The sequence below is a fragment of the Marmota flaviventris genome, chromosome 3 (genome assembly GCF_047511675.1).
Source record: "Marmota flaviventris isolate mMarFla1 chromosome 3, mMarFla1.hap1, whole genome shotgun sequence".
Classification (NCBI taxonomy): Eukaryota; Metazoa; Chordata; class Mammalia; order Rodentia; family Sciuridae; genus Marmota; species Marmota flaviventris.
In genome coordinates, this window is record NC_092500.1 from 62,837,729 (window position 1) to 62,906,543 (window position 68,815).

Sequence of the window (68,815 nt, forward strand, 5' to 3'; positions counted from 1 at the left end):
GGGTACCACATGGAACTGAGGCCCCTTCTGGAGGAAGACATTGGGAAAGTCCCTCGAAGGGCTTGGGGCTCGTGGGGAGGGGGTCTGGCTGAGGAAGGGAGGCCTCTCTGTTTGAGGAGCTGAGAACCGGGCTGCCAGGGACTCTGAAATAGTTAGAACAGTCAGACTTGGGTCCCTGAGTGGGAAATAAGAGGCTAAGAAGCCAGACTGCCAGGTCCCCGGATTCCCCCTGACCCTGAGAACTCTCTCCCCGGCTCCAGAATGAGTCAGAATTCCGAGATAAACTCTCCCCGATTCACATCGCCCTCAACTTCTCCTTGGACCCTCAAGCCCCCGTGGACAGCCATGGCCTCCGGCCCGTCCTACATTACCAGAGCAAGAGCCGGATAGAAGATAAGGTGAGGACCAAGAAGGGAGGGGGCCTAGGACAGAGGCCTGGGCACAAGAGGCTAAGGCCCTGGGGAGTGGGGAGCCTGTAGCCCAGGAACAGTAGAAACTCCCCATCTTAAGGGTGTCCTGCTCTCCAGGCTCAGATCTTGCTGGACTGTGGAGAAGACAACATCTGTGTGCCTGACCTACAGCTGGAAGTATTTGGGTATGTGGGGACTGACAATGAGCTAGGGTGTTCCAGATGTCTTACCACCTGGAAAAGTAGAATAGGGACATATTAGCTGTGTGATCTTGAGAAGGTACTGAACTTCTCTGAGCTTCAACTGCTTCATTTGTGTAGTGAGAATAACAGCATTTATTCCTCTGACTTTTTGGTTTGGGGTTTTGGGTGTGTGTGTGTGTGTGTGTATGCGTGTGTGTGAATGCACGTGCATTACTAGGGATCAAACCCAGGCCCTCGCACAATAGGCAAGGAATCTGTCACTGAATTATACCCCCAGCCCCTTTCTGAGTTTTTGGAAGGATGAAAACGTGATCATTACATAAAGCATGAAACCTAGTGCCCACTGTAGAATCGGAACTCAGTTAATGGTGTCTATTACTACTTTATTTTTGTTGTTATTGTTATTATTACCCATTGTCCTGGTTTGAGAATTAATTCTAGTGTTTCTTCTCCTTGTTCCCTCTCCAGGGAGCAGAATCATGTGTACCTAGGTGACAAGAATGCCCTGAACCTGACTTTCCACGCCCAGAATGTGGGTGAGGGAGGTGCCTATGAGGCTGAGCTTCGGGTCACAGCCCCTCCAGAGGCTGAGTACTCAGGACTTGTCAGACACCCAGGGGTGAGAGGGGATTCTCAAGCGGGGATTGGGGGGAACACTAGGGGAGCACCCAAACCTGACCTGTGCCCACCCCCACCTCCAGAACTTCTCCAGCCTGAGCTGTGACTACTCTACTGTGAACCAGAGCCGCCTGCTGGTGTGCGACCTAGGCAACCCCATGAAGGCAGGAGCCAGTGTAAGTTGGAGACAGAATAGGAAGGGGCAGGAGGGAGAGAGGACCACTGGACAGTGACCAGCATGTTCAGAACATAATCAAGGCACGGGGAAGGAGGGTTGGGATTGGAGCAACACAAACGCACTATGGAACCGCCCCTTTGTCCTCACTGTCCCACAGCTCTGGGGTGGCCTTCGGTTCACCGTCCCTCACCTACAAGACACAAAGAAAACCATCCAGTTTGACTTCCAGATCCTCAGGTAGGGGGTGGGTTGGGCAGGGAGGAGGGAGGCTGGTGCAGGAGGCCAAGCCCTTGGGGGTCAGGGAATCCCCGCTGGCTGGGCTCCAGCACCACCTGTCTTGCCTCCGTCCACAGCAAGAATCTCAACAACTCACAGAGCGATGTGGTCTCCTTCCAGCTCTCTGTTGAGGCTCAGGCCCAGGTCTCCCTTAATGGGTCAGTATCCAGGCAAATGGGGACCTACTAGGAGGGGTGACAGACTCTAGGGGAAGGATACGCATGGGGTCCCTTCCGCCCTCCTCTAAACCACCCTACTCCTTAGTGTCTCCAAGCCTGAGGCTGTGTTCTTCCCAGTAAGTGACTGGCATCCCCGAGACCAGCCTCAGAAGGAGGGGGACGTGGGCCCTGCCGTCCACCATGTCTATGAGGTGAGGAGAGCTGGTAGGCTGGCCAGGGGAGAGGGGTGGAGGGTGGGCCAGAATGAATGACTGAAAGGAGGAGCTAGCATGAGTGACGGTGGCTGGGACCAGAGTGAGGAAGACAGGAGGGTAGAAGGAGTGACTGCAGTGGGTGGAGAGAGGCCGCCAGAGGCTAGATGGCTGCTGAGTGACTTAAGTAGAAAGGAGAGATGGAGTGTGGCCCCCCCAGTGTGGACTGAGAAGGATGAGGTTTTCATCTCTGCCCTTGGCCCCTCCTTGGCCCCTGAGATGGGAGCCTACAACAGGGTACACTGGGGCCATGGTGACCAGGTCTCAAGTGAGGCAGAAGCTTTGCTATCCCTCTCACGGTAACCGTGCTCTCCCCCCTCAGCTCATCAACCTGGGCCCCAGCACCATCAGCCGGGGAGTGCTGGAGCTCAGCTGTCCCCAGGCCCAGGAAGGTCAGCCGTTCCTCTACGTGACCAAGGTCGCTGGAGTTAGCAACTGCACCAGCAGATACCCACCTAACCCTGAGGGCCTGGAGGTAAAGGGCCTGGACACTGGCTTGGGGGCAGGTTCAAAGGTCCAGGGCTAAGGGGCTAGGAAAGGTTTTTGGGATCTGGAAAAGGCAACAAGAATGTGCCTATAGCTGGGACTGAGGGAAAGGGTCAGAACACACAGATACCTCAAAGGCCTGGGAGGCATCTTTCTTCCTGAACTATCCTTTCCTATTTCTTTCTCTTTTTTTTAATATGTATTTTTTAGTTGTAGTTGGAAACAATACCTTTATTTATTTATTTTTATGTGGTGCTGAGGATCGAATCCAGGGCCTCACACATGCTAGGCGAGCGCTCTGTCGCTGAGCCACAACCCCAGCCCCCCTTTCCTACTTCTTGACACACTTCTAAGGCCAAGATTTGTGCTGCCTCCTCCAGGAAGTCTTCAGACCTGTTTCTCTGGGCCCCAGTGCCTGTTTTATAGTGTATCTACTCAAACATTTAATTGAATGAGTATCTAAACTGAGCACTATTAGGCTCAGAAAAAACCTACAGTAAACAAAACTGACAGGATCCCCATGGAGCTTGTGTTCTAATGGAGGCTGATAAATAATGGAAAGTTAAGCCAGGCACAGTGGCGCACACCTGTAATCCAGTTACTCTGGAGGCTGAGGCCAGAGGATCCCAAGCCTGGGCAATTTAGCAGGACCCTGTCTCAAAAAAAAAATGCTTGGGATATAGCTCAGTGTTAGAATGCCTCTAGGCTTAATCCCCAGTGACACACACACACACACACACACACACACTGAAAAGAGAAAAATTAAGTAGATGTGGTAGCACATGCCTATAATCCCAGAGACTTGGCAGGCTGAAGCAGAAGGAACCCAAGTTTGAGGCCAGCCTCAGCTACTTAGTGAGACCCTGTCTCAAAATAAAGTATTAAAAAAGTTCTGGGGAGGGTCTGGGGTTGTGGCTCAGTAGTAGAGCGGCTTGCCTCACATGTGTAAGGCACTGGGTTCAATTCTCAGCAATACATATAAATAAATGAATAAAATAAAGGTCCATCAACAATTGAAAAAATATTTTAAAAATAAGTTCTGGGGATGTAGCTCAATGCTTAAGTACCCTGGGTTCAATTCCTAGTACAAAAAAATATTAATTAACAGGTATTAAAAACAATGGAAGTACAGGGATAATGTGCTGTGGGGAGATGAGACTGTCTAAACTGAGTCATGGGAGAAAGCTGTTAGAGAGGTAATAGTTAAATAGAGGCCTGAAAGACAAGAACGAACCTACCCCTGGGACACAGGGAAGAGTGAGCGTTGCAAACAGGTAGCAACAAGGACCTGATGACTGATTTATACATCTCTTCCATGTAAATTCTGAAAACCAAGTTTTACTTATTTCCCTTTTTCAACACTGCCCTTGCCTGGTGCCTGGCACATGGGAGTTGGTTAGCTGGGTGGATGGGTAAAGAGATAAGCAGGTTGAAGCTGCACCTGGCACCAGGCACAGGCTGACTTAAATGCTGTGATGTGATGAGGCAGAGAGGCAGCTAAGGGTCTCTTTCTTCTTCCAGCTGGATCCCGAGGGTTCCCAACACCACCTGCAGAGAAGAGAGGCTCCAGGTAGGAGCCCTGCCTCCTCCGGGCCTCGGGTCCTGGTAAGTGATACTGGAAATGAGGTCCGAGCCCAAGTACTGAATACCTGTTGGGCTATCAGAACCACCAGAAGGGCAGAATTCCAGATCCACACCTCTTCCTTCCCAGAAATGCCCAGAGGCTGAATGTTTCAGGCTGCGCTGTGAGGTTGGTCCACTGCTTAGGCAAGAGAGCCGAAGTCTACAGCTGCATTTCCGAGTCTGGGCCAAGACCTTTCTGCAGGTGAGGGAGCCTTACCTTAGCCCTGACCTCTGACCCTCAGATCTACCCAGATTGACCCCAACCTTTCCTAGGGCACTAGCCTCCTCTCCTTGGTGAATGGACCTGGTACTCCAGTCCCCCCCTCACCCTTATCTAGACCAGGCTGTGTCCTTGGCGCCACCTTGTGGCCACAGCAGAAGCAACCACTCGTGGCCCATTCAGAGAAGAGAGAGCTGGAAAAGGAGACCAGTGTGCAAAGTTGTGATAGAAAAACAGAAAGATGGAGATGAGTGCAGAATGGATCAGACAAGAAGATGTAGGAATAGTAAGAACAGCCATTTATGGAGCACACATTGTGAGCCACGCTGTCCTGGGTGTTAATCCACGTAAATGATGTTTTAAAAATATTTTTTTTTTATTTAACAGGTAGTCAGTCATCTGATTATACATTATTTAGTTATAATTATTCAATTCCACATTTATTACCTCATATAAGAAATATCAGGAAAGAATGAGTCCCAAATAGGGAAAGATCACAGCCTGGGCCAGACCACAGAGAAGAAGCCTTATGTCTCTAGATCCCAAGAGATGCTATCCTGATCACCTTTCCCCACCCACAGAAGGAGCACCAATCATTCAGCCTGCAGTGTGAAGCTGTGTTTGAAGCCCTGAAAATGCCCTATCGAATCCTACCCCAGCAACTACCCCAAAAGAAACTTCAGGTGAGTCCAGAGCCAGAGGTCGAGGCCAAAAAAAGACAGGGCTCAGAGTGCTGGAACTGGGCCTGGGACAAGGGGCCAACCTTGTTATTTTAACAGCTATTTGCTGAACATCTGTTATGTGCTAGGAACTGTACAGGTGCCAGATACAGTAGTAAGCAGGATACACATGGTACCTCTGCTCCTGGAATTCACGCCTTGTAGGCAGTGACAGTAGAGTGTGACAGGTGTCAGGGTATTCCTGAAACCACATCATATGAACACCTGAACCTAGTCTTGCAGGATCAAGGAGGTCTTCCTGGAAGAAGTGGTGTGCAAGCTGAGACATGAAGTTACTAACCAGGCTAACCCTGTAGAAAAGGAAGATCCTAGGGGGAGGGAACCACAGATACGAAAGCTCTTAAGTAAAAGACAATATTGTACATTTTAGGAACTTACATCTTTTAAGTTCAGAAAGCTGTTAGCACTAAATGAGAGGTGGGAGGTGGGTTTACATCCAGTGAGGGCCAACTGTATCTGTAGGAAGAATTTCTGGGTCTCAGTGACGTCACCTGGCTTGTTCCCCAGGTGTCCACAGCCGTGCAGTGGACCAAGGCAGAAGGCAACAATGGCGTCCCACTGTGGATTATTATCCTCGCCATCCTTTTCGGCCTCCTGCTCCTAGGTCTGCTCATCTACGTCCTCTACAAGGTCAGCCACGTCCTGCCCATGATTTGGCCACCATCTCATCAGGCTCTGCCCTTGACTCAGCACAATCCCAAGCATCCACCTCCAGATCAATTTTCTAGTCATATGCCTCCACCTCTGCCCTGGCAGTTTGCATCCCATCCTGTCCCTTCCTATAGGATCCCTCCCTTCACGCTAGAGCCCCTAGCTTAGAAAGATTTCTCTTATCTCAAGATGATTAGTTTGCCCCATATTTGCAAAATCAATGTAAGCCACAGATGGCAGACACATGGCATTCATGCTGTTACTCCTAAAATCCGGGGCAGCCATCATTAATTGATCACATCCTAGCAGTGGCCTAGACTCTTTCAAGGGGCAGCCACTAGGAAGCAATAATACTTGGCACTCGAGTTCAAATCTGTTTGCCCTTCCCAACTTAACTGGGCAGTACTGGGGACTGAACCCAGGGGCGCTCTACCACTGAGCTACATCCCGAGCCCTTTTTTTTTTTTTTTTTTTTCACTATTATTTTTTTATTTTTGAGACTGAGACTCACTAAATTACCAAGGCTGCCCTTGAACTTGTGATCTTCCCGCCTCAGCCTCCTGGGTAGCTGGGATTATAGGCAGGTGCCACCATGTCTAGCTTCACTGGGGGCTTTTTTTGGGGGGACGGTGTTAGGGATTGAACCCAGGCTCTTCTGCACACAAGGCAAGCACTCTACCAACTGAGCTGTATCCCCAGCACCTTACTGGGGGCATTATTAAGGAATTAGCAGAATATTCCCCACATGCTAAACCATCACCAATTTTGACCCTTCTGTGCCCACTGGAGCTCTGGGAGTAGTCTCAGCCTGAATTCACAGGCCCCTTTTGCAGCATGGGGAGATTCTTTCTCATTTCCTCTTGAGATAAGAGCTGGGGAGAAATGGTAGAACCTAAACTCTACCTCTTTCCCCTTCATCAGCTTGGATTCTTCAAACGCTCCCTCCCATATGGCACGGCCATGGAAAAAGCTCAGCTCAAGCCTCCAGCCACCTCTGATGCCTGAGTCCTCCTGATCCCAGATTCCTGATCCTGAAGATCCAGTCCCCCAACTTCAGTCTGCTGATGACAGAGAGGGGACTGGGCACTTCCTGAAGGTGCTGAGGGCCAGGGAGAAGCTCCTCTCCTTAGCCCAGAGACATACTTGAAGGGCCAGAGCCGGGGGAGGGGGATGAGAATCTGGGGATCCCTCCCCACCCCATGCACTGTGAAGGACCCTCGTTTACACATGCCCTCTCATGGATGGGGGAACTCAGATCCAGGGACAGAGGCCCAGCCTCTCCACAGCCTTTGCATTTTGGAGTTTCCTGAAAACAACTTGGAACCATAACTAGGGAATCCAGTCATGGTTATTGGGCCAGACATGCCGTCAGGACTTCCTGTCCAGCCTCAGCCTGCAAAGATATGTCATCGATCTTGCCAGAGATGCCAAGGAAGCCCCAGCTAAAAATCTGGGACCTGAGGAGTGAGACCTGGCAGCTGTGACAGCCCCCACCCTGGTGGGCCAACAAGGAACACTAACCGTAGAAGGTGCCCTAGGACCAGCTCAGGACAGATCCCAAAGGTCCATGCTGGCCCAGAACCCAGCTCCAGGGGGGAATCAGAACTCCACGGAGCCATATCCAGTCTGGGGCATGGGGTTGATCTGGAACCCAGACACAGACATTGGCAACCTAACCCAGGTAGATCCAGAACTGCAGTTGGGTCTGCTCCAGACCTGGGCCTAGAGGCCCAATTCACCCTGACTTGGGAGATGTCAGGAATTGCCCAGGACCCTGAAGAGGCCATGGTGGCAACAGATCTGGAACCTCAGCCTGGCCAGATGCAGTCCCTGTCAGTCCCCAGAGAAAGGGGAACTGGGCTCCTGCAAGATTTGGGTTCTGCCCACCAGCTGCACTGACGCTGCCCCTCCTCTCCCTACCCAGCCCTCCCCTCCCCTCTCCTCCCCTCGGCTCCTGACACCCCGGACTTATTTAAACTATGTTGCAAGTGCAATAAACCCAACCCACTGCCCCCACTACCAGAACTGCAATCTGTGACCTCCTACCTCACTCTTTCCAAACCCATCCTGGAACCAGACCTCTTGGCAAGAAGGAGATCCCTGTCTCCTGACTTCTGTCCACAGAGAGCTGGGAGTATGCCCCCGGGAACTTCTCTTAGTTGAAAGAGACAATGGAAGGAGAGAAGGGAGGAAATGGTTTGGGTTTGAGGATTAGGGGAGAGTGCAAAGGGGCAGGTCCAAGGAGAAGGTGGAGGGAGATAGTGCAGAAGACTCACCTGGTCTTCCCTTAAATCAGTAATGAAATGGGAGGGGAAATCCAGAGAACTAAATTGGAAGAAAGCTATTAACACTTACACAAAAAGAAACTGAAGCCCAGAGAGTTTATGTAATTTGCCCAAGGTCACACAGAGCAAAGTCAAACCCAGCCTTGTCAGACTGTGACTACTCGAATTCTTACCCAATATATTATAGGATTGGGGTCTTCAAGAGAAATTGGGCACAGTGGGGGAGCCTCTCAGGCTCCTCTTTTCTCATCAAACCTCTTCTGATGTGCTGTGGAGGAGGGAGAGGACTGGGGTTGTGGGAGGCAGATGTCCATGTCTTAGTAGACCATAGTTTTGTCAGCAGAGGGCAGCAAAGCCACAGATTTAAGGGAATTGGGGGAAGAGAGGGGAATGAGGTCCACCTCTCTCTTCCCCCATCACCAGGGCTGTTCTTGTTAACTCAGGCTCTTGCCTAGCAGGGCCTGCATCACCTCAAAATCCTTCTGGGACACCATGCCTGGATCACACTCCAGCCTGTGTCATTTTAGAATTCCATACCTCAGGAATGTCTTCCCAGAGCCCATAAATGAGGAGACGCTGATGGGGAGGAAGAGATAAGATTAGACAAAGAATCACCCAGCATTTTAAAGGATGTCAGCCATAGTACAAGGCACCAGAAATTCTTGAGGAAGGAAATCCCATACTGCATCATCAAGAGGAGTTCCCCTTCTTGGGAGGATGGAGGTGGGGGATCACAGCAGCCAAATGCCAGGGGCCAGATCTGAAATTTCTTCCACTGTTATGAAGAGGGAAATGGGCTGTGAGCATTGGGCTGGGGTCTGGGTTTTCAGTGTGTGGTGAGAGAGTGGAGAGATCTGTCCCATGGATGCACAATTCAAGGAAAGAATTCCTTGGGCTCAAAAATGAAACAGATGTAATCCAGAGCCAGCTTCTCTATCCCCAGGCTGAAACACTCTGGGCTGTTTCCTCTCCCAAATCATGTAGCCCTGCAGAGCAAGTGCCTCCCACCTTGAGACTTGAACAATCCAGAGGAACACAAGGGTGGGGGGCTAGAAGGCCCGAGCCCTATCCTTGTCTGTGTTGGTGGAGTTGGAAAAGAGGAGGGAAGGAAGTGAACAGAGCAGCTGGGGGCGTGTGGAGGGGGAGGGGGCTCAGAAGAGGCAGCTGGCAGGCGGGAAGATGATCTGGGGGTCTCAAGTTTCTTGACATCAATTAGAGCAGCCGGCCTGGGCTCATTAGTAGCCTGGGGTGCAGGGCTCATCAATAATGAATTCACCCCACACTCCCCACCCCCAGCTGCCTGCAAGGTCACCCCGCCCTCCAGCCAGCTGCCTCCCCATAGTAAGATAAGCAAACCCTCTTCTCGGAGTCCCTGAAAAGATGAACAAGGACTAAGGGCAAAGGGGGCTCTATCACAGGTCAACCATGCCTAGCGTTGGCCCTTTTTAGTCTTAGAGTCCACCCAAGAGAGACAACACAGGAAGAGGAGAGTAGAGGCAAGGTCTAAGAAAAGAGGGTTTATGACACTGGGGTAGAACCCTATGGTGGCAGTTCAGACCCAGAGCAAGAGGACACACCTGTAATGCCAGAAGACTGAAGCAAAAAGATCTCAAGTTCAAGGTCAGCCTGGTCAATTTAGTGGAATCCTGTCTTAAAAAGTAAAAGGGCTGGGGATACAGCTCAGTGGTAGAGCAACCCTGGGTTCAATTCCTGGTAACACACACACACACATACCATAAGAGGACCTCCTCTGAGAGACATAGAAACTTCATATCCTCCCCCAAAGCCAATCGTGGACAGCCAGGTCATAGTCCCAAGATCTTTGAACCTCTTGGTCAGAACAATACCAAGGCTTTGGCACCCCCAGCATTCTGTTGCCCTTGAGCTAGAGCACCTTGATAGATGCAAAAACAGATCTTTTCTTCAAACCAAGTCAATGTGGCAAGAGATCGCTGGTGCCCAGAATTAGGAACCCAAACTTCTTGCACCTTATTTGGTTATCCAACTCTAACTTGCCTCCAGAACCCAGGAATGCCAGTCCTCCTTCCCCCTCCTAAACAGTTATGAGATTCTAATCCCACCACCCCTTCCACTGACCTCTTTCTCCCTGTTTCCACCCTCCCTAAATCCCAAGTGTTCCTGTTCCCAAGCACACCCCCTTTCCCTCTGGCTGGGTTTGGCCTGAAGCTGGCTGCTTGGCATTCTGGGAAATCTGCCTGGCACCCTCCCTCTCCAGGCAGGTGTGGACAGGTCCAGGCTGTAGCAGCTGCATCCTCCCCAGACACCTCAGCAGACTCCCAGACTCCAGCCTTGTGCTGGGGTCCCAGTTGCCTAACTTCTTCCCAGGCCCCTTGTTGGCCTTAGAATACATCCCAGTGTCCTGTGTGCCCCCTCCCAACTGACATTCTTCCCAACTCTTAATATCTGTCCTTCTTTCCATTCTCTCCTCCACTTCACCGTGCTCTTCATAGAAGCTCTCCCTGAATCGTACACCCTCTCCCTCCCCAAGCCAATCCAGGTCATCTCTACAAAGTTGCATCTCAGTTCTGGATTTTCTGTCATCTTCCAGTTATGCTAATGATATCAGCTACAACCTTCTATTTCTACATCCTCAAGAGAATTGATTGCAGTCTCTTCCCCAAAAATTTCTTTAAAAGACCCAGGCATTCTGATCAACTCAAATCTATCTTCAACCCCCAAATTCACCCAGCCCCCAGGCATTCTGCTCCTAAATTAGAAAAACAAACCGGTGGATCTCAGTGGCCCTCGCCTGGCCTGGAATCGCAGCGACTGGGGAGGCTAAGGTAGGAGTTCGCAAGTTCGAGGCCAGCCTCAGCATCTTAGCGAGGCCCTAAGCAACTTAGGGAGACCATATCTCAAAATAAAAAAGGCTGGGGAAGTAACTTAGTGGTAGAGCGCCCCTGGGTTCAAGCCCCAGTTTTTGAAAAAAGAAAAGGAAAAGAAAGAAAAGAAAAACAAACTAGGACCCAAACATTCCCGAAGCACCTCCCTCCAACCCCCTCCCAGCTCATCATGTGCCCCCCAATCCGGGGCTCCATCCCTCCCCAGAGCACTCCAGCAGCCTGCCCGACATCAGCCCAGAACTAGACTTCCCGCCCTCAGACCCAGGCCTCTCAGTTTTCAGCTTCCTCCGTCACCTCACGGTCTTCTGGGCGTCTGGTTCCCCCAACCCCGGCTGCAGTGACTCGGTGAAGCCCAGAGATCAGGGGCAGCAAGTAGAAGGTCGAGAGGAAGCGGGAGGGGCCAGGACGCCCCCTCGCGGAGCCCGGGGTGCCGGGTCCCCCCTCCTCCCGTCTTCACCTGCTGCGGGCCCCGCCCCCGCTCCGCCTCGGCCGGCCTCTGCTCCTCCCCCGACTCCTCCCCCCGTACCCCCAGCCCGGCCAGAACGGCCCCCGGGACAGAGCGACGCGGAACCCCGGGCGCCTGGGTCCCCAGCATGATCCTCGGTGAGTGGGCTCTGCGACTCCAGTCTCCCGGCTCCTGGGTCCCTCTCAGTGGGTCACCCCCCTCCACCTCCCGGCACCGCGGTGACTGCGGCCGCCAGTCAGCGACCGGCTCCCCCTCCCCCTTCATCTGGCTCCACATCTGGGGTCCCTTCCTCCCCTCGCTAAGCTGCCGCTTCTCCCGGTGGTCTAAGGAGCGGCAAGGTGGGGGAGGCCGAACGGAGTGAGACCCCCGCCCCATAATGAGAACATTGCGTATTCATGAGGCTCATGAATATTATATGACATTCTACGAGAGGCTGGGGGAGGGGGCTGGTCCTGGCCTGGTGGAGTTGGGGGAAAGGTTCGGACCCGTCCCCTTCAGCGCTTCCCCCTACCCTTTGCTTTGACACTCCGACATCCTTCTGGGCCCAGGATAAGAGGGAAAGGAGGAAGTGGGGGGCGGGGGGAGAAGATGGTGGGTGTAGCTTCGAGGTGAGTGTGGTGGGAGGTGGGAACCTGAGGGCTGAAGATAAGGGGGCTGGGGAGAAGAGAGGGTGGGAAACTGTCCATCCCAGGGCTCCTGCGGCTTAGATCCTGTCTCCGCAGCCATCCTGCCCCAACACGCCGGGACCTGCCCCTCTCTCTCCCTGCTCTGGCTGCCTGGGCCCTTCCTTCCCGTCTTCCTTCTTCCCCTCCACCCCTGCCTTGGGCCGGGGGCACCAGGAGAGGGAGGGGTGATGGGGAAAGTAAGACTGGGGGAGGGGAACTCCCGCTGGGCTCTGACAGCCCGTCAGCCACAGCCACCCCATCCTCATGACCTACATCGGGAAGGGAGCCCCAGGGATGGGGGAGGAGAGGGCCTAGCTGTGCTCTGGACTCCGCATCAGCTCCAGCTCCAGGCCCCTGCCCTGGGCCCTGCCTCCACAGTAGTGCACAGACCTACTCTGACCTCTGCCCTCCACCCTGGCTAGGCCGGTTCCTGTGCCCTGTTTGTAGTGGGAGCCCCCCACCAAGCCCAGACACCTGTGGTCTCCCTCCCCACACTGGGGACACCTGGATCCATGCTGATGCCTAGAGGGCTTGACTGGCTCCTACTCTCATCCTTCTCCTGAGACCCTCTGCTATTTTTCTGCTTGTCTTTTCTTCTTTCAATTGACCTCCCCTTACTCTATTGACTTCACTAGCAGAGGCCCATTGGCCTTCCTTCTCTCCTCCTCCTGTGTGGCTGTCTCACCACTTCATGTCTCACTCCCCTCCACCTGGCACTCCATCCTATCTATCAAGTGAATGAGAGAAGCAAGACATGAATGACTTCTTCCCTGCCTCTTCCCCAAGAGTATTCTAGTAGGGGAAGATATTCCACAGCCCTCTTTGAATACCACCCCCATCCTCTAGGGGGACACCCCCAACACACTTTAGACTCAGACCCCCTTTGCACAGGCTGCACTGTCCTCCACCCTGTGCCATCTCTGCACTCTGCCTTCAAGCTGTAATTAACTCCTTCCTTGTGCCAAGGCTACCAAGGGGTGAGAAGCGTGCCAGGACCCTCAAACCTCAGTCTTTTTTTAAATTTTTATTTTATTTATTTATTTATTTATTTATTGGTGCAGAGGATAGATCCAGAGTCTTACGTATGCATACATAAACACAAGCTCTACCACTGGGCTACCCCCAGCCCCTGCCTTAGCCCTCTCTGAGGAAGGAGGTGGGTGGGGGAAGCTGCCAGGCTCAGGTCCCCCTCTCAGGACCCACACTAAGGTATTCAGCTCTAAATGCCTCATTTAGAATGAACCACGGAGTCCGTGTGCTAGGTGGCCCTGGAGGGACCCTAAGATGTCCCCACCCAGCCTGCTCAAGATCTAGAGTTGGAGTCCCAGGTTTAAGGTGGTTCTGGGCTCAGCTTCCTAGTTCCAAGCCTTTCTGCATCATCCTTTCCAATGGAGTCCCTGGTGCAGTGAATGGCAGGACTTAGGAGGAGGCCTCGTCCAGTCAAATTTCCCAGAGGTCTGCTTCCCTGCTCTTCCCTTCCCAATCTCCTCCTCCCTTTAAGCCCTGCTCCCGCCCACACCCACCCTGGGGTTATTAGGGATGATGTTTTGAGTAGTTGTTCATAATCATCCCCTTGTCTCTTTCATCTTTGACTTCAAAGCCTTTCCAGCTCTCAACCTGCCTCCTGCCAGGATGGGGCAGAAGGGGACAGATACATTGGACTTGGTCAAGAAGATAAGACCCAGGAGCTCAAGGATTTCCACCCACTCCCCACCCTGGTTTAGGCATTTCTGGGGAAGGAAGAGAGGCCAAAAGGCCTAAAAGGAAACGGAGATGGAGAGATGATATCTCAATTCCTCCCTTTGGCCACAAAATCTAATTCCCATTCTAACCCAGCGCTGACCCTGTGAATTTTGCCACCTTGAGCCCTAACCACTTGCAACCTTAACCCCAGTGCCTCTCTCTGAGCTTAGTCTCACCTGGCCTACCCTTCAGACCAGCAGCACTACTCCCAGCCCTGCCCAGCACCTCTCCTAGCTCCTGTGCCTACTCAGGCTTTGCCACACCCTGAGCCAGCTCACTGCAGGCGCTCCCATTCTTTCCACCAGGGCCTGAGGCCGGGGCTCCACCTGAAAGCCAAAGAGCTAGGCCTCCCAACTTGGCCAGAACTTCTGGGGAAGAGAAGGAGGAAGAGACCAGGCCTGAGTGGGATGGAGGAGCCAGATGCAGCTTGGTGATGGGTTAGTGTTGGCAGGGAATCCAGAGTAAGATCAAAGTGCCCGTGGCTAAGCAGGGTATGGAAATGGGCAGATGTCCACTATCTGAGGAGCTGTGAGCTGGCCCCTCTAAAATGCACTGGGAACTGTCTTTAATAAAGCATGTAGCAATTCCCCATGGAGCTGGGTGGGGTTCCGTCTGCGGGAGGTAATTACTCTAATGAGCTGCTCTCTGGAGGAGCCTGCCCCAGCCAGGCCCCAGCTCCTCCCTGCCCTGCCTAACATGGGTGCTTCACTTGCACACACTCCAATTTACTCTCCTTCTCTCCTCCAAACCTGCCTGAAGCCCTCACCCAGCCCAATGACAAAAGCCCAAATTTTTTACCTCAGTTCCTGATCACCTGGCCCTTCCTATAGTCTTGTCTTTTTCCCTTTCCTTCCCCCAGAAAAAATGTAGTGCTTAAAAGCTCTGCCTCTGGAGCCAGGAGTGTTCAAATGCCCTAATAGCTGTGTGACCTTGGTCAGATAACTCCCTCTCTGAGCCAGCTGTCATCATCTATAAGATGAGAATTCATTTATTCAGCAAACATTTATTGAGCTCTCATTGTGGCACGCCAGCACTTGACATGGATTTGTTCAATCCTCTCATCAGCTCTGTGAGGCAGGTACTGTTCTCATTTCACAGATGAGAAATGAGACTGAAAGAGCCAGAGAAACCAGCTAGCCACCCAACTAGTGCACAGGGATCATGCACTGGAAGACCATGTATGTAAAGTGCCCAGCATATAGTAAGCCCTCAAAAAGTGGCACCTATTGTTTTCTCAGAAAATGGGGAGGAGGGAGCCAGGTGTGGTGAGGCACACCTGTAATCTCAGTGACTTGGGAGGCTGAGGCAGTAGGATTGCAGATTCAAAGCCTGCCTCAGCAACTTTAGCAAGGCCCTAAGCAATTAGCAAGACCCTGTCTCAAAATAATTTGAAAAACAGGCTGGGGATGTGGCCCAGTGCTAAAGCACTTCTGGGTTCAATGCCTAGTACAAGAAAAAGGAGGGGGAGGGAAGAGCCTGAGGCTTGAGCTACATGAAACCAAGAAGTCTGTTTCTGCCCACCGAACCCATAAGCTGCCATCTGCCCCTCTCCACACCTCAGATTTCAGAGTGGAGCGGGAGGACATAGGAATCTGGAAAGGAGAAAATGAATCTCTAGTTGTCCACTCTAGTCCTTCCCTTACTCCACTCTTATTTCACCCCTCTCTCACATTCCCCCCACCCCAAGGTTCACACCAGTGGAAAAGATGAGCTACTGGCCACAGGGAACTGAGTGGCTGTACCTGTTTTGTTTTATCCCCTCTGGAGTTGAAATGAGGACTCCAACCCCAGGAAATGCATGGAACTTGCTCTCCCCATCCTATCCTTCAACCAGATGGAAGCCTGTGCTCACATCTCTGCTTCAGAGTTAAATTAGAGCCCTTTGGGAGTGATGTAGCAGAGAAAGAACTTGCTATAGAGCGCGACAGATCTCGATTTGAATCTCAGCCCTGGTACTTACAGGCTGTGTGACATCAGCCAAGTTTTTTAACTACTCTCAGTCCTGGTTTCCTCACATATCAAGTGGAAAAAAATATTATCAGCTCCTTCATAGAATCCTTGCCACCTCATAGCCCGGGTCACCTCCGAGATTAAATGTGATAATACTCAGAATTCATTGCCTGGCACATAGTGGCTCCTCGATTTTTTTTTCCTGCGGCTTTTTCTGGAACTCAGCTCTATCCTCTAAGATGGGTGTGAGGAGTGGGAGGTTAGAGGGTGGAGAGCCACTCTGCAGTCCCTGGTGCTCCAGCAGGTCAAGTGCCAGCCCCAAACCAGCTGCTGGGGTGGGGGCGGGATGCTGGGGACTCTGGGAGCACTCAGGTTTCTGTCACCATTCCTGAGGCTCGTTAAGGCTGCCCTGGCCTTGGGTGCCAGGCAGAGAGGCGGGTGGGGCCTAGGGGGAGAGGCCATGAGGGGACAGATCGGGAAGGGGAGATGGCCAAGCTGTTAGTCTCTCTGTTCACTCTCTTCTCTTTATCTTTCTCCCGCTCTCCGTCCTCCGCCTTTTGGCCCTCCCACCCTAACCTCCAGCTCTGCGCCCGCTTCTCAGCAGTGTCTCTATTGCATCTCACTCTCTTCCATCTCCATGGTTCTCGACCCTCTTCTCTCGCAGTGTCTCTGTCCTCTTCCTCAGTTACTTATTCCTGCTCTGCCATGCTACCATTTCCTCTCACTTGCTGTCTGTCTTTGCCCACCCCATCCCAACCCTGAAGGTGTCAGAGGAGGAAATGGACACAAGACATACAGACCCCCAGCAGCTTAAGGGCCAAAGCCAAGCATCCTAGTCTCTCCTCCAGGCCCTAGAATTTGTGAGCCCAAACTCCCAGCAGTCTTGAGCCTTCCCTGCCTGAGGCACCCTGGTCACCCAGTCCTGGCACTGGGTAGAAGAGAGAGACCCCCTCCAGACCTTTCTGGACCAGCTCCCTGCCCCCAGCTGTGCCTGAGCCCTCCCCACCCCCTCTCTCTCGCCTCAGATTCCCCTAATCCCTGCTCCCCCGCCCTCCCCTCTGCCCCACTTTTCCAGGACTCTGATTGGCTGATTCTACTGACTGGGCTGGGGGAGGGGGATGGCAAGGGAGGGGGCAGAGGGCAGAACCAAGGGAAGGGGACATTGTCAGGCCCAGGCCCCTGGGGGGCCAGGGCCAGGCCACTGCCTGGGGGCAGCGGGCACCAGAAACTGAAGGTATGAAAGAGGGAAGTCTCTATGGAGGGAATAGGAGAGGATCCTGGGGATCCCCTGCCCTAGGAAGGTCAAGGGAGGACGGGGCAAAGCAAGCAGGGCTTTGTTCCTGGGAACCCCTGTTGCTGGCAGGGGGTGCCTGGACTAGTGGAGGGCAGCCAGAGCTCCGCAGCTGGGGGACTGTGGGGTTGCAGAAGGCAGCTGGGCCAGAGGAAACTCAGAGGGTCTGGGTGCCCCTGCGCTCAGGGCTCCCTTTGGAAGCTGGTAGAGTTCCTCCTATGACTTAGTGGGGAGAAGAAGGTTTCAGGGGAGGGCAGTTGGAGAGCAGGCCTGCACTTTCATTTCCCCTTGGGGTCAGAGGCCGGGTGGTGGCTGTTCCTGCAGAGCTGGAGCGGAGCACTCCTGGTGAGACAAAGGGTCTGGGAGGACTAAGGAGGGTTGGAGAGGGGCCTCAGAGGGTGGCCCAGGCCATCCATTTCCCAGAGCATTTGCCACCCACTGGCTACCTGCCTCCAGAGAGGTGAGCAGTTAATTAAGGGTCATGATTGGAACAAAATCATAACTCCAGGGAACCTGAAAGATTCTGCAGCCCCTGCCCCAGATCTTAGCTTCATGGTCCCCTTGGGCAGTGAGTGGCATGAATCACCCAGTTGACTCCGTCCTTCCTGGGATGATAACAAACCTTTGAATATCCAGGGAGAAGGCAGTGAATGCCAGGGAAGAAAGGAGTGGCCAGGGACTTGGGGCTCAGAGTCCCTGTGGGTCCAGCAGGCAGGCTGCAAAGAAGGTCTAGGCTTTCCTGGGTCTGTAAAATACCCACAGGTCTTTGGGGGAGGGAGGATAGAGAAGGGGGAAGCGAAAACCACCCAGAAGGGAAGGCCCACAGTGGAGGACCTGCTCCAGTGCTCTGGAGCCAGCAGGGGAAGTGTGTCTACACTGCTCACACGTGTGCTCGCACTAGGGGTCACACTTCTGAGTGAGGGGGGAGCAGCTAGGGAGTGGGACTGCCAGGCTTGGGCGGGGTTCCCAAGCTTCAATCTTCCTACCCTACAGAATGTTTTCTCTGCCCTCCAGGCAGCCTGAGCCGGGCAGGGCCCCTCCCTCTGCTGCGGCAGCCCCCCATCATGCAGCCTCCACTGGACCTCAAACAGATTCTGCCCTTCCCTCTGGAGCCGGCTCCCACCCTGGGCCTCTTCAACTACAGCACTGTGAGTAGCAGCCGCCATCTTCCCCACCCTCCTTCCCCAGCCCCTGCCCTCTGCTTCTCCTGTATTTAATTCTTTCTCTCTTCTTATAACTTAATCTTCCTCACTTCTAGTCAATTACAAGTATTGTCAGCTCTCTGGTATAGTATTAACCACAATAATAATAGTTAATATTTACTGAGATCTTGCTATCGACCAACACATGGAGTGCTTTGTTTGAATGATCTTAGTCCTCCGTGTTCGGCAGACCATCCAGAGAAGTAATGAGACCCAAGTTGTGGTAGTGACAGTGAGGAGGTGGCAGGGTGTACATGCTGGATCCAGAAGGAGGGGATAAGCAGGAAGACACGCATGCCTGCTTAAGTTCTAGCTCTCTAGAGCCCTAGCTGGGTAGGTAGGATCAGTAGGTAGGGCTTGGATGGTTGGTGAAGTTGTCTATTTACTACAACATGAAATAGGGAGCCACTGTCCATTCTTGAGCAGGAGAATGACTTGCTAAGAGCAGCCGTGGAGGAGGAAGGTGACTGGGCTAGTCAGAAGTGGGGCTAGAAGGGAGCAAAGACTGGAGGAGGGTGGCCGTCAGGAGGGTGCCCCAGCAATGTGGGCCTGGAGGGAAGTCAGTCTGGGCCAGTGGCAGCAGCAGGGTGAGGAAGAGGAAGGGGGAAGGGTGAGGTGTTTCCAAGGACATACTGACAGGCCTGGTAACCAACTGGTGTTCAGGGGTGGGGGAGAAGAGAAAGGATGAGTCAAGGATGACTCCAAGGTCCAGGCCTAAGTGACTGGGAGGAAGAAGTTACAGGACACAGGCAGGGTTGGAGGAGGAGGCTGTCTGGGTGGAGAGTGCTGAACTCTTTGGGACACGCTGAGAGAGATCCCAGAGAACGCTGAACGAAAAAGGTCCAAGAGTTGGGTGTGGTTCTGGGTGCCTATAATCTCAGCAACTCCAGAGGCTGAGGCAGGAGGATTGCAAGTGTGAACTGCAGCCTCTGCAATAGTCAACTAGAACTTGAGGCCTGGAGAGAGGGCTGAAGCTAAAGGTTGGGGGGAATCAGCCTTACTCAACCCAGATCATTTACCCTGAAAGCACACTTGGCCACAAACACATACTGGCTGGAGGATGCAGGATTTCTTTATCCAACTCCTTTTCATCTTCACAACCACCCCACAAGGTAGACATTAATATTCCTGTTTGACAAATGGGACAACAAAAATTGAGGTTCTGCAGAGTTTAGTAATTTTTTTTCCTGTATTGGAGATTGAACCCCAGGGGCGCTTAGCCACTGAACCATATCCCCAGCCTTTTTTTTTTTTTTGAGTCTGGGTCTTGCTAAGTTTCTGAGGCTGGCTTTGAATTTGGGATCCTCCTGCCTCAGCTTTCCAAATTGCTGAGATTACAGACATGCACCACATCCAGCAAGGGTTCAGTAATTTATATAAGTTGACACAATAATATGTGTCCAAGATATAATTTGAATCCATAACATCTGACTCCAAATAGAATTGTCATTATTCCATAGCCACTCTCCAAAAACTCCAAAAGAACCCAACCCAACATTCAATTGCATTTTAATGTCTACAAGTGCTTTTCATAGCTTTTTTTTAGTATTATTTATTTATTTATTTTTTATTAGTTGCTCATGACAATACAACGATCTTGACATATCATACATTTGATTGCTTTTCATATCTTAACCTTTAACCTTTATAGTACCCTTTGGGGCGGCTATTGTTATTATTCTTATTTTACAAGAGAAAATTGAGTATTGACTGTAAGCAGTTCTATGTACAATGCAGACAGGAGAGGTAAATATGAGACAGTCCTCTCTTAAAGGACCTTATATTCAGAAGAAAAAAGATATGTACACAGTAGAACAGAGGGAAGATTATGAATATTGTCACAGAAACACTAACAAAAATTCAATTTAACCAAAGAAAAAAATTTTGAGCATATATCATGTGCTGGGCACTGTGCCTGGTGTGAGGGATACAGGACTCAGTTCTCCCCCTTAGGGACCTCACAGTTTAGTAGGAGTAATAACAAGTTAACAGTTACCCTGTGGTGTTGAGGAGCTGTGTTAGAGGCTTTTAGCTTGCATGGGAGTCCAAGGCAGTGTCAAACAAGACTTGCTGGATATGGAAGTACCTAAGGGACCAACCAAAGTTAAGCAGGAAAAAGGAGAGCAGAGGAGAAGAGGCTTAACCTAGATGGAGTGGGTAACATGACTTAGGTTTGTTTTGGTACCAGTGATTGAAAACAGGGGCACTCAACCCCTGAGCTATATTCCCAGCCCTACTTGTATTTTATTTAGAGACAGGGTCTCACTGAGTTGCTTAGCGCCTCCTTTTTGCTGAGGCTGGCTTTGAACTCTCGATCCTCCTTCCTCAGCCTCCCAAGCCATTGGGATTACACGCGTGCGCCACTGTGCCCAGCCCATAATTTAGGTTTTGAAGAATTAGTAGTAGGATTTAAAAAGTGGCCTTAGACAATGTTCCAGATTGAAGCAAATCACGTGAACAAGGACTGGAAAAGAACCCTTAAGAAAATGCCATTTGTTGAGTATAACTGGATCAGAAGGTGTGGGGGATACTTCCCCCTATCTGAATACCTGACGTATATTTACCCTCATGTCTCAGCAGCCCATTACTGTCTCCATTTTTAAAATTTATTTGCTTTTTCATGTTGTTTTGAGACCAGGGTCTCACTGATCTTCCCAGGATGGGCTTGAATTCAAGATCCTTCTGCCTCAGTCTCCCACATAGTTGGGATTATAGGAGTGCCATATCCCTATTTTATCGGTAAGAAAATATAGACTCAGAGGGTTACGTGATTTGTCTAAGGTTGCAAAGCTATCTAATTCTGGGCCTGGGGTTGTGCCTCAGAGGTAGAGTGCTTGCCTAGCATGCATGAGGCACTGGGTTCAATCCTCACCACCATATAAAAATAAAATAAGGGACTGTGTCTACCCACAATTACAAAATAAATGTTTTTTTTAAAAAAAGAGCTCTCTGTTTAAAAATAAATAAATAAATAGCCCAGGTTTCTGAGTTCCACAGGGTTCCTCTCTCTACTGCTTCTAGTGGAGCTGTTTAAAGCCATGAGCGCCTGGTGTGGAGCTGCACACCTGTCATCCCAGCAACTCTGGAGACTGCGGCAGGTTCAAGGCCAGCCTGAGCAACTTAATGACACTTTCAGCAACTTACTGAGACCCTGTCTCAAAATTAAGAAATAAAAAGGGCTGGGAACCCCAGATTCAATCCCTAGTACCAAAAACAAAAAAAGAAAAAGAAAAAAAAGAAGAAGTCATGGGATCTGGAAGTGTAGCTCAGCCAGGGAGTGTAGCTCAATGGAGAGCACTTGCCTAGCATGCATGAGGCCCTGGATTCAATTCCCATCACCAGTAATAAATAAATAGGTATATAGATAGATAGGTAGATAGAGAATTAAGGGCATGAGCAAAAATAGGCTTGAGAGTGCAGCAGGGTGTTGAACATCACCATCTTTGGCACATGAGGGTCAGGATGTGAATTGATGTTCCACTGTACTGGCTGTGTGCCCTTAGGCCAGACATTTAACCATCTTGAAACTCAATTTTATCATCCAGAGAATGGGATGGTAATAGTACTAATTCACAAAGTTGTAACAATTGTATTATATAATCATAATGCCTAGCACAAACTAAGTGCTCAATCAGTATCAGCTGCTATGATTATTACGTTATTGCTATTATTTTGATTTAAGGGAAGAGCAGAAAGAGAAAGGTAGGATGGTCAGGGACTCAGTCTTGAGGAATAAGCAGAATTAGGCAGTGGGAACCTGAGGAGGCTCAGTAAAGGAAACAGAGGAGCCACTGGAGGGGGCGGGGGAGGAAATATGTTCCTGTAGAGTTGGAAAAGCCAAGGGAGAGAGTGTGTCGGGCTGCACCAATAGTGTCAAATTCTGCAGGGGAATGAGGACTGCAGAAAAGCTGCAGACAGGCCTTTGGAAGTACTGTGCAGCAGTTAAGTACATGGCTTGGGAGTCAAGCTGCCCAGGTTTAAATTCAAATCCCAGTTCAGCCACTTACTAGCTTATGACCTTGGGCAAATTATTTAACCTCTCTAAACCTCAGTTCCTTCGTCTATAAAATGAAGATAATAATAGTACTTACTTCAGATAGTGGTTGTGATGATTAAATTAGATAATCCATGCAAAGAGTTCAGTACAGAGCAGCCACATTCCAAGGGCTCAATCAACATTAGGTGCTGCTGGAGATGATATTATTGCTCATGGCACCTCTGGCGGTCTGTGGACTGGTACCTCCAGCTCTCTTTCCTACTGGGCAGTTCCTACCCATCAGACCCTCCTTGCATTACTGTCTCCCCTTTCTCCTCCCAGGTACTCCACTGCTTCCCTCTGCCCTTGGACGTCCCTCACTATCTCCCAAAGGCAACCCCTCACTAGATCCAGATCCCTGGTTCCGTCATGTCTTTGCCTTAGGAGATTTGTGAGGGGATGAGACCCGGAGATGAGATAGTAGGATCCCAGGCCCTGTCCACAGAGAACGAGGTGTCCTGGGGAGTGGGCTGCTTTACCTTCCTGCCGCTCACGCCCCAGTACTGTCCCCACTCGACCGCCAGAGGGCAGTAAATGCACGAAGCGTGGTTTAAGCTTAGAGAACCTGGTGCGCTGGCCGGAGTCGGGCGAGGGGAGGGGGTGAGAAGAGGTTAGGGATGTGTTCCCTAGTCTGAGGTCGCTTCTGTCCAGAGAGCCAGCCCCCGCCCAGCTCCATCATTGGAAGGAATCGCTGAGAGAAGTGCCTGACACCTGGGTACCTGGACTCGATTTCCCACCCCTGCGGGGGAAGAGGCTTGTAAAAGGTGCAGCACAGGGACTGTGTGCAGAGGGAACTGGGAATGGGTCGTCTGCGGACTCGAAAGAAATGCTGTCAGCAGAGGAGCGAGGATCAGGGCAGAAGAGGTGAAAGAAAGGACAAATGTCCGAGCTAGACAGAGTCGACCATAGGATTGGTGGGAACATTGGACCCAAAAAGGAACACCAGTGGAGGCCCCTTAGGTCATCTGTTCCTTGCCTACGGCCGAGCCAAGTGGCCCCTCGCCCGAGAGGGTCTTTCCGGGAAGCAGCGGCGGCACTTGAACATCCCCTCTAGTCTTTTCGGTCTAGCCCCCTCCACTCCTCTCCAGTTCCCTGTCCCCGCCCCCGCCCTCGGACCGCCCTCGGCCCCGCCTCTGGGGCGGGCTCCAGAGCCGGCCGGCGCCGCCTCCCAGACTCCCGACCCGCCCGGCCTCACAGCCCCGAGCCGCCCGGGCAACCAGCGCCGCGTCCCCGGCCTGCCCGGCCGGCCAGGCTCGGCCCCCCGCCCGGGTCCGCCACCCGGGCCATGGAGCCGCGGCCCCCAGGGTCCCGCAGGGTAAGCCACCCGGCCCCTCCTCTCTCTCGGGCTCCGCGCTGCCGCAGAGCCCCCCCACCCCATCCCCGCCCGCCCCTGCGGGGCTGGCCACCTCTCCCTGCGCCCCGTCCGCGGGTTGTCCGGCCCATCCCCCACACCGGCGCGGCCCTAACCAGCCTCAGGATCCCGGCTGGTGTCCCCAGACTATGCCACCATACCGGATACCCTAACCTCTGGTCCCCAGGTCCTTGGAATCCCTCAGATCTTCAGACTTCCAGGCAGGTCCTACACCTACCCTCAAATTACCTCACTTTTCAGCTCCCTCTTCACCAGCCCTGGCCCAGCGCCCCTTCCCCACCAGCTTCCACCTGCTCTTTTTATCTTCCCCATGTCAATCCTTCCTGTTCCTCAGGTTTTCCCACCCTTGAGATTCCACTCCCTTTCCCTTGTGGTTTGTCACCTCTTTTTGAGGGGTGGGGAAGTGGGGTGGTCAAACAAGGGACAGCAGGTTCCAATACATAAAGGGGAATGGAAGGAAATATAATCAGAGCTTCCCCATCATGATCTAGTTTCCTCCCTTCTATCCCCATTGCCCTTCCTGATTCACTTTGCCCCAGCTTCAGAAAGCTGTTCCCCTTCACATCTGCTGTTGGAGGGCACATGGGCGGGGACTGTTTGGTGGACTTGTCCAGACAGCGTGTAGGCCAACATCCCATAGAAGAGGCTGTAGAGTGAGATGGTCTCTGGGAGATGCTGGCCTCCACTTCTCCCCAGGGATCCTTCATCTAGGTCACCGGGGCCTCCTGACCTTGGCCCAGAGCAGTACTTCAGTGGCTCACATTCCACCTGCACCAGGATTGGGCCCACAAGTCCTCACCTTCAACTTGGTGTCTCCCCTGTTCATGGAAGAAAAGGTGGGAAAGGCCTGCCTGACTCCAGTGCTACCCTCCATGCCCCCAGTTGGTGTTTCTGGACTTTAACCTGTAGAAAAGTCTGTGCAAGAGTCACTTTCTCACCCTGGAAGAGGGACCCAGGTGGGGCCAGGATTGTTAGGGGTGGAGGTTTGGATGATCAGTCCACATCTCATCCTCAGGGTCCTGGGTCCTTATCCCACATGGGAATAGGCTGGGGCAATGGGGTGGGGTAGAGACAGAACCAGGAGTCTCTGCCCTCCCCTCTGCATCCCATTCCTCTCTCCCTACTGTTTTCATTCTACTTAGGTTTCCTGGCCCAGATTGGGTTTCTGTCTGGGCTGAATTCCCATTCCCCACCCAGCATGTGAGGAAGCCCAGGGTTTAGGAGAACCCTGGGGCAGAGTTGGGGGGGGTCTCTAGATAGGAATGACTTAGACCTGGAGATTGGGAGCTGAGAGCAGCAGTCTGTCTCCCCTTTGTGATTAAAGCCTGTCTCCAACTTGGTCTGTCTTTCTTTCTGCCAAACACATCATATATTTACACAGATAAACACACAGCTGAAGATTACACAACCTGACCATTCGTGGTGTCAGCAAAGCCCCCAACACAGAACTGTTGATACATAAAAGATGTACACACAGTACATGACACTCATTCACACTCCACCCATGCACAGATTGATCACAGCCTGCCTCGCGCGTGCACGCACACACACACGCGCATGCACACACACACACACACATCCATTCCTCTCCTGTTTGACGTTTCCTTGAACATAACTGGGGCTTCCAGAAAGTTGATGGGAGATTATGAAAAGACAGCATTGAGAGAGGCTGCTTCCAGCCCAGGGTCAGTCAAGAGGTTGATGCTTGTCAGACACTTATCTGAATCCAGTCCTGTGCTTGCATCCACCATTGCCAAAATGAGGCAGAGTAGGTGAGGCTGCCGCTCATTTCACAAGGGATGCTGAAAGCCCCTTTCCTGATATTAATCCCAACCAGCCGGTGAGACTCCTGCAGGGCAGGCAAGGAAGTCCAGACATCTGGGCTTCCAGACTTGCCCCTGCTTCATGATCCTTCTCTCACAGTGTCTCATTGGGAACCCTAAAACCTGGGCACCAGCAGAGATTCAACCAAGGAACTAAGGATCCCCAATTCCCCAGCAATGTGTCTTACTTACTTCCACCTGGAAGATAAGGTTTCACCCCTCATTTGGTCTGTTCTTATGAGAGGTCTTAGCCATCACCCAATCCTCCTCAGCCTCAACTGCATTCCAGTCAGTCTCCCTGGCCGCCTGTGGGCCAAGGGGAGGAGGGCTGTTCAGGAAGGCAGTTTTCATGCCTCTAGGCCCTGGCTTTATCTCCTGATAGTAAAAAGCCTCAGAGGAACTCTCATCCTCTTCCCTCCTCATGTGAACTCTTGGCAGGAGACTGCAAAGACATCTGCTGACCCAGGGTGGAGGCAGAGATGGCCCTAATCCTGCCCAGCCCACAGCCCTTCTCAGAAGCCCTGTGATCAGGGAAAGAAGATTCAGAAGATCACTGGGCTGCCTTAGGCTTGTCCACTGTCCAGGTCCCCCTCTTATTCCCCATTATTTGCTAGAGCCACCTATTCCCTTCTGATTTATTTATTTGTTTGTTTGGTTTTTGTACCAAGGATTGAACCCCCAGGGGTGCTTAACCACTGAGACCACCCCCTGACCCTTTTTTTAAAAATATATATTTTATTTTGAGATAGGGTCTTGCTAAGTTGCTGAGGCTGGCTTTGAACTTGCAATTTCTCCTGCCTCAGCCTCCCAAGCCACTGGGATACAGGTGTATGCCATCATGCCTGGTTCTTCTGGTTCTTTTACTTTCTCTAGAAGGTGCTGCCTTTAAAAGGTCCAGAGAGGGGCTGGGGATGTGGCTCAAGCGGTAGCGCGCTCGCCTGGCATGCGTGCGGCCCGGGCTCGATACTCAGCACCACATACCAACAAAGATGTTGTGTCTGCCGAGAACTAAAAATAAATAAATAAATATTTAAAAAAAAAAAAAAAGGTCCAGAGAGCCAGGCACAGTGGCACACACCTGTATTCGTGGCAGGTCCAGAGGCTGAGGCAGGAGGATCATGAGTTCAAAGCCAGCCTCAGCAACTTAGCAAGGCCCTAAGCAATGCAGCAAGACCCTGTCTTTAAATTAAAAAAAAAAAAAAAAAAAAAAAGATAAAAGGTCAAAGGGCTGGGGGTGTGACTCAGTGACTAAATACCCCTAGGTTCAACCCCGATACCAAAAAATAAAACAAAAAGTCCAGAGAAAAAGTGTTAAGGGCAAACTGGGTCCCAGAAATGGGAAGAGAGGAATACCTGTCTCCTGGAACCAGAGGCTGGGCTTGACAGAAAGTCTTACACCAGAAGGGGACCAAAAGGGTTCAAAAGCTTCAGTGGAAGGCCCAAAGGTTCTAGGGTTCCTTGGTCCCTCATGTCAGCAGGCCTCTGGCAGATTCGCTAGCTATAGGAGACAGGTCAAGATGACAGAATTGGACCTTCATGGTATGATGAACCAAGGCAAGAATCCAGGATCAGGTTCCAGCTCAGATATTAACTCATGATGTGACCTTGGGCAAACCACTTCTACTTTTTTGTGAAATAGAAGCATTGGTCCAATGCCTCGATCAGGTCCCTTCCAGTGCTATGAAGATTGGGCTAGAGGAATCAGGGAACTGAGCTTAGAGTCTGAAAAAGCTCTGGGACCTTGGTTTAACCCAGGAGCTGCCAGTTGGGGGAGGATGGACTTATGCTGGGTTCCTGGCTCACCCTAGCCTGCCTCCACAGATGGACCCTGTGCAGAAGGCTGTGCTCTCCCACACTTTTGGGGGACCCTTGCTCAAGACCAAGCGGCCCGTCATTTCCTGTAATGTCTGTCAAATCCGCTTCAATTCTCAGGTAAGAAGCCCAGCTGCTTGTCCCACCCTTGGTGGGGGAGGGGGCAGCCAGGGGACCTTGAGGGAGGGTAGAGACTGGGAACTCTGGGTGAGGGGCAAAGATTAAGGGGATGTTAGGGGAAGAACAGGGAGTGGGGACACTGTGGGAGAGGTGAGAGCTACTAGGAGGCATTTCAGGGAAATAAGAGGTCACTTATTTTGATATGAAGTAGACCCATCCTCTGAGGCTGACCCCTTCCTCCCTCCCTCAGGGACTGAGGTATTAGAACACAAGTATCTGGATGGGAGTGTGGCCTTTGGCCCTCTGGTTCTCGGGTGCAGGGCTGAGTTAGGTCATTGGTTCCCCTGCAGAGCCTGTGTCCTCTTTGGCCTCTGCTAGGCTCCTCCCTGGGCCCACTAACTTCCCTCTAACCCCTTGGTTTCCTCTTCTCTACACCCCATTTCTACCCTTCTCCCTCCAAATCACACACCAAGTCTGGCCCCTACACCCCTCCCATGGGACTTTCCCCATGGAGAGAAGCCACCCCAAACCCAAGTGTCCAGCCATCCAGATGTCCTCCCTCTGAGACTCACTGGGACTCCTTTTTGGGTCTAGAGGGAACTTCATGGTGTACATGTGCTGAGAGCTTTTGGAGAAAAACAGCAGGGCCTCATTCTGCTGAGTAGAGAAATAAAAGCATGTTCTATTTCTCTACCCAGTACACACACATACACATGCACAAACCCCATGCCATGGGCCTTGCACACCACCGCCCTCCCCCTGGGCTGCCAGTGTTCTTTCCTGCCTATCTACACCTTTTATTTCTACCCCTGTCTAAGTGACCTTGGGCCTCCAGGATTGTACATTCTTAGCAGGGGTACAAATGGGAGCGGAGGGTAGGGGCAGGCGGTGGGTAGGTGGAGCCAAGATCAACCCAGCATTAGGTCTCTGTTTAGCTTGGTCCCCAGGCATCCTTTCTACCAACCCTTTCTCTGCTCACTGGTGGAGGGAACAAGATTGGAGGGGTGGGGAGCCAATAGCAAATAGTTCTTCCCTCTCTTTGCCCTCCCTTTCCCTCCCCCATCCAGTGGCTCTGTTTTGACAGCTGTCTCTACTGCTGTCTTCTGTCTCCAGAGCTGGGCTTAAGGCCAGGGTCCTCTAGAGTGTCCGTAGAGGAGTCACGGAAAATGAGACCTAGGGGGAGTCATCAGGATAGAACCCAGGCATCAGAGCTCCTGCGACATCCAGTCTGAGAGTAAAAGCAGCAAGGGCAGAATCCTGGGGGCACAGGATGCAGGACATAGGCCTAGGGTCTAAGAGGATGCCAACTGACTTCATTTTAGGTCCCTCCCAGTTTAGAATTCTCCCACAGGTTTGTGGTCCCCTCCTCTCTATCCCAGGATTAGGTGGAGGGCCTCAGTCAGCAGTCAGGCCCTGGGTATGGTAGTGGGGTACAGTTCTGGGCTAAGATTCCCAGAGACTCACACTTTAGGTGTTTGCCCAAGGTTCATGAACCAGCAGACTGATCAGCATGGGGCTGTACATCTCAGCATGCAGGGAGATTCATTGCAGCCCGCTGAGGCCACCTTAGGAGCTGAGGAGCCCTGTGGGGAGATCAGACGATGAAAAGTGATCTCAGATTCCATTTTTTTCTTCCATCCCTAAAGAGTCAGGCTGAGGCACACTACAAGGGTAACCGCCACGCCCGAAGAGTCAAAGGCATCGAGGCTGCCAAGACCCGAGGCAGAGAGCCTGGCATCCGGGAACCTGGAGACCCAGCTCCACCAGGAAGCACCCCCCCAAATGGGGAAGGCATAGCCCCCCGCCCAGGTGTGTCTGAATCCCCCACATCCTTCAACTAATCTGTCTTCTCTGTTCTCTCCCCATTTCCAGAACTCTCCTCTGCTTCTCTCTCCCTCCCTCCCTCCCTCCCTCCCTCCCCACCCCCACTCCCACTCAAGGTGGGTCCTGGAGCCAAGCACAGTGATGTAAAATTTCCATCCTGTCACCCCCACCCCCTGCCCCAGCTCCTCTCAACAGAGTCCCCACTGTCTGTCCTCTCTGCTCAGTGACTCAGAGAGGGGCTAGGGTGAGGCCACCTGGCAAACCTCCCCAAGAAAAAGGGAACCATCCAATCCAGAGAGAGGCCCCTTCGTGCTGGGCGAGGGAATCCGGGATGTCTGAGTACCTGCCCTGCTGGGACTCTCCTCAGAGAAGACTAAACCCGAGAAACCCAAGGAACTCCCTAGATGATCTTGGGTAGACCTTTGAACTTTTCTGGGCCAGTTTTCTTTTCTGGCGAATAAGAGAGTGAGACTTTTAAGATCTTTGAGGTCATTTCTAGGTTTACAAAAACCAGCTCCGAAGTTCTTTTTCCCTCATGGCCAGTGGCCATCCTCAACTTCAAAAGACTGGGAAGAGGGAATATAGAAACAGGAAGATATGAGCCACCCCATCCTAGGATTACCACATCCAGTGGCAGTCATGGCCAGCTCCAGAGAGACCTAACATCCCCCTTGTCCCCATTTCCTCCTATGCTGGCCTGCCCTTCCTGCCTCACTCTAAGAAGAATGAGAAACAAGCCTGTGCACCACCCACGCCCCCACTCTCACCACACACACACACTGGGAACCATCCTCAGGCATCCACAGATAGAAGGGCGGGCCTGAGTCCTAACTGTGCTCTGCCTGCTTCCTAGCCTGATCATGTTGGTTCAGTTTAACATCTCTGTAAAGTGCAGGGACATTGGTGGTAGTAGTGGTGGTAGGAGATAGTTAACATTTCTTTTCTTTTTTGTGTGTGGTACTGGGAATGGAGCCCTTTTTTGCTTTTTATTTTAAAACAGATTCTTGCTAAGATCCTGTGTGCCTCACTAAGCTGCAGAGGCTGGCCTTGAACTTTTGATTCTCCTGCCTAAGCCTCCTGAGTTGCTGGGATTACAGGCCGGCACCACCATATCTGACTAGTTAACATTTCTTGCATAGCACTGTTCTAGGTACCTGACACATATTACTTCATTTAGTTCCTATACTTTCTGAGGATACAGAGCAAGATAACTATGCCTGTCCTGCTTTCATAAACCATGAAGTCCTATCCAGAATGGGAGTGGATGTGCTGTCTGGATTGGGATGAAGGTGGAGGATGTCAGAAATGAGTAAGAGAAATAAGCGGAAGAATCATAGGATGGACATCTGCAGGGGTCAGGAGTTCCCTTCCCAACAGCTCCCTACCCCCACTGCAGTCCTCCTCTTGACCCGGAAACTGGATCGTCTGTTGGAGCGAGAATGGGAGCGCTAGAGTTTCCCCTGTACAGAGGCCAGAACACAGTGCTGAGGCCTGGGGCCTGTGCATCTTTAATTGAGCCATGAATTATAGAGCAGCCTGCATCCCTGTTTCTTCCTCTCTGGTTCTGCTCTTTCTGTTTCCCTTTGCCATGCCTGCATCCTTCTCTCCTGGCCCTCCCTCGTCCTGGTTCTGCCCCTTCCAACAGCTAGAAGGCCACTGGGGGATGAATCCTTATTCTATGCCTCACCCTCTGGCTGGCAGACTTCCAGCTTTACCCTCAAGGTAGGCTGGTGGGGCCAGACCCCCCCTAGCCATTCCTAGCTCATGGAGAATGAGCCAGGCACTGGAGTCTCACACCCAGCCTGTGGCAACTGAACCACATCTGGCTCCGACCCATGCATGACAACATGCATGTTGTCACAGGGTGGGGACTCCTGGGCCCTTGCCCTCCAGGAAATGGGGTTAGGTATCCACATGAAGAATGTTCTCCAGGAACTATCTGGGTGACCCATGTTTTACCCCAACAGTTTCCACGGAAAATGGACTGGGTCCAGCCCCAGGATCCCCAGAGAAACAGCCTGGCTCCCCATCCCCCCCAAGTGTTCCAGAAACTGGCCGGGGTGTAATCAAAGGTGAAGGGGGGGCTTCAGCCTCAGCTCCCCTGCCTGGGGGCAGCAAGGAAGAGGAGGAGAAAGCCAAACGGCTGCTCTACTGTGCTTTGTGCAAGGTGGCTGTGAACTCCCTGTCCCAGCTTGAGGCACATAACAAAGGTATGGATTGTCCCCAATCACATTCTCCAGTCCTCTGCCCGTCCTGCCTCCTAGACCCTGAGTCCCTGGCTTCCAACGTCCCCCGGAGCCTCCAAGACCTATGAGGCTGTCTCTTCCCCAGCCATCTCCCTCTGTCCTTAGCCCCCTGTTGCCTCAGCTCCCCCTCCACCTTACATTTTTCACTTGTGATTCTCCTCTGTCCCACCTTGGGTTTAGGAAGAACCCAAGGGGCTCAGAAAAACCCCACACTTGTAAATCCCTCCCAATATTGTCACTGGGAATGTGGGTATTTAAGGTCTAGTAGGCCTGGAAATTGTTCCTCTACCCCTTACCTCCTGCCCTCTGCGGGATCCAGGTACTAAGCACAAGACAATTCTGGAGGCCCGAAGTGGGCTGGGGCCCATCAAAGCTTACCCTAGGCTGGGGCCTCCCACCCCCGGGGAACCAGAGGCTCCTGCCCAAGACCGAACCTTCCACTGTGAGATCTGCAATGTCAAGGTCAACTCGGAGGTCCAACTGAAACAGGTGAGTCTGAGGCCCTCCCCAGGAATTCTGGGAAGCTCCACCCGCTGAGGGGTCAGGAGAACAAAGAGCTTGCGTGAGGCCCCTTCTTCGGGCTCCTACCCCTGTGCTAAAAAAGGGAATGGACCCAGAAACTGGGCTATCAGCGAGGTGGCCCTGCACCGTGGCGGTTGCTTTCTTCTGGGGGATCGCAACCCACCACCCAATCGCTTCCTCAGCACATCTCCAGCCGGCGGCACCGAGACGGCGTGGCCGGGAAGCCCAACCCACTACTGAGCCGTCACAAGAAACCGAGGGGCGCCGGGGAGCTGGCGGTGAGGCCAGGGCGCTGGGAAACTCGGCGGAGGGTTGGAAAGAGGGACGCGGGCGGGGCCCCAGGAGAGGTGGGGTTTATGGACCGCCGCCTGACCTCCCTGCGCTCTCTGGCTTCAGGGCACGCTGACTTTCTCCAAGGAGCTGCCCAAGTCCCTAGCCGGAGGCCTGCTCCCGAGCCCCCTGGCGGTGGCTGCGGTGATGGCAGCGGCAGCAGGCTCCCCGCTGTCCCTGCGTCCAGCTCCGGCTGCACCTCTTCTGCAGGGACCGCCGATCACCCACCCCCTGCTCCACCCGGCCCCGGGACCCATCCGAACTGCGCACGGACCCATCCTCTTCTCCCCCTACTGACCTCAACCCCTGTCCCCTCCCATTCAACCCCCCACCTCCAGCCGGGACCCAGGCCTCCGGGCTCCCAGCCCGCCCCTCCCGGCGCTCCCTGAATGATCTCTCCTTCCCCCCCACCCCGAGGTACGGGGTTCCAGGAAAGGGGAGGGTAGTGGGGGAGGGGGGCTTCAGAAGGGGGGGAACACCCCAGATCTCAGGGAACCCCGCCCCCTGCCCTTCCCTCTCCCCTAGAAAAGGGGGGGCCGTCTCACCCCGAGCCCCCTTGGAGACACCCCCCCTCCCAAAAGCCATGTCCATCCAGCCCTTCCCCCCCAAACCTAGCACAAAACGGGGTTCACAAGCCATGGTCGGGGCCCGAGGGGCAGAAATGGATTTCTTGGCAATAAGCGGACTCTGGGACTCCGGCCCCCTACCCTAAACTGAAGCGCTTCCGTGAACACGCCCGTCCTCCGCAGGGGGAGGGGGGCAAGCGGGATCCTGGGTCCCTCATAAGCACTTTGGTTTTACCGCCGGCAACCTCACTGTGCCCGCCCCGCACCATGCCCCAGCCCCAGGGCTAGCCGGGCCCAACGCAAGGGGCAGCACTTGGTGGCATCTCTGGCACTTGGGTGGGACCAAGGAGATGCCTCCATAGACCCTTCCCTAGCCTTCTTCCTCCCCAGTCCGGGTTCCATTCTTTTCACCAGCACCCATCGCCCAAGGGGTACCGAGGGGGGCAAGGGGTGTCCAGTCCAAGCCCACCCCCGCCTCGCCTTCCGCAAAACTGTGAGCAAAAAGCAATAGAAGCCTCGCCCCCGCCCCTCCCTCTCCGCAGGATTTGCCGAGTCTGTAGCCTCCCCCATCCCAGCTCCAAGACCTCACGGCTGTCCCCTCCACTGCACAACTCGGGCGGGGGCGTGACACCCCCACCCCTCTGTGGTTTCTGTATTGTCAGCCCTTCCAGCCTCCAACCCGGGAGGGAGATGGCCACAACAGGCCTTCCCTCCCCATCAACTCCTTCTGCTTGACAATGTAGCAACCCTGGCCCTCCTCTTTTCCCTCTCCCTGACAATAAAGTCTGGATTCGTTCTGCCCTCCGCCCTCAAGACTCAGCCTCTGTCTTTGCCCAATGACTTGAGAGCACTTTGATCGGGAGATGTATCTGTAGGGTGAAGGAGACCCACACGCCGAAAGGGGGCCAGGAAGAGGAGGGGGATAGGAAAACGGAGTTGGGAGGAGGCAAGGTAGGAGACTTGTGCAAAGCTAGCGCAGTCTAGCTTTGCATCCCACCCCGCTAGTGTAAACTTAGTCCAGAGGAATCTTTAGTCCAGGTTTGGGATTGCAGCTCGGCTGTTTAGAATTTGCCACAAGTCCACTAGGCGGCGCCAGCGACAGGGAAAAGGAGTGTTCCCTAGGCTAAGCCGCTCCTTTGATAAGCTTTGCGATTCCAGGGAAATGGATTTAGACCTAGTCTCAAACAAAGGAAAGAATCCAGGCTTTTGTGAATCTGGTGGGAAACCCATGCCAGCAAGACAGGGCACGGAAAGAAGTGGGGAAGGGGCCTAGAGATCTGAGCTCTAGTTTTTGCTTGGCTCCATCCAGTGACCTCAGGCCAGTCTTAGCCTCTCTGGACCTCAGTTTCCCCATCTGCAAAATGAACCCTCTCGAATCTTTTAAAGGTTCATTGAGAGCTCATGTATGTCAAGACTATAACTCACTGAGACTGCCGTTTGCAGATATGCTAGAATCCCTTCTTGTCCCACCCCCGCTATGCGATCTGAAAGGGAGAATTTGGTCACCTCTCACAGTGGGGGAAAGGGTCTGCTCCTTAACCTCAGAATTCAGTTCCAGCACTTACTCCCAAGAACAGCAGCTAACCCTGTGGACCTCTCTTGTAGCCCTACTGGGTGGCAGAAAAGTCAAACCAAAAGGCGCAGAACAAAACCCAGCATCTTCGAGGGGCCCTCCTGACTTTGGTCATCTCTTCTCATTTCCCCTCCTCTACCCACTTCCTAGTCTTGCAAAGACAGGAGGGAAGGTGGGATGATGACTGTTAAAGAGGAAGAAGAGGGGAATAGGGGCCCTGGGTTTGTGAAATTGGGGGTGGGAGTTCACTGTGGGTTCAGAAATGGAAACTGACAAGGAGGTTTTGTTTGTTTGTTTTTGTGGGGGGAGGTTGTTTTTCAACTTAATCTTGTTCAAAAAAAGGCAGAGAGTAGAAATCCAGAAGGATGAAAGTCCCAGAGAGGGTCTAGAAGAAACGGGTTGGAGAAACTGGGATACTGGCACCCCCTATAGGCACCTCAAACCTGCTGGTTTAAAACTGAATTAATCATTAAGACTATACTTTCATTTCCATAGTTCATTGCTAGAGATGTTTCTCTGAACAGGTAGAGCACCAGAAACCACAAGGAATAAGTACAGTGTTGTCGCCTGAGCATGAAACACGGCTCTTGGTGTTGCTTTGCTGTAACTGCCATTTGCCATTAGGAGGGTAAGAGGAAGAAGGTATCATCTGAGTAGTTTCTGGTTTCTTTCTTTCTTTCTTTCTTTTTTAATTTATTTTCAGAGGACTTTCTTCTATTTAATAATTTATTTTATATATTTATATGCAGTGCTGAGAATCAAACCCAGTGCCTCACACATGCTAGGTAAGTGTGCACTACCACTGAGCCACAGCCCCAGTCCAATTTCTGGTTTCTTGATATATTTTAGCTTTCTTCCCTCTGACTTTTTTACCAGTGTTAATTTTTCTGTAAACTTGTACTATGGTGTCTTTCTTCCTTTCTTTTTTTTTTTTCCTTTCTACACTGGGGACTGAATCCAGGTGGGGGCTCTATCACTGAGCCACATCCCTAGCCCTTTGAGATAGGGTCTTGCTACATTGCTTGGAGCCTTGCTAAATTGCCCAGGCTGGCCTCAAACTTATGATCCTCCTGTGTATCTGGGATTACAGGTTTGTGCCACTGTGCACTGCAAACTTGGACCATTTTTCAGTTTATTATTATTTTTAAATTTTTCTGATTTTTTAAAATATTTTTTCTTAGTTGTAGAGGGACACAATACCTTCATATTATTTATTTTCATGTGGTGCTGAGGATGGAACCCAGTGCCTCACACATGCTAGGCAAGCCCTTCGGTTTATTATTGAGCATCCATCCAAAGGCCACAATAGTGATCTTGTTGGTCCTGTGATGGCCACTTGTTTGGGAGTCTATTGGTCAGTGAAGGGATGTAAAGCCTTAGCCACTGGGTAGAAGTTCCCATGTGGGATCCAGGCAGGGTTTGATTAAAGATAGGGGAGCCAATATCTTTATTAAAGTTAGATGGGCATGGGGCTGGGGTTGTGGTTCAGTGGTAGAGCACTTGCCTAGCACGTTTGAGGCACTGGGTTCAATCCCTGGCATCACATAAAAAATAAATAAAATAAAGGTATTGTGTCCATCTGCAAATAAAAAATTTTTAAAAATATCTGGGCATAATAGTGCATGCCTATAATCCCATCAACTCAGGAGGCTGAGGCAGGAGATCACAAGTTTAAAGCCATTCTCAGCAATTTAGTGAGGCCTTAAGCAACTCAGTGAGATCCTGTCTCTAATAAAATATAAAAAGGGCTGGGGATGTGGCTTAGTGGTAAAGGGCCCCTGTATTAAATTCCCAGTACCAAAATAAAGAAAGAAAGAAAAATAAAATATAAGAATAAATCTGATTGCAGATGGCAGGAAAAAAAAAAAAAAAAAACGAGATTTGAAAAAAAGCAGTGTCTAGAACTTTGAGTCAGCCAGAAATGATGAGTGGAAAAGTAGGTGGGTTAGTCCAGATAGGGTAGTGAGAGTAAAAAACAAAACTGAATTCATTATTTACTTCTTTCATTAAGCCTGTTCCTCATCCCATATCCTCTATCCTTTTTTTGGTGCGGGGGATGCTGGGGTTGGAAACTGGGGCCTCACACATAGCATGCTAAGCGTGTTCTCTACCTCTGAGTTGTGTGTGTACATGCACGCTGATTGAGAGTAGCAGCGTCCAGGTAGAGACCAGAGATTCATCCTAGTTCTTCCATCTTCCTAACCTCTTCATCCATTGGCTCACCCTAAATAAGTCACCATATTTATTTATTATTATTTTTTTTTTTTTTTTGTGGTGGTGCTGGGGATTGAATCCAGGGCCTTTTGCATGCAAGGCAAGCACTCTACCAACTGAGCTATATTCCTAGCCCTTATTAATATTTTTAATATTTTTATTTTTATGGGCACCAGGGGTTTGGACCCAGGGTTCTTCACCACTGAGCCACATTACCAGCCCTTTTTATTTTTTATTTTGAGACAGGGTCTCACTAAGTCGCTTAGGGCCTTGCTAAATTGCTGAGGCTGGCTTTGAACTTGTGATCCTCCTGCCTCAGCCTCCTGAGCTGCTGGTATTTATAGACATGTGCCACCATGCCTAGCTATTTAACTTATTTTTATTTATTCATTTTTTACCATACCAGGGATTAAATCCAGTGGTGCTCTACTACTGAGCTACATCCCCAGCCCTTTCTATTTTTATTTTGAGACAGAGTCTTGCTAAGTTGACCAGGCTGACCTCAAACTTTCCTTCCTCCTGCCTCAGCCTCCCATGTCACTGGGATTACAGGAGTGCACTGCCACTTCTGGCTAAATAAATCCTATTTGACTTCTTAGTGACCTCGGAAGCCCGATGTTGTTCTCCATTTCCACACCACTGTCCTAACCAGAACTGGCTGCATCATTTGTGGGGCTTAGTGCAAAATAAAAAAGCAGGGTCCCTTCCTCACAAAATATCAATAATTTTGACTCAATGACTGAAGAGCATTAAACCGAGCACCAGACTCTTCTTTTTTTTTATACTGGGGATTGAATCCGGGGGCACTTAACCACTGAGCCACATCTCTAGTCCTATTTTGTATTTTATTTAGAGACAGGGTCTTGCTGAGTTGCTTAGTGCCTCACTTTTGCTGATAACTGGCTTTGAACTCACAATCCTCCTGTCTCAGCCTCCAGAGCCACTGGGATTATAAATTCACCTCTGCACCCAGCAGGTCCAGACCCTTCTAAGTGTGGGGCAATGACACAGGTGGCCTGGTCCTAACACAAGTGCTTTCTACCTCTGTCTGAGCTGGTGCATCTTTACTGATCTCTCTCACTCCCGGCCTGCATGCCTTCACTCTGTACAGCTATGTGAGGGCAAATCTCTCTAAAGACTTCTAAAACTCCAACTCCTTAGCATGATAAGCAGGGCCTTCTTCACCCCTCCCTTGCTCACCTCTCTAGGCTCTTCCCTGTTGTCCCACCATCACACTCCTGGTGGCTTCTGCCTGACACTGTTCTATGCATGCTGTTCCTTTTGTTTAGACTGTCCCATCTATCATCCAAGAACACTGTTCATCATTCAAAACAACTCAAGCTGGTAGTGGTACCACACCCCTGTAATCCCAACGACTCGGTAGACTGAGGCAGGAGAAAGGAGAGTTTGAGGTCAGTCTGGGCAACTTAGTGAGACCCTGGCTCAAAATTTAAAAAAAAATAAATAAATAAAACATGCTGGAGATGTAGCTCAGAGGCAAGATGCTCCTGCATTCAATCCTCAGTACTGCAACAAACAAACAACGCTGCGCATGGTGGTGTGTTGTCTGTAATCTCAGCGATTCATGAGGTTGGAAGACTAGCCTCAGCAAATTAGCAAAGCCCCAAGTATTTAGGGAGACCCTATCTCAAGACAAAAAATAAAAAAATAAAAAGCACTGGGGATGTGACTCAGTGGTTAAGCACCCCCAAGTTCAATCCTGGGTACCAAAACAAAACAGCCGGAAAATGGCACATACTTGTAGGAGGCTGAGGCAGGAGGATCAGTTGAGCCCAGGAGTTTGAGGCCAGCTATCTAGAAATCAACCAAAAACAGATGGCGCGTCAGATTTGGTCCATAGGCCACAATTCACTAACCTCTGATTTAAGGAATTAAATGAGCCTTTATACATTTACATATCTTTGTCCACAGGTAGAATACACATGAGGCCTTGGATCATTCTTTCTAATGTCCCCAGTGTCTTGCTCAGAGTCTGGTGCACAGTAGATACTCAATGAGATTTGTGGAGTGGACAGATGAATGAATGAATGATTAAACAGGAGCTTGGGTGCCTATGGGAAATGAAGCCATAATCCCGGATGCCCCATTTTCCATCTTTTTTACCCAACTCCATCTCTCACATGTGCTAGAGTATCACATGGGACCCTCTGACCTGAACCACCTCCAACTCCTGGACAGAAGACAAGCAGTGCTACCCCTAAACAAGCCCAAGGCTTCTGGGGGGCCCAGAGTTGCTCCTGGAAACTGGCCTCATTTTTGGAGTGGCCCAGATGACCTGATGCTGCCTCCAGGTCCCAACCATTCTCTGCAAGGATCTTCTAAGTGTTCTACCAGGCAAAGAGGGGAAGTAAGCAGAGTCCACGTCTAAGGAAGGAGAAAGGAAAGAGTGAAACAACTCTGGAGTAAATAGATGGGGAATTTCAACAGAGCAGCCCAAATTTCACTTGCTAAAGCAAAATGAGTAGGACCAACCGGAGGTGGGGAAGGAAGTGGCTGAGGTTGGGTAACTGGGGAGTTTCTTATTCTCTTAGTCTGGTATAATAGGAGACAGGAGAACAAGCTGCCTCCTACTTGAAACCTGACTTTGCACTGCTTTGGGGGTGAGTTGGACTTCTTCCCTTGGAGAGAGAATCAAAGACTGGGAGACTCAGGTGAGCACTTTTTTGGGGGGTGTATGTTTACTTTGTTGGACTTCTCATTTCTCAGATAGTAACTCATAGATAAAACTGAGGTCTGTGTGTATGTGTAACAGAGGGGAGCAGAGGACATTACAGCAGCCTCTTAAGTACAAAGATGGGACTCCTGAGTAGTCTTTGGGAATGGGGGAGGAATTAGGAAGGTGGAGGGTGCTGGGTTTACTGAGAGCTTCTGGATTTATGTGGGGGCAGACAAAGACCTGAGACATTTAGAAAAGATATCTTTGATAAGAACTTGGGAAAAATCTTTGGGATTGTGAAAGGACCAAGCCTAAGGGAGAGTTGGGGACCTTGAGATGAAGAGGTATGAGAATGGTTTGGAGGATGGTGAATTAAAGTGAGCTCCAGGAGCACACCCAGTGGCCAGGGGCTCAGAGCTGCTCAACAGACCTAAGTCAAAGCCTGGCATGTTGGCGCCTGCCTGTAATCCCAGTGATTTGGGAGGCCAAGGCAGGAGGATCACAAGTTCAAAGCCAGCCTCAGCAAATATGAGGCACTAAGCAACTCAGTGAGACCCTGTCTCTAAATAAAATACAAAATAGGGCTGGGGATGTGGCTCAGTGGCTGAATGCCCCTGAGTTCAATACCCTGTACCCACCTCACCTCACCACCCAAAAAGGGCTGGGAATGTGGCCCAGTGGTTAAGCACCCTTGGGCTCAATCCCTGGTACTGAGAGAGAGAGAGAGAGAGAGAGAGAGAGAGAGAGAGAGAGAGAGAGAATCTAAGTGCAAAGGCAGGTTCTGACTCCGGTTTCCTCTTCCACTCCCTTCCCCTTCAGCCTCCATGATGAGGAACACCTCTGAGGCCAACTTCTCCTGCTACCATCAGTCTGTGCTGGGCTATCATTACTTTGCAGTTACCTGGGGGGTGGTGGTGGCTGTGACCGGCACTGTGGGCAATGTGCTCACCCTGCTGGCCTTGGCCATCCAGCCCAAGCTCCGGACCCGCTTCAACCTGCTCATCGCCAACCTCACCCTGGCGGACCTGCTCTACTGCACCCTCCTCCAGCCCTTCTCCGTGGACACCTACCTCCACCTGCGGTGGCGCACTGGCGCTACCTTCTGTAGGATATTTGGACTCCTCCTTTTTGTTTCCAACTCTGTCTCCATCCTCACCCTCTGCCTCATTGCACTGGGACGCTACCTCCTGATTGCCCACCCGAAGTTCTTTCCCCAGGTTTTCAGCACCAAGGGGGTAGCGCTAGCACTGGTGGGCACCTGGGTTGTGGGTGTGGCCAGCTTTGCGCCCCTCTGGCCCGTTTACGTCTTGGTACCTGTGGTCTGTACCTGCAGCTTTGACCGCATCAGAGGCCGGCCTTACACCACCATCCTCATGGGCATCTACTTTGTGCTGGGGCTTAGCAGCGTGGGCATCTTCTATTGCCTCGTCCACCGCCAGGTGAGGCGAGCAGCCCAAGCGCTCACCCAGTATAAGCTGAGCATCCGCAGCACCCACGTGGCGGGGACCAGTGAGGTCATTCCTGGTCGCTTCCAGGAGCTGGACAGTGGGCTGGCATCCAGAGGGCTCAGTGAAGGGATCTCATCTGAGCCAGTCAGTGCTGCCACTACCCACACCCTGGAAGAGGGCTCATCAGAAGTGGGGGACCAGGACAACAGCAAGGTAGCTAAGCAGTTGGCAGAGAAAAACCCTCCAGAAGCTTCTTCCAAGGCCGGGCCAACTAAAGGAGCCCCAAGAGCTCAGGACTCTCCTTCAGAGTTTGGGAAGGTGACCCGGATGTGTTTTGCCGTGTTCCTCTGCTTTGCCCTGAGCTACATCCCCTTCTTGCTGCTCAACATCCTGGACGCCAGGGTCCAGGCCCCCCGGGTGGTCCACATGCTGGCGGCTAACCTCACTTGGCTCAATGGCTGCATCAACCCAGTGCTCTATGCAGCCATGAACCGCCAGTTCCGCCAAGCCTATGGCACCCTCTTAAGACGAGGGCCCCAGAGTTTCCGTCGGTTCCATTAGAAACATGTCCCCAGCAACCAGAATCCCAAATGGTCTCTGGAGCCAGAGTGGCCAGCTGGCATGAGAACAAGTGACCGTCAGACCTGTGGGCATTTTTACAGTCTGTCCCCCAAACCACGGTTCTCCATCCCTTGATGAATGATTCAGCCCTAGGCTGCCCAAGGAGCACTATTAATTATTAACAGGTGAATTGCATGTTTTGTTTTGTTTGTGGTGCTGGGGATCGAACCTAGGGCCTTGTGCATGCAAGGCAAGCACTCTACCAACTGAGCTGTATCCCCAGCCCCGAACCCTTTTTACTTTTTATCTTGAGACAGGGTCTTGCTAGGTTGCAGAAGCTAGCCCCAGACTTGGGATCTTCCTGCCTCAGTCTCCCATATTGCTGGGATGACAGGTGTGTGCCACCATGCTCGGCTAAATGACATGCTTTTAATGTTTGGTTGTACTCTCTGAGCAAGAAGGAGCTGGAACCTAATAAGTGAGAATGTGGGGACCTATGTCAGAATAAGGATAAAGAGCACCTGGCCAGGGACAGAGCCTTCAGCTGAGGGGTGTCCCACTCATAGAACACAGTGAGGTAGTTTAGAAGAATGAGCTTGCAGGGCTGGGGGTGTGGCTCAGTGGTAGAGCGCTTACCTAGCCCCTGTGAGGCAGTGGGTTCCATCCTCAGCACCACATAAAAATAAATAAACAAAATAAGGTTAAAAAAAGAAAGGATTAGCTTGCCTTTTTTGCTTAACTTCCCAGAAATGATCTCTGCCCCTAACAACTGCTGCCAGCATCCCCCATCTCCACAAACAGGTTTATTCCACTCAAAAAAGTTTGGTGATCCAGCTTGGACACCCACTCCAGTGAACCCAGCTGCCCGCCCTGCCCTGTGCAAAGGGAAGAGTCACTGATGAGGAGCCCTGGCTCTGGGAAATGGAACTGAGCTTTGCCGAGGCAAAAACGCGCTTCAGCCCCCCTAGTAGGGTCTCACTCTTTGTAGCTAATTCATCCTGTTGCAGGCCATTTAAATACCCCATTATCCTGGCTTCTGAAACAGGGCAGAAACCAAGAGGGCTCTGGGGCCAGAATAGCGGGGAGACCATACCAGCCCTTTCCTCCAGCCCGACCTACACATCCAGTCGCGGTGGGCATGCTCACGCACAGCGTGAGAACACTTGCGGCCACCAGGTGACGCTGGTTCTCTGTGTTTTCCTTTCTGGCTTTCTGCTTAAGGACAGGAAAAAAAAAAAAAAAAAATACCAGCAGAACAGCAAGTCCAGTCCAGGGGTCAGAGACCCAGGGATCTGCACCCGCCCTTTCTCCAAAAAAAACTTAGGAAGAAAAGAAAATAATTGAGACCTTTTAATTTTTCATGAGCTATTCATTATCTCTGGTGGGCAGCGTGGGAGAGCAGGGTGAGCACTGTGGTGGCACTGGGGGTGGCATATGAGGTCAGGCTGGCACGAATGCGGAGGCTGAGAGTTGTCCCCTTCCTACCCACAAACCCGCGTGGGTTGAGAGCACAAGGGAAGTCTGGAGAGATTCAGGCAAGGACACAAAGAACCAGAGTCCAGGTGGACAGATGGAAACCCTCACATGCCACACACCTCCAGGGCCCAGGAATCCTGTTCCTAAACTGGAACCTGCATTTCGTGGTGTCCTCCTTCCACAGAGATCATCAGCAGTCAGGTTGAAGCTACTGAGGCAGGGGAACTGCAGGACCAATGAAGAACATCAGCTTGGGAGTGCAGAGAGGAGGGTTCCAGTCAAGGCTCGCTGGGAATCAGCTCCATGAACTTGAACAGATCTCTGGACCACTCTGGGCCTTAGGTTTTATGATCTGCACAAGGGGGAGGGGACTCTTCCATGAACCTACTGCAGTTCTAAATCCTGCAAATAAATTGTTTTACGTAATTCTCACAAAATTCCTGTGAAATATTTATTATTATACACATGAGAAGACTGAAGCATAAACAAGTTAATTTTGTGCAAGGTCAAAGGGCTGGTAAGTGATCTGACCATGATTTGAGGGCAGTCATGTTACCAGCACACATGGCTAACCACTACAGAACAGCTGCCTTGCTAAAACTAGGATCAAGTGACCAGATGATGCCTAAAATTCTGTCCTACTCGGACCTTCTAAGATTCTGAAAGTTGATGACTCTCTGAAGGGTTGTAAAAGGGTTTACTTTTCATATTCCTTGAAGGCAATTCAAAAGCTTCCTCAAAGTAAAAGGGAGCAGCAATAGGGACTGAGGTTAGACCGCAGGAAGGACTTCCTAATTAGCAGTCACTGGAAAAATGAATCAGGTGACGTTTTGAGGGGTAAAAATGTGAAAGAAACCCTGGAGTCCGAGACCATACAGAGGACAGGTATTAGCAAGAAGGCAACCCTCTTCTTTCTCACCCTTCACAGCCCTAGACACCCACCCCTGGCCAGGTAAGGGCTGGATAAGGGGAAAGAAGCGGCTTTCTTCAGGTGCTGTCTCCCCTGCGGATGTGCGTGGCGCGTGTCCCTGCACTAGGTTCCCCGTGGTGCGTTGCTCACGCGTGACTCGGGACAAGTGTATGCGTCTGGGAGCCCTGCGTGCTCCTGAATGTGAGGGTGTCTGTCTCTGTCTCTTTATCTCTGTCAGCCTCCCGCCCGAGCCCAGCTCTATCGCTGACTCTGACGCGGCTTCTCTTTGTCTCGCTCCATCTGCCCGTCCCTCCCGCAGGCTGCACGCACGCTTTTTCCCGGCTTTCGCCTCCGCTCCCAGCTCGCGCCGCCCCCGCCCGCGCCCGAGCCCGCGCCTCCGCCTCCGCCTCCCGCCCCAGCCCTCCTGGCTCTTGCTCTAGCGCACACTCTCTCTCTTTCGCTGTCTCTTACAGGCAGATTTATGGTCAGCCCAGGGCCTTTCATTGGCCAAGTGCTGACAGGACTTGATTTAACGCCGTCTCTCATTGGCTGAGCTTGACAGGCCGATTTACGAGTCTCTCTACCATTGGCCAAACCGTATTGGCCCTGATTTATGGTTCGGTGGCTGCGCGGGCGGGGGGGGGGCGCAGCTAGGGAGTGAGGAGGCCCCTCCCCGCGCCGCCGCGTTCCTCCCGCTCTACCCGCTCGCTCTCTTGGCCTCCCCAGCCCCTGAGGAGCAGGGCTCCCTCTACCTGTTCCTCCAGCCCCCTCCCTGCCCGTCCGTCCGCTGGGAGGGGAACGTGGGGCAGGGTGGCGGTGGGAACGGGAGCGAAGGACCGGGTCTGAGGGGTCCGGGTAGGGACACTGAAGTCTAGAGCGAAGAGGAAACTGAGGGGGCCCCAGGGTGACAGAGGAAGGTTGAGGGACAAGGTTGAGGGGCGGCGGCCCGGGGAGAGCGGGGAAGGCCTGACCGGAGAGGGGGCGCGTCTGAGGGACAAGTGGGCGGAAGCGGAGACAGCGGGCACCGAGGGGCACTTCAGACCTCACTGTCCCAATTGGACGAGAGACAGATTTCCTTTTCAGACAATGGCTGCAGGGGAAAGGCTTAGAGGAGGGAGAGACAGGGATAGGCGGGGAAGGACCACTGAAAGGTAATAGGAAAGAGAAGCCATGGGGAGGCCGGAAGTAAGGTCGACTTTTGTTTTTCGGCTGGTTTTTTTTTTGGGGGGGGGGGCGTGAGAAAGACTGATGCCCAGAGGAAGTTTTGAGAGAAAGGCTCCCACGCTCCCATTGGCTTCTGCATGGGGACAAGTGAAGCGCCTCCCCAGGAGATGTTCTGCTTTCTCCAGGCTGCAGTGGGCTCCCCATTCCATGTGCCTCACTCCTCCCCCTTGCTCACCTCCCCAGTTAAATTTATGAGTTCAGGATTGGCCTTCAGGAATTAGGAATATTTATGCTTCTTTGAGAGTGAGGTTTGGAGGGTGATAAATAGGGGTCCATGGGTGTGGGGGGGTGCGGCTGGGGGCTCCTGTGTTTAACCTGGCTACTTCCCAATGCCCCCACCCACCATTCCTTCTCATCCTGAGCCAGAGAAGGAGCACTCCTGGGGAATGGGTTTTGGGTTTCGCTATCAGGAAGGAGGCTTGATTATCCTGGAGAGCTCCCCTGCCCCACTCCCACCCCCACCTCAGAGGTCTGCAGAGCTTTGCAGCAGAAAGGATTGAAGGCAGATAGGAAAGAACTTTTTAAGCATCCTGGCATTCATAGAGCCCCTGGAGTGCAGTTATGGCATTTCTGCAGAAAATAGGGAGAAGTCTGTTTCCCCTCTGTTCCCCTAAACTCAGTTGCCTAGGAATAGGGGAGAAGGGCCAGGAAATTCAAAGGCAGGTTTCTCTAAAATGTCACTTCCCTCACAGGGAGAGGAAGATTGGAAACCTCCCACCCCCCAGAGACCACAGCCTAGATCCCTGGGAAAGGAGGCTAGGAATGTGGGCTCTGAACATCTCCTAGGAGCTTCAGGCCCCAACCTGTCCACCCCCACTGCTGGCTGAGAATTAAAAACAGCCAGTAGTTCTGGACACCCCTTGCCCTGGGCCTCCAGGAAATGAGGGAGGGAGAAAGGATCTGCATCTGGACCCACATGCCTTGGAGAGTTCTGTTCCAAAAGCCGCCACGTCTGTGACCCCAATCCAGTAAGAATGCTTATTCTGGGCCTGGGTAGATAGTGAACAAAGGGATGGGCCCATAATATAAGGGAGGTTTAAGGAGACCAAAGAGCTGGGGAGGAGTTGCCCTGCCCCCACCATCCCCTCCATCTACTCTGGCCTTAGCAAGGATGGTCACAGTGCACATGTGTACACAGGAGACTGCTGCCTGGAGTGGGAGGAGGGAGGGAGAGAAGGGTCTAGACTGGCCCTTTAAGAGCCACTTAGGGTCAGAAAGCTTGGGCTACAGAGAGGGGAAGGAGCTGATGTCAGAAGACGGATGGGCAGCAAGATGGGGATTGATGCTAATGGGGGAGTTAAAGCTAAGTACCCAGACACTCAGAGGGCAGAACTGCAGATCTGTCTTCCTTATGCTCACCCCCCTCCCAAACCAAGGCTGTAAATCTGCCTCTTCAATTGGGGGGAGGGGAGTAAGGAAAAAAGAGAGGCTCTCTTCTCCCTTTTCCTGTTTTTTTCTTTATGCAGCCCCCTAGATCTTCTCCCAATCTCTCATCCCAATCCATGATCCCTTCTCACTAAAATGTCCAATTTTTGGCTTTTTATAAAAAATTGAGAGAATGGCCCGGCATGGTGGCACATACCTGTAATTCCAGCCACTGGGGAAGCTGAGGCAGGAGGATCTCAAGTTCAAAGCCAGCCTCAGCAATTTAGGGAGACTCTGTATCATAATAAAAAATAAGCTGAGTGTGGTGGTGCATGCTTGTACTCCCAGTTAAATTTGACTTGGGAGGCTGAGGCAGGAAGATTGCAAGTTCAAAGGTCAGCCTTAGCAACTTAGCAAGACCCTGTCTCAAAATAAAAAGGGCTGGGGATGTGACTCAGTGGTTAAATGTCCCTGGGTTCAATCCAGGGTTTAATTTTTTTTTTGAGAGAATGGTTTCAGCTGGCAGAGGAGTGTAAGGAAATTTGTCCTCAACAGAACCCATGTAGGACAGGTTGATGGGATTGTGGTGAGAGACTATAGATTGGAACTTCCTGGTTGCCTCAGTTTCTCTTCTTCTCACCCTATTTTTACCAGGACTGTAGGATGGGGCAGGATGTAGGATGTTCTATGTCAGGCTTGTGAAAGCCCCTGTCACTGAGATTCTGGAGGGATTGGCGCTCAGCCTCCAAGGGCAGCTAGGGAAGTTGTGGGAGCCCTCCACTGAAGATATACCATGTAGTTTCTCAGAAACTACTGGATCATACTGTTCCCTCTTGAGCACCCACCCTATCTGTTGAGTGGAGGTAACTTCAGGCCAGTCATGGATTTGCTGTAAAAGCAGGATCCCCGGCTGCTCCTTATGCCTCTCAGGAAAGAGATGGGGATTTCAGGGAAAAAGGTCTTAGAGGGGCTAAAGCTGGTAACTTCTAGTTCTTCTTTGTCAGATGGGGCTGTATCTCCCACCCTTCAGGTCTGTCACTTCTCTCCCTGTTGGCAGTCTGGGCCTGTTCTGGAGAAGACTCTATGTTAGGGGGCAGCCCCTCTGTATCCCATCTGTTGCAGTATTATACCTGAATTTCTTCCTAGTCCTAGAAACAGTTGGTGCCTGATTGTCTCTGGTTTCCAAGTCCTCCTCCTTATCCATAAGATAATAATCCTAAAACAGGGATCTTATCTCTTCTCTCCTTCCAGGCTCTCCTTCATAGGCCAAAAATCACCTCAGAGTTATCCTCTGTTTTCAGCCTTCAGAGACCAGGGCGCAAGCAAGACTGGCACAGCAAAAGTTGGGGGTTGTGAGCAGGAGCCACTGGAAGCCAGCCTTCCAGCCTCCCATCACAGGGAGGTCAGCCTTTGCCCTCTGTATGCTTCTCTATACTGGTGATAAATCCTGTCTTTGTCTCTCCTCTGACCCAGACCCCAGGCGGGCTGGGGGTCAGAGGCTGGGGGAGGGGTCAGTAGGGAGGAGGGGGAGATACAAGGAGAGTGGGAGGAGAAGACAGACAGGAGCAGCTGGTGGGCAGGCCTGGGGGTAGGCAGTAAGGGGCTGGGGCCTCTTGATTCTGTGGATTGGTAGGCATTCCAGCAGGCCTGCACTCCAAGTGAGAAAGTCAGGATCCCTAAGATGTGAAAGTACCTTCAGAATGGAGCTTCAGGATTCCTGGGGTACTGCAGGTGTTGGTGTGGGGTGCCTCAAGGAAAGAGGCTGCTAAAACAAATGGGAGAATAATGTTGTGGGAATCATCACTATCCCCATCTCAGACCCCTACTCTACATACATGTGCTTCGTGCACATGCGCAGGCACACAGGATTTATGGCCTGTCAGCAGGAGGGAGCCCAGGAGAGCCAGCCTACTCCTAGCCTGGCCCCTCCCCAGCAGTCTTGTCTCTATGACTTTCCTGTCTCTGTCTCTCAGTTTTTCTCTGCTCCCAGCCTTGCTTGCTTTCTTTGTGTCAGTTTCTCTCCCTCTCCTGGTTGGTTATTCTTGCTCTCAGCCTTTGCCTCTTTGTCTCTTACTCACATTTCCTCCCTCCTGGTGTTGTTCTTCCTGTCTTCTTGTACCCCTCCTCTCCTCTCTTCCAGTTCCTTAGACTCTCCATCTGTCTCGCCTCTGCCACTCTTCAGTCCAGCCATCTCCCCTACCTCAGTCCTCCCATGAACCCTGTTCTGGCTGGGGTAGGAGGACTTTTGGGAGTCAGGTTGCGAGGAGAGATGGGAAGGAGAAAAGAGGCTCTGAGGAGTCCTTGCTGTGATGGGAGGTCTGAGAAGCGTTGGATTTTGCTATGGTGTGGAAGTAGAGGAGGGGGAGGCCGGGAGGTGACTAGAGAGACGCACAACTAAGGGAGACAAGAGACGGACAGAGGGCAAACAGTAAGGAGAGAAAGGCAAGGACTCTTAAGAGGGTTTTGTGAAGTCTGAGGGGAAAAAGCTGAGAAGCATCTACTGTCTCATGTGAGACAGATCCAGAGACAAGGTCTGGAGACCCTGCCAGACAAACAAAAACACACTGTCCACCATATAGCCACAGTCCTGGATGCTCTCGCCTGCCCAGGAAGTTGTAGAAGGCCTCTTTATCCTATGCAGACAGTCTTGAAGTGCTGGTTCCCTCCCCACTAACCTCCTCTCTGCTACCTCCCTTCCTCCCCTAGTGAGAATGACATCAGCTCTGGCTGCCGCTGTCCTCAGCAGCCTTGCTGATGTACTCTCCCATGGGTGCAACAGAGGCCAACCACCTCTGCTCCACCCATTCATTCTCCAGCCCAAGAGCCAGGAGCCTGGGGTTACACAGCCCAGCCCCCTGCAGTGGGAGTGGGAAGAGGCTGTACCAGGAAGGTGGCTGCAGGAAATGGTGGGAAATGAGGGGGACATGGGTACCAGGGGGAGGGAGAGGAGCCTGAGGGGGGCACTTGAGGAAGAGAAGCTGCAGTAAATCACTCTGTGGGGGTGCTCCCTCTGCCTGAGCTCAGTGGGGTGGGGAAAGGATAGACATGGGGGGGGGGGGAGTGGGGAATTGCCACATCTGGCAAGCAGGTGTCTGGCACTGTTCAGGCTGTAGTCACTTTCCCAGCCAAAGGGGAAGAAGCAGGAGAGGGGAGGAGGGGCCTCTTGGGGTCCCCTGGGAAATAGGGAAAGGCTCACAAACAGAAATTCAGAGGCCCACAACCAGACCAAAAAAAAAAGCAAGGGAGATCATGCAATGTTCCCCTGTCTCTGCTCCAGTCAGTGCTGAGGATGGTTTGCTCAGAGTCCTGAAAGAAAATTGCTGACCAGAATCCTGGGTAGGCCTGGCACCCAAAGTTTCATTCCTACTGGGAAAGAGAAGACAAGAGAAACTGAAGCTCAGAGAATTCCAAGTTTGAGACTGGATAGAACTCAGCTCACCACACCATCGCTGGTCACCAATCCCCAACTCCAGCACTGACACATCCTCTACCCAAGGACCAAGCTGGGTGATAAGGCAGGTTAGGATGCTAGGTCTGGTCACTGCTTTTTGTACAGCTCAGGTAAAGACAGAATGACCCTAGCCCTTCTGCCTGCTGCACTCCAGCTTTCAATGCAAGACCACAGGCAGGAGTGACGTAATGGAACATGAACTTTCTTCTTTTCTATCTGCTGAGAGGAATCCTGCACCCAGATGCTCCCCACTTGCTGAGCCTAACTGTCAGGTTTCCAACGGGAAGCAGGCAAGTCCTGTGCTGCAGGGCTTCTTCTCATTCTTGGACCTTCCTCCCCTCATCCTTTCCATCTCTCTTGCTTAATCCTGGAATTGCAGGCCCAGTTCATAAGCAGTAGAGGTGACTGAGAAGGAGACCCTTAAATTGCAGTGGAGAGGAGGACTCCCCAAACTGCCCCCTCCTTAAAATCCTGCAGAGGAAGGGGGAAAGAAAACCAAAGCATTCTCCTGTCGCCGCGGCAACCATAAAACCCCCAGCTAAATCCATCTTGTGAGCTCACCGCCCCATTAAGATGCAGGGCCAGGCTCTGCGCCAGCCCAGCCACATTCATTTGTGCGAATAAAGGTGGAGGAGGGGGAGGGGAGCAGGCTCTGGAGGGACGGGGAAATGGCGAGAAGAGGTTATTTACACCGCCGTCCTGACCTTCTGGAGCAGCGCTGGCTCCGATAAATAACCCGCTCAGCGCCGTTTCAGAGCAGGAGTGGGAGGTGCAGGAAGGGAGCAGGGGCTGGAGGAGAGCCCCCACGCAGGTGCGCGTCTCTGGGTTACTAATGGCTGAGGCGGGAGCAGGCAGCTGGCTTTGGGGGTGGTGGGGGGAGAACTCAGTTCCCTGAGACTCCCACTGAGAAAATACCATCCCCACCCCACCCCTGGCGCCAATTTCCAGGCGAGGGGACGGAGCTATGCCAAGGAGGCAAACAGCCCCGTAAATTAGGGATGGGGGGGTTGAGTTGCTGGGGAGTCTCTGAGGTAGGAGGGAAGAAATATTATAAGATGGGGAGTGGGAGGGGGCTGGAGGAATAGGAGTAGCTGCCAAAAAGAGAGGAAGAGGAACAGAAACATCACACAAAGGCAGTTTGGAAAAAGAAATGTTTTATTCCTCACAGAGCAGCATAGGAAGGTGGCCATCTCCTGACTGTACATCTCTTACACCAAGATGCCCCTTAAATATGCCCAGTTGTCTGCCCCACTTCAGTGTTGGAGTACTGGCAGGTAGTGGATGGGACAGAATGTTTAAGTCTCAGGAAGGTTATCTTTTTGTGGGGAAGAAGTTTTGGGTCAGGGGAAAAATTAGACCCAAGAGTGGATGATCCATTCTCTTATCCTCCTGGGGAAACCCAAACCCCAAAGGAAAGTGACCTCTCCTGGCCACATAGGGAGGGAAAGAGACCAGACCTACTGCTTTCATGTAAGGCTGAGGCAAAGGAAGAACAGGGTTAAGCAGCAGATTGCAGACCCAAGGCAGATGACAAAATACATGTTGGGAGCTGAGGGGACCAATCACCTCAAGGGCCCAGTTGAAAGTCCCCCTCCTTCCCCAGTTCTGAGCAAAAACTCTTCTTCCCAAGACTAGAATGGAATTTTGTTCCAGGGACTGGCTTTGCTCTGGGGCAGAGAGGATAAACCAGGTAAAAGGCCCATGGGTAGTAAAGATGGAGAATTAATGTTGCAGATCAAGAGATGGACCTCCCCAGAATGACCACTCACAGACCACAGCAGTTTTAAAGCTGCATGCCAGGATCAGGGTGGAGAATGAACTTTATAAGCCCACTCCATAACATTTAACTCACTGTTTTTGCCACTCCTATAAGCTGCCTCCAATCACTTTTCCAAGGCAAAGGACAGGGCAGTAAGAAGAAATGGGGGGAAAAAGGCTGAGGCCAGTAAGTGGAGCTGAGACTGAGACTGGACACATCCCTGCCCATCCCCAACCTCACTCATAATATGGAAAGGAATTCTCCTCCTACCTCTACCCTTGCTGGACATATGGGCTGTTGGGACAAGGCCTGGTAAAGGCAAAGGGAAGAAAACACTCAGCACATTCTTTCTCCTGCTTTGATCTGGACTGTAGCTACAGCGAAGGGCAAAGGAGTAGACAAAATATGGGGGCAGGAGAGCATGGACCAAAATCCAGTCTAGAAGGAAAGAGGATGTTTCCTCTGCTCTGCATCCAAATCTGCTTGGAGCTTTACTCCTAGCAAGACTGAGGAGAGAGAAGTGTACTGGGGGAGGGGCAACCCCAGACAGGATGGAGATTTAAGGATCCCTTATAATCCGGGAGATGACCCTGAGAGCACCGGTTTGGGCCTGGATGAGAAATCACAGCAGACATGCAGAGTTTTGAGGGGGGCGAGGAGCCAGGCACGGGGTCTTCACCGGAGGAGTGACCACTTGATCTGTTCTTTAGCTGATTGAAGCACCTGCAGAGACAAGGGCAGCACTGAGGGAGACTTGCTGAGGGGCAGGGTGGGAAGGGGGCAGGGCTCTCCTTCTCGTCACTTGCCTTCCCCGTCCTTAGAAGAATGAGGAATAGAAAATCCCCAAAGGTAGAGGAATAGGAAGAAGTCTCTAAGGCCCTAGAGGATTGTCAGTTTGGGAAATTCCCCCAAAATTCAAATCCACTGGGAGGATGAAGAGAGAAGAGGTATACCTGGGAGGAAAGAAAAAAAACTGGGGGTTACTGGACATATGTTAAAAAGAAGAGGTCATACATCCAGATGAACTCCTTAGGGAGGATTTCTAGTGGGTAAAAAACAACCCCTCCCTTGGCCCCTGAATCAGGTAGACAATCTATCTGCAGTCAAGGTAGCAGGATGGATCTGCAAAACTTGTATATCCTAGAATATGCATTTCCAGCCTTCATTTGAATAATAAGAGAAAGAGAGTGTGCACACACACGCACACAGACCATCTGCTTAAGGCAAGCCTCTGCTGGGGAATAAATCACTGAATGAGGCATCAGGCAGGGAGGGTTTGAAGGGTACTGAGGAGGGCTGACAGCCACTGCTCACATGCAACTGGAAGAGGAGTTGGGAGGGGGGTGGGGAGCACAGGGCTGTGTGAGTTTCAGTTCTCCGGAATAAGAGGGAACCAGGGAAGATCTCCAGTCTCATCAGACTTGGCAAACTGGGATGGACTACTATTCCTCTTTAGTGACCCCATCCATCTGGAGAGGAAGAGAGAAAGTCATACCTGAGACACGGTCTGCTCCGTTAAGGGGACATCTTCACCCTGTGGCACAGAGAAGCATTTAGGTTGGAGGCTGGCAGTGGATAGGAAGAGGTGGTCTTTTAAACTGAAGCAAAAGGCAGGAGCCCTAAACTTCTCAGTCCCTTCTAGTACAGCCACAATTTTACTTGGCCAGAGGGACCATAAATACAAAAGGGTCATTTCATCCATCCTCCATTTTAAGGCAAGACTTCTTAAAAGATTTATTCCATTTCGAGTAATCAGCAGGTTATCTGATCCTCAACTCCCTCAACTCGGGGGGTGGGGACCTGATTCCCTAGTCAGAGAAGACCTTCCCTGAATATCAATATCGCTGGGGAAAGGATGAGGGGGAGCCAGGGATAGTTTAATGGATCCCGCAAGGCCTGATGGGTAACGACAGCATGTTAATTTGAAGAAATAAACTGCTGCAACAGCAGCCTGAGAAGGGGAAGGGGGGAGTTGGTGGTGGGGGACCCTCTCTCTTGCCACATAGAGACATATGTTAGAGGAGAAGATTAAACTATGCAAATGGAGCCCACGGCAGTTAAGGGAGAAGATTTCCCATTACCCGGCACTGTCAGCCTTCACTCTATGGAGGTCAGAGCTGGGACATTCTGTGAATGGGGAGATTTGCTTTGTTCAGACATCATAGCACCCCCTCAATTTGCAGGTAGGCTCTCCTACCCACCATGATCCCCATAGCAGACTTGCAGCCTTTTGTAGCGGACTCAGAGGCCCCGTTCTGATATCACTAGTACCAAAGAGGACTGAGGTTCTGATGAACAGAACCTTTTTTTGGTAATGGGGATTGAACCCAGGGGTGCTTAGGCACTGAGCCACAGCCCTAGCCCTTTTTATTTTTTGAGATAGGGTACTATTGAGTTGCTTAGGGCCTTGCTGAGACTGGCTTTGAACTTGAGATCCTCCTGCCTCAGCCTCCTGAGCCACTGGGATTATAGGCATGCACCACCATGCCCGGTAAATAAGTACTTCTTGATGGAGAGGTAGTACTCTCAGTTATGTTAAGACTTTAATGTTTTTTTTTGTGTGTGTGTGGTTTTTTTTTTTTTTTGGGGGGGGGGGCTCCCAGGAATTGAACCCAGGGGATCCCCAGCCCTTTCGATTTTTTATTTTGAGACAGGGCTTTGCCAAGTTGCTTAGGGCCTTGCTAAATAATTGAGGCTGGCCTCAAACTTGTGGTTCTCCTGCCTCAGCTCCCAATCCACTGGAATTACAGGCGTGAGCCACCACACCTTGTTACATAAGACTTTAAAAGGCAAGAAAGACACTCCTCTGTCTCAGATCTATCTTCAAAGAGGAAATAAGTCAACCTCAAGTTTCAGAACTATGAATATTAAAGTTTCTTTTATTTCATCATTCATGCAATACATTAAATGTTTACTTTGTACAAAGACAACATGAGATGCTAGGTATCATGTTAGGGGAAGAAATAAGTTCCTTTGCTTCCCTTCCTTCCTAAGATAGGAAGGAGGGACAAAAGTTGTATGTATGCTATCAGCCCAGACCCTTAGACACATTCGGTTGGTCTGGCTCTGGAGGGTGTTTGTGGATAGATTTGGGGGAGGGGGATAACAGGAAAATACATTGCTGCTGCTTACCCTTAATGCCACCCGGTGTACAACTTGCTGGGGATCACTCTCTAGTATCACCCTACAGAGACAAAAAAGAGACCACTGTTCACTTTGGGATATGTGTTGTGATTGAACCCAGGGGTGCTCTACCATGAGCTACATCCCCAGCCCTTCTTACTTTTTAATTTTGAGATAGGGTCTCACTAGGTTTCCAGCACTGGCCTTGAACTGTCAATCCTCCTGCATCCATCTCCTGAGTCACTAGAATATAGGCATGTGCCAGCACACCAGGCCTCCCAGCCCTTTTGTGTATGTGTATGGTGTTGGGGATTGAACCCAGGGCCTTGTGCATGTGAAGCAAGCACTCTACCCGCTGAGCTATATCCCCAGTCCCCTCTCAGCCCTTTTTATTTTTTACTTTTGAAACAAGGTCTGAGTTCCAAGGCTTTTTTTTTTTTTTTTTTTCTTTTGGTACCGGGGATTGAACACGGGGGCACTCAACCACAGAGCCACATCCCCACCCTATTTTGTATTTTATTTTGCTGAGGCTGGTTTTGAACTCTCAATCCTCCTGCCTCAGTCCCCTGAGCCGCTAGGATTACAGGCATGTGCCACATTGCCCAGCCTAAGACTGCTCTTGAACCTGCACTCCTGCCTGTCTCCTGAGTAGCTGGGAAGTACACCAGGATGCCTAGCATGTTCACTCTGTCCTAGTGGACCAACATACTATGGGGACAGAATTCTGACCACTTAGCCCACTTGACTTAGAAGAAGAGCAAGCCACCCAACCATCCCAGATCCAGGCAGGTCAGAGAACTCACCCTCCATCTACGATTTCATCCACAGCCAAGAAGAGCCCCTCCATGTTCTCCAGCAGAGCTCGCTTTTCTACATTTTTCCTGAATCCCCCAAAGAAGAGAAAAACCAGTCCTGTGTGATAGAATCCTAGGACATTGTCTGGATAGGGATCCCAAACTATACTAATAAATATGTCCAACAAGCACATAAAGAGGTGAATAAGATGAAGAACTTTTTAGCCAACCTAATTTCCTCTAACCCTTTTCCTATTTTTGTATGCTGAGTAAGAATCAGGAATGTCAAAAAAGAGTGTGAATAATAGGCTGATTATCCAGAGCTATTGTTTCTTTCTTTTCTTTTCTTTTTTGGTATTGAGGATTGAACTCAGAGGCACTTTACCTCTGAGCCACATCCCCAGCCCTTTATTGTATTTTATTTAGAGACAGGGTCTTGCTGAGTTGCTTAGTGCCTTGCTTTTGCTGAGGCTGGCTTTGAACTTACGATCCTCCTGCCTCTGTCTCTGGAACTGCTGTGCCAAGCCCTGGTCTCACTAAATTGCCAAGGCTGACTTGAACCTGAAATACTTCAGCCTCAGCCTCCTGAGTTGCTGGGATTACCGGCACAAGCCACTGAGACCAGCTTAGATATATAATTTTTTTCCTACGTGATGTTTTCCTACTATGATGTTGTTCATGACATTGCTTATAAACACAGACATCAGTAGGTAGGAAAAAAGGAAACAAACACAGCTAAAAATCTGGAGGTGGTGGGAGGTGGGAAGGGGTTGAATACAAACCCTATCTGCACTCAAGCTCTGCCAAACCTCCTACAGCTCGCTCTGCATCCCATCCTCCCCCCTCCTTTACCAGCTCTGCTCAGGCTCAGAAAAGAATCCCAACAAGGGGGCTAAGAACAATCAGGGTCCATATCCACCAGCTGCAGATCCGGTGGTTGGTGCATGTGGCCTGTCACATCCGTCAGTTTGACTCTTTCACTAGATTACCCGAAATGAAGTCTATTCATTCACCTGGCTGAAAAATAAATCATCCCCTTCCTGAGGAAACCTGAGCCATTTGCCCTGCTGATTTTGTGGGGCTGAGAGCGCCTGCTGTTCTGTTCCGGATGCTGTCTGTACTGGGTTCACTTGGGAGCTGCTGGGGGAATGAAGTTCAGAGCCCTGGGTGTTTTCAGGAAAAGTATCTTATGTCTCTTCTCTTGCCCATCGACATGGAGAACAGAGGACTAGTGAGGAGATGGAAAGGGAGGAGAGGGTAAAGAGCACATTATTCCTGTTCTACAGAGGGGGAAAATTAAGGGCTAGAGGTAGAAACTTGGGAGTGCCGCCTCCATTCCCAAGGTATGAATGTTTCACATGGGATACTTCCTTATGCTTGCCCTTTGCCTGCTTCTAATGCAAAGAATGATGCCTCAGAGCCTCGGAGAATGACGCATCAGGAGGGGCTGAGAACTCTGACAGAGCCACTGGGGACCAGTAGGAGAATCCCCATCCTCAGGAGAATTACTCCATGGGAGGGACATGCTCTCCATCCAGTCCTCCCCCTCAGTGTGAGTTACTCTGAAATAATAAGACCACTTCTTAAACTAAATTGAGTCCCTGGAGCCTCTGCTGATCCCCCTCAAATCCTTGGGCCTGAAGAATAGCTACTTTCTCTCCCAAACCAACAGTAAGAATGGCTGCTTACCTCAGCATCTGGCTCAAGGAGTCAAAGAGGCAATTCAGAACAGCCATAAGCATCAACTGTTGAGAGACAGAGGGAGAAAGAGAAGGATCAGGGCCCTACAAACTGCTCCCCAAAAGCAAAACCCTCCAATTCATTAACCATCAAAATACATGGGCTTTCTAAAAGGACCAGAAACATAAGGTAGAAGTGAATACAACACAGGAAGAGGACGTATGGTTTCTCACAGGAGTGAATTCTGCCACACCATTCCACAATTTGAGGCCTCTTTAGCCAGAAGTTTAAATAGAATTTTCCTGTTGTAGTCCTCCACATATCTTTTTTTAAAAAATAACTTTATCTTATTTATGTATTTTTTTTATGTGGTGCTAAGGATTGAACCCAGTGCCTCACACATGCTAAGCAGGCACTCTACCACTGAGCCACAGCCCGAGTCCTCCACATATCTTTACTAATTGTATATGTGTTATCTGATGTCTTAAGTACAGAGAAAAATCACTGCTAAGGTCAGAGAAAGACAGCATAGCTACTGGAAAGAGCATGTCCTTCTTTTTGCCCCTATGGTGCTGGGAATCCAATCCAGGGCCCTGAGCATGCTCAGTGCACACTCCACCAAATGAGTGTACCCTCAGCCCAAGCACGGGCTTTTAAGTCAGACAGAACTGGGTTTAAACCCCGGCTGAACCATTTCCTATACATATGACCCTGACAGAATTATTTCGTTGAACCATATGAAACTGCCACTTTTGTAGCTTTGACAATGGCCACAAACAAATAATTTTATGGTTCCTCATGGTTTGGTTTCCTCATTGGTAAAACAAAGGCACTGACACCTAAGACTCACAGAAGCACTGCAAGGTTTAAATAACAATGTACTTAACAAAGCACTCGCAGCAATAAGAGCTCAGTAAGGGGTGCATCTCTCAAACTTTTTTTTAAATCTATTTATTTTTATGAGGTGCTGAGAATCGAAACCAGGACCTCACATGTGCTAGGTGAGCGCTCTACCACTGAGCCACAATCCTAGCCCTCCGCGTCTCTCAAACTTTGACTTTTGCTAAAAATTATCTGGGGGCTTATTTTTACCTATCCTTTCCCCCCGCAAATATTTATTTTTTAGTTTTTTTAGGTGGACACAATATCTTTATTTTATGTGGTGCTAAGGATCAAACCCAGTGCCTCAAGAGTGCAAGACAAGTGCTCTACCACTGAGCCACAACCCCAGCCCTTATCTACTCTTATGGAAGTTGCTATTACTTGACATAAATGGTTTTTCCTGAATATAGGAAGCAGGCTAGGATCTCACCCATAGTCCCATTCACACTGTATGACTTCATCCAATGACCCATTCATACTGTATAGCTTCAGCATGACCCAGAATATCTGTTCCTAGCTCAAGCTCAGTCGGGTATGCACCATTCACAGAGGACCCAGCGTCCCGACCCCAACCTTGACCATATCTCAGAAATCCATCTTAAAAAACACTGTGCAGGGAAGGATATTAAAACCTGTATTATAAAATATATATATACACATACATACACACACACTGTGCCTTCTATATGGAATTAAGAAAGTGGGAAAACTTCCTTTCTAGGCAGATTCATTTGTGGAGCCATGGTGGAGATCTCTGACCCCTTGGTTAGTCCTGTCAGAAGCCAGAGGAATGTGGCTCTCCTAAGCCCAAAACATGCGGCTACGTCCTGCCTGTGGTTTAGGAAGTGGATCAAAGATAGTAAAAAGGACTGGGGATTCTCACCTCATTTTCATAGGAGCTGCCAATCACATAGAAATAGAGATCGATACTGCTTTTATACACCACCGTCAGGCCTTCCAAGAGGGCAATTTCACCTGGGGGGAGAAAGGCGGAAACAGGGAGTGGCCTGAGATGAGGAAGTAGGAGTTACCTGAACTCCTGGTATCCAGTTGTTTGGGGCCAAGGTAAGGCAGGCTCTAATGACCTCCAGAGACTTAAACTGACCTATTCTTTTGGGGTGGTATCAGAAGGGAAATTTAAACTGGGGGACTCTAAATTGTATCTTCTCTCTAACCTCCCTCCCCCACTCCTACCCACTAAACTTATTTCCCTCCTTGTATATGAGACAGGATACTAGTCGATCCTTCGGAGGTGAAAATGCAGAGCGGTCACCTTTACAGACTTCCATTTACCTGCCCTAATGGATGCGGTACAATAAGCAGAGCTGCAGTTAAATTTGTCAAGTGAGGCTCATAAATCCAGGGACTAGACAGGTAGCTAACAGCCAACCTTCCAGCACGGTATTCCCGCGTGAGGTACACTCACCTCCCCATTACATTTCTGAAGAGTTTATTATATGAGGGGAGGAGGTGAAAAAGAAAAAGGAGGCAGTCATTTTATCCTTTTTCCCGCAGTCCTGCTGCCACCCCCTTCCCACCATGGTTCGCCCCCAACAGAGGGAGTAGTGAAAGGAAAATGACCTACTGTCAGTCCGATGGGTCTTGTTGAAAATATTCTTTTCAAAGGCCTTTTGCTCCTTGACACTGGGGTAGGTGTCGTCATAGTACTGGTCAGAGGGAAAGGAGACAGGGTTGGGTCATTAGAGCTGGGAGCCCAGAATGATTAGTGACTATGCTCGCCCTGGGATCTTGGATTTCTCTCCTTCAAGGCAGAGGGTAAGGGAGAAATAATGACGTGGAGAAGGAAGGGCTACTGAGGCAGAGAATGAGCAGTGAGTAATCAAATTTAAAGAAAGAATTAAAGAACCCTGCAATAAGCAATCCCACTTCACATTTCTAAAACGGTGGGCAAAGGTCTACCAGACCTATAATGAGGCCTGCGTTTTTTGTTTGTTTGTTTTGTACCAGGGATTGAACCCAGGGGCACTTAACCACTGAGTTGAATAACCAGCTGAAATAACCAGCCCTTTTATGTTTTTATTTTGAGATAGGGTCTCACTAAGTTGCTTATGGCCTCACTAAATTGGTAAGACTGGCCTCAAATTTGTGATCCTCCTGCCTTGGCCTCCTGAGTCACTGAAATTAAAAGTATGTGCCACCACACCTGGAGATGAGGTCCTGCTTCTATCTGCATTTTAGGAGAGCTCTCCTAAGACCGTTCCCACCAAGTGCTTCTGGGGAGCTGCCCTGTCAGGCAGCCATGCCAGAGAAAACAAAGACTAGAAGGCAGAACTCTTCCTCAGACCCTTCCTCAGACACTCCCTCACTGTATGAAGCTGAGGAATGAGGAAAGACTGTAAAACCCTCCTCCACAGCATGGGGAGCCCTGCCCTGTGGTCTCTCTCAAGTCTCAGCTTTCCTTTCTGCAAACTAAGAGAAGCAGGGGGCAGTCTAGCACATTGCTGAACCTATTCCCAGGCTCTCCCTGGCAAGGGGGCGGAGATGCAGGCTGCTAAATCGTTCTGCTCTTTAGGGGCTAATCCGTCGCAGTCAGCTGAAGACCTATGACAGGTCTGGCATTTAGTAACTGGATAACTGTTTCAAAAGGTGTCCTGCATAGTTACATCCAATTACAGGGAGGAACAGCTGGTGAATTCTAAACTAATCTCTACCTGCTGATTGATTTATGCTATGCTTGCCCGGAGTTAATACACCAGGGACAGAAGAAATTTCTACAGGAGGGGGAGAATATGGAGGGAAGAGAGGGGTGTCCTTTCTCCTCTCTTTCAAAAGATCCAAAGTTAAAAACACCATACTGGGAAGGCAAGAGGTAAGAAGCTTGGTGAGTCCTGTAAATCTAGAGTTGAAACCACAAAACAATCCCCTGGGTAAATCCAAGCAGGTGACAGGGTGGGAGGGAAGGAGGTAGGAATGATGTACATGGGTAGAGTGCTTCTAACATCTAGACACTGCTCTGATCAGGAACCAATGTTCCAATGCTTCTCCCAGCTCTGATGCGGGTAACAGTGGAGGTCAAAGTCTGAGGACAGCAAGTAGAAAAGCAGTGTAGCTAGAGCCCAAAGAAAACTGAGGTTTTATCTGGAAATGTCAAGGGGAGATGGAAGATTCTCAAAATGATACTATCACTATCAAAGAATATGAGTTAGTAGGGCCAGTCTTCAAGATTCCAAGCTCGCAATGTCTTTGTCCTGCTCCTAAACTAATTTGAAAGGGAATCTCACCTTAGCAAAAAGTCGGTCTCCATCATTGTCCAGAATCAGGATGGCTTTGACAGTATACAGGGAGGGTTCCTGAGGAGATACGAACACACCTTCAGTCCTGAAGGCTCCCATCACCACTGGCACCCCAGATAACTTTCCCTAGTCACACTGGGGCTGTAAGGGGTTACAGAGGTGACTCTATATGTCCCCTTCCCTGACACAGTTAGATTTTGACATTTCCCACTGAGAATGATCAAGCAGTGAATGACCTGGGGGAGGGAGCATTTCAACAAAGGACTCCAAGGCAGCGACAGAGGAAGCATCTGACTCACAGAGAGCTCAGTCAAGGTAGGTCATGCTGTTATTTCCAAACACTATGGTACAGTTATTTTCCAAATTACCATCCCTCCCTGGTCTCCCACACAGGTGGGTATGGAATGTGACCAGATTAATTAATAGGCATTGCATGAGGCCATCTGAAAATAGGATTGAATGCCCTAGTACACTTGGAAGTGTCTGCAGTCCCAATGCAGTAGCAATGCAGAGGCATAAAGCAAGCCTTCCCTAAACCACCCACACACTGAATAGAAGAAAATAAGTGTTTATGTGCATGCACGTGCGCACACACACACCAATTCTGAACGCAGCCCAGAGAGACAGACACAGCCCCAAAACTCTCCTACCAAGCCCAATTCCCCCGCTATATCCTAGTCACTACTACTTAACTTGCTAAGACAAAAACCAATCTGAATTTTGGGGGTCGTAAGAAGATTTGAGAAACACCCTGGGGACTGGAGGTAGTAAGCAAGAGGGGAATTTTCTTTCACTATCAAGAATCAAACCGAGGGGCTGGGGATTATGAGCTCAGTGGTAGAAAATGTGCTTAGCCTGCCTGAGGTCCTGGGTTCCATCCCCAGCACCGAAAAATAAAAAAAGAATATTGGCTCTCATAAGGGAATCCCAGCCTCAGTCTAAAGGGTTACATTTAATTCCCTTCATCAACTGCAAATATACCTCTTTGCAAAAGCTCAGTGGTGGGCTGGTTGCAGCTGTTGCAGTTCAGTGAAGAGAGCACAGAAAGACAAAAAGCCGCAGTGGCTGGGGTCACTCTCTTCTAATTAGCTTACTAGGGGAGGGGAAAGGGGGAGGACAGGGAAAGCAGTGGTACCTGTACAGAAGGCATTTGCTAGGGCACATTCCTTGACTTGGCAATCAACACTACTTACCACTGGGATCCCTGCGCTATGAAATGGGGCTGCTGTTTTGCTCCTTTCCTGGTCTTACTAAGCAAAACCCCTAGTCCTCCAACACATTCTCTAAGGCCATGTTGAACAAAGACCCAAGGGTGAGGAGAAAAAAATTATACCCAAGGATTCAGAAACTACACGTTCTACAAAGGTCAACTGGCTCATGAGGGTCCAGGAGGTGTAGGTGTCCCCGTGAGAAACCAACAGAGTTCCGGAGGGGGAGGGGAGGCTAAGAACAGGAGTAAAGGGTGATAAGAAATGTCAACTTTCACAACTTGAATTCTTGAGGACAGCAATTTGTTTTTTTGGTTTTGTTCACTGATTTATCTGAGTGTCCAGAACAATGCCTGACATATACTAAACTCAGAATTTGTTCAATCATGGAGAAAATAATTTTGATTTTTAAAAAAAATTTTTTGGGGTGCTGGGGATGGAACCCTGAGGGCTTGTGCATGCAAGGCAAGCACTCTACCAACTGAGCTATATCCCTAGCCCGAAAACAAATTTTCATGATGTAGTGAGCATCTAAGGGAAGTTTTAAAAATATATTTTAAGGGAGGGAAAGGGAGAGAGAAGGGAAATTGCATGGAAATGGAAGGAGACCCTCAGGGTTATACAAAAGTACATATAAGAGGTAGTGAGGGGAAAGGGAAAAATAATACAAGGGGGACAAATGAATGACAGTAGAGGGGGTAGAGAGAGAAGAGGGGAGGGGAGGGGAGGGGAGGGGGGATAGTAGAGAATAGGAAAGGCAGCAGAACACAACAGACACTAGTATGGCAATATGTAAATCAATGGATGTGTAACTGATGTGATTCTGCAATCTGTATATGGGGTAAAAATGGGAGTTCATAACCCACTTGAATCAAAGTGTGAAATATGATATATCAAGAACTATGTAATGTTTTGAACAACCAACAATAAAAAATTTAAAAAAAAAGGCTCTAAGAAAAAAAAAATATATATATATTTTAAGGTATCAATGGACCTTTACTTATTTATTTGTATGTGATGCTGAGAATGGAACTCAGTGCCTCACACATGTGAGGTAAGCACTCCACCACTAAGCAACAACCCCAGCTCTAAAGGATTTCTTATAATTAGATTTCTGCATATAAGTGGATTTTTCTACTGTGACCATTTGGGGTGATATTACTACTGACCTTACCTCTCCTCTGACAAGCAATCCTTAGAGCTGCCCCCCATAAACTGCACTCTGGAATAAACAAGGTAGAAGGAACTTCTGTCTCCAACCAGGAAACTGTTGTCTAGTAGAGGGAAGTCCTCTAGAGTCTAATCTAAATTAAGGTCACAAACAGAAGCAGCTTTCCTAACTCCTACCTAGCTCCTCAAAGATCTTCCCATACAAAGATTTCCCCATTAATGCATTAATGCAGCCTCTGTTCCATAGCAACTTAGCTCCTAGATTCACCAAGAGGGAGACAATAAAGGATTTCCCTGTCAGTGAATTGAGAATGAGTTTCCTTCTTTCTTTTTTCTTTTTTTTGGTACCAGGGATTGAACCCAGGGGCATTTAACCGCTGAGCCACATCCTAATCCTTTTGATTTTTTTTATTTTGAGACAGGGTATTGCTAAGTCATTAGGGCCTCACTAAGTTGCTGGGGTTGGTCTCAAACTTTGCGATCCTCCTGCCCCAGCCTCCTGAGTCACCGGGATTACAGGAGCGTGCCATTGCAACCAGTGTTTTTCTTTATTTTCCCCTCTCAGTACCAGGGATATAACCCAGGAGCATTGTACCACAGAGGTACATTCCCAGACCTTTTTATTTTTCTCATATTTTGAGACAGGGTCTCACTAAGATGCCCAGGCTGGCCTCAAACCTGCTATCTTCCTGCCTCAGTCTCCAGAGCAGCTGGGTTTTCAGACATGTACCACCACACTCAGTGAAATGAGTTTCCTTAATGGAAACAAAGAAGTCCAAAAGAAGGAAGTTTAGAAGAAATCATTTTTTCCTGCAACCGTTTTCCCTGAAGATCCTTGGCTTTGTCCCTCTATCCATTCACTGCAACTTAGAGAAAAGCCCACTAGTTTAACCTGGACCTTATTCAGGCATAGGTGACTGGTTCTTGCAGGCACAGAATCTGGTATACTTAGAAGGTACAGGAATACAAAGAAAAGAAAAGCCCTATTAGCCACAAGCCAACTGTGAAAGTCAATGTTCTTGTGGCCAAAGTAGTATCAGTGCCTAAACAGTTATGCTGGCAAAGAGAGAAGAACATTCCCTGGATTCTGTTTCTGCTCTTTTCACTGGCTTCCTAGAATACCTGCTTAAAAGAGAGACACTGGGTCTTCCCGGGCAGCATAAAGATTGGCTGAGGAAGGCACGGACAAGGTCCAGATTCAATGTATTAGAGCTCTGGAAGAAGAAAGAAGGCATGACAGAAAAGCTGGCTAGTTCAAACTTCCAAAGAAGAATCACACTCAAAATAGCTAGAAATGCATTAGAACTTCAATGCTGCTTGACATTTCTATTCTACTTCCGCTGGAGCCAGCAGCAGCTTCTTTACTTCTCCTGCCACCTCCTGACTGCAGCCGGTTCCACTTCAGCCCGGGGCCTTTACCTTTCAGGAATGGGGAGGGCCAGGAGTTCCCCTCATGCCATAAAACCAACCAGTTTAAAGGCCCCAGAAGCCATTACTGATAATGTAATTTCATTTTAAGTTTTAGCAAAGGGCAAGTTTATAAATAACTCCCAGCTACTGAGAAATGGGCTTCCTAGACAATGGACTAGGCTTGACCTTGTAGCATATTAAATGCTGTTGTTAAGAAAGATCCTACAAGCTTAGGCCCATATTCAAAGGACTTAAAAGGTCTATTCTTCCCTCCCACTCCCCAAATGGGTAGCTGCTAGAAAGCTTTCGAGACAAAGTTCTGTGATGCACTGACTTTCAGAGAGCCACAGCCTGAGTGTATAACAGAACTTCACCTCAAATGCTAATGGTGCCTGGAAATGGTGTACAGGCAGACTGGTTTGTAGGACAGATTTTCATGCATGTTTTTATGATCAAGAAAACTAGAATGCTCTGCTCAGGACAGCTGAAAACACCATAAAATTAACAAATGAGGCTGCTGCAAATGTGTCTTCAATCTCTATAAAGGGCTTCTGAAACCTGATGAAAAACACTGTCTTCCAGAACCCTCTCCCTCTGCACACTTAGGACTGTAGGCGGTGGGGTGGGGGTGGGGTCATTCTAGTGCTGCCCCCTGTGGGCCTCTGGATGACCTGCAGCTTGCTCAGGACTAGAGTCATTAGCAAAAGTATTTAAAAGGCAGCTCTGGATAAAAGCGGTGTAAAGACCTGTAATCCCAGCGGCAGGAGGCTGAGACAGGAGTTCAAAGCCAGCCTCAGCAAAATCAAGGTGCTAAGCAACTCAGTGAGACCCTGTCTCTAAATAAAATAGGAAATAGGGCTCAGGATGCGGCTCAGTGGGCAAGTGCCCCTCAGTTGTTCAATCCCCGGGTTAAAAAAACAAACAAACAAACAAATAAAAAACCTCTATATTTGTGTGTCTTTTAAGTGAAACTAGTAAAGATGGATTTTTAAAAATCACTGAGTTACTCTGTTTATATAGTTTTATATAGTAAGAGAAGAGGCTGGGGATGTGGCTAAAGCAGTAGCGTGCTCGCCTGGCATGTGTACGGCCCGGGTTCGATCCTCAGCACCACATACAAATAAAGATTAAAAAAAAAAAAAAGTAAGAGAATACTTTGGGGTGTAACACTCGATATATCTTGATATGCCACCAAAAGACTAGAGGAATGGTGTTTAGGGCAGATTGATAGAATATTTGGGAGCTGTGACTAAGGGGGCAAAATCAAAAACCCTTCATGGAGGTAGAATATGTTATCCATAAAACCAAAAGAGCAACAAGTTAAGAATCTGGTTGTGATTCCTGGAAAGTTCTTCATTTCTTTTCTTTTTTTTTTTTTTTTTGAAGATTTATTTATTTTTTTAAGAGAGAGAGAGAGAATCTTTAATATTTATTTTTTAGTTTTCGGCAGACACAACATCTTTGTTTGTATGTGGTGCTGAGGATCGAACCTGGGCTGCATGCATGCCAGGCGAGCGCACTACTGTTTGAGCCACATCCCCAGCCCAGTTCTTCATTTCTTAAAGAGAAATTCTTAGGGCCACACTGAAAGGGTATACCATGGTTTGGCAATGGGTTTCAACCAATCAGAAACTAGAAGATGCTCTTCTCTCAATCCTATTTATAAAATAAAACCAAGATAGTAAAAACTCAAAGGAAAAATTCCTAGATACCACTCCCAGCTGCACATGGCAAAATTGGGTATTTTTGCTCCCTGATTCTGTGCCAACATTTTTCCAATTAAAAGCTCCTTTGGGGCTGAGGGCTCCAATCTGCAAGCCACAAGCCTGGACTTCAGAAGAATTAGCTAAGGGCTTTGACAAGGACATGCAGTTAGAGTCAAGAGGCACAGTTCAGGGGCTGGGGATCTATCTCAGTGGTTGGGGATACAGCTCAGTGGCTGAGTGCCAGAAAGGCCCTGGGTTCCATCCCCAGCATGAAGGGAAACAAAGCAGAGCTTTAGAATAGGAGCCACAGGTACCTCAGAACATTCCCTGGCTGACATGAGACCAAATATTGGTTATAAAGAAGACACTAAACACATGTCTTAGGCAGAACTGATGGCAAGAAGACAACTAGAAAGAATCTTCCTAGCCAACACAGATCCAAAACGTGGCAAGCCAAGTCACCAAGAGTTCTGCCAATACTGGAGAAAATGTCTCTAAATTCCTAGGATCCTTGTATTACATTCTTGATCAGCCATACTCAAATTCTCCCTTTTTCTCCAAAACACCTTCCTCATGGGAGAAGTAAGAGGCTTGACCTAGATCAGTTAAGGTTAATACCTTTTTTGAGTAACTGCAGGCTCCCTTCCCCCTTCATAAGCTGGTGAAATCTATGGACCTTGCTCCCAGCAAAATACACACTCACGAACTTATGATTTCAAGTTCACAGATGTGGGTTGAGAATTAAACACGTTTGTCTCTGAAGATAATACAATAATGTGGAGAAGGAGAAAAAAATGGGGAAATGATTGATCCTTTTATAAATTAGGCCTGTTGCCTCTCACAAGTTAATGAATTCAATAAACAGGTGTGGCCTTCAGAAATGAATGAGGCTGAGAAAACTAACACAGCCAGCAGGGGGAGTAGAGGCCGGCGCCACACCCCTCCGGCGGTCAACGGCCGAGTCTGCTAACTGTGAAATCTACGGGATGAAGATGACCAAGCCTCAAACTCTTCAGGAATGCAAAATCTTGGGTCCTTTCTTAAAACTCTGAAAGGCTTTCTGCTGTAGAAATTTTCCTAGTGGTTGGTCACACAGTCCCCGACTCTTCAACCATCATGAAAGTGAAAGATTCACAGAAATGAGGGACAATGATGCAGCACTGATGGGAAGAGAGATGAATTGAACAAGCTGAAATTAGACTATATTCCACATCTGAGGCCTGAGAGCAGTATTAGAACTTCCTGCTGCCCCAGTTTGGTAATTCAGAAGCCCTCCCTTAAATATCACTCAGCAAAGAAAACAGGCAAATGGAGCTAGATTCATTTCTGATGCATTCTTGGTCATAATTTGTATCGTGATTAACCCACTGCCCCCACCATCTGCTCCTAAAAACAATGTTAGTCTCTGAAAGATTGAATTGACAGCCTGTGTTTATTTTTCAGTCTATTTACACCCCCAAATCAACCCCTAAGGCAGAATTGCTCTCCTCTCCGGTTTTAGTCTCTCTCTAAAAACTACACAATAGAAAAGGAGTTGGAGAAAATTCACTGTCAGAACTATCCAGAAAAATTGGTTATGGATGGGGACATCTAAACTGATAGAGAGTGGGGAGAAAAAAAAAAGAGGCCAAATCAAAGAGGAAACAGGCTTCCTCTGCAGCATATATGACTTAGGTTACACAACAGGAAGGACTTCCTGAAGAGGAGGGGAGGTCAAACACCAGCATAAGTCAAAGAGGCTAGTAAATCTAAGGACAGGAGAGATCCTTCTAATAATCTGATGTGAGAAAGCCATTCTGTCCATAAGCAGGAGAGGCAAATTGTAAGAGGGCCCTTGCTAGTGCAGGCATCTCATAATGTAAACGGACTCAGCCTCCCAATCCATCTTCATCAGCTGCCCCAGGGGCACACTGCCTTCCCTCTTCCTAATTACTCCAGCATTTAAGTGGGTGGGTAGGTACTGACACTTTATTATTAC

The 68,815-nt window shown here is 50.2% G+C and overlaps 4 protein-coding genes and 1 pseudogene across 8 annotated transcripts in view; 4 read left to right on the plus strand and 1 right to left on the minus strand.

Annotated features, from left to right (window-relative positions):
* Positions 1 to 7,860, plus strand: part of Itga5 (integrin subunit alpha 5) — a 23,712-nt gene extending 15,852 nt beyond the window's left edge. Inside the window, exons 18-30 of the mRNA XM_027949769.2 lie at positions 261 to 398; positions 528 to 595; positions 1,082 to 1,232; positions 1,315 to 1,407; positions 1,567 to 1,646; positions 1,763 to 1,843; positions 1,950 to 2,055; positions 2,438 to 2,590; positions 4,123 to 4,206; positions 4,313 to 4,426; positions 5,026 to 5,127; positions 5,692 to 5,814; positions 6,757 to 7,860. Of these exons, the coding sequence (XP_027805570.2) occupies positions 261 to 398; positions 528 to 595; positions 1,082 to 1,232; positions 1,315 to 1,407; positions 1,567 to 1,646; positions 1,763 to 1,843; positions 1,950 to 2,055; positions 2,438 to 2,590; positions 4,123 to 4,206; positions 4,313 to 4,426; positions 5,026 to 5,127; positions 5,692 to 5,814; positions 6,757 to 6,840 (1,377 nt within the window). The 3' untranslated portion in view covers positions 6,841 to 7,860. The remainder of the gene's footprint in view (positions 1 to 260; positions 399 to 527; positions 596 to 1,081; positions 1,233 to 1,314; positions 1,408 to 1,566; positions 1,647 to 1,762; positions 1,844 to 1,949; positions 2,056 to 2,437; positions 2,591 to 4,122; positions 4,207 to 4,312; positions 4,427 to 5,025; positions 5,128 to 5,691; positions 5,815 to 6,756) is intronic.
* A 3,651-nt stretch (positions 7,861 to 11,511) lies between these two features.
* On the plus strand, positions 11,512 to 33,760 carry Znf385a (zinc finger protein 385A). 4 transcript variants are annotated; one of them, XM_027950015.2, is made up of 8 exons: positions 11,512 to 11,587; positions 18,114 to 18,247; positions 27,354 to 27,464; positions 29,111 to 29,273; positions 31,256 to 31,498; positions 31,854 to 32,023; positions 32,239 to 32,334; positions 32,453 to 33,760. In XM_027950015.2, exons 1-8 carry the CDS (start codon positions 11,578 to 11,580, stop codon positions 32,681 to 32,683), a joined length of 1,158 nt encoding a protein of 385 aa, XP_027805816.1. In that variant the 5' UTR covers positions 11,512 to 11,577; the 3' UTR covers positions 32,684 to 33,760. The 4 variants fall into 4 exon arrangements, with proteins under 4 accessions (XP_027805816.1, XP_071465892.1, XP_071465893.1 ...); XM_071609791.1 differs by lacking the exon at positions 11,512 to 11,587 and adding an exon at positions 16,961 to 17,042; XM_071609792.1 differs by lacking the exon at positions 11,512 to 11,587 and adding an exon at positions 17,467 to 17,559.
* A 1,236-nt stretch (positions 33,761 to 34,996) lies between these two features.
* Positions 34,997 to 35,183, plus strand: LOC114104088 (small nucleolar RNA U3; annotated as a pseudogene).
* Positions 35,184 to 39,316: 4,133 nt separating this feature from the next.
* Positions 39,317 to 43,301, plus strand: Gpr84 (G protein-coupled receptor 84). Its single transcript, XM_027949938.2, has 2 exons — positions 39,317 to 39,411; positions 40,236 to 43,301. Exon 2 carries the CDS (start codon positions 40,241 to 40,243, stop codon positions 41,423 to 41,425), a length of 1,185 nt encoding a protein of 394 aa, XP_027805739.1. The 5' UTR covers positions 39,317 to 39,411; positions 40,236 to 40,240; the 3' UTR covers positions 41,426 to 43,301.
* A 7,687-nt stretch (positions 43,302 to 50,988) lies between these two features.
* Copz1 (COPI coat complex subunit zeta 1) overlaps positions 50,989 to 68,815 on the minus strand; it is a 24,755-nt gene continuing 6,928 nt past the window's right edge. Inside the window, exons 2-9 of one of the 2 annotated variants that reach the window (XM_027949768.2) lie at positions 61,332 to 61,400; positions 59,675 to 59,756; positions 58,973 to 59,064; positions 57,217 to 57,272; positions 55,537 to 55,614; positions 54,743 to 54,794; positions 53,106 to 53,144; positions 50,989 to 52,333 (exon numbers count right to left, since the gene is read on the minus strand). In XM_027949768.2, the coding sequence (XP_027805569.1) occupies positions 52,286 to 52,333; positions 53,106 to 53,144; positions 54,743 to 54,794; positions 55,537 to 55,614; positions 57,217 to 57,272; positions 58,973 to 59,064; positions 59,675 to 59,756; positions 61,332 to 61,400 (516 nt within the window). In that variant the 3' untranslated portion in view covers positions 50,989 to 52,285. Of the gene's footprint in view, positions 52,334 to 53,105; positions 53,145 to 54,742; positions 54,795 to 55,536; positions 55,615 to 57,216; positions 57,273 to 58,972; positions 59,065 to 59,674; positions 59,757 to 61,331; positions 61,443 to 68,815 lie in introns of those variants that run through there. The other variant, XM_027949767.2, reaches the window with a different exon arrangement.

Coding starts and splice junctions, on each gene's coding strand:
- Znf385a (XM_027950015.2), top strand. Junction 27,465..29,110: donor AAATCCGCTTCAATTCTCAG/GTAAGAAGCCCA, acceptor CCATCCCTAAAG/AGTCAGGCTGAGGCACACTA. Junction 31,499..31,853: donor GCTTGAGGCACATAACAAAG/GTATGGATTGTC, acceptor TGCGGGATCCAG/GTACTAAGCACAAGACAATT.
- Gpr84 (XM_027949938.2), top strand. CDS start 40,241: ATGATGAGGAACACCTCTGAGGCCAACTTCTCCTGCTACCATCAGTCT.